Below are 72,089 nucleotides of genomic sequence, written 5' to 3'. Positions count from 1 at the left end.
TTTGAGATGCTTTTCGAGGGAAACCGCTGCTAAAATTATTTGCAGCGTGCCTCTTCTGCATGTGTCCCCTCTGAGCTCTGCTGGAACCATGGCAGGAGAACCACCCGCTTTGTTCATGGGGGCCCCGGCTGGCAGTGTCCGTGGTCTGCTCTGGTCTGGTCAACTGCTTTTTTTGAGTCTTGCCTCCTTTCAACAGCCAGATTCACTGAAGGGAATAGGATTACTGTTAATTTCCTTTGTAGGGAGGGCTAAGATGGTTTCAGGGTTCTAGATAAGTTTTTCAAAGAAGAGTTCCAGCATGTATTTACTCCTTGACTTGTCCCTTGAGTCCATCAAACATGCATTCAAACACATTTATTACGTGCTTCCTTGTAGCAGGTGCTGTACCAGGTGGCACTGAGGTATAGGCACCGGTGGGAACCCAAACCATTAAAGGAGGGGGTATCACTAAATGATTAGTCAAATGAACATGGAAGTTCAAACCAGGGCAAGTGACAGGAAGGGGAGGGAGACTTGGAGGCAGACAGTGAGGGAGACTGCAGTCTAGGTGGGGGAGGGAAGAGGTTGCCCGAGGGAAGAGAGATGAATCTGAGAGGGCTGAATAGGGCCTGGACAAAGGAAGGATCTGGAAGCAGCACGGCATGGTGACGGTGCAGGTGAAAGCCAGCTGGGACAGAAAGGGGCTTGGGATGCTCAAGGCCCTGGAGGAAGGCGGGAGTAAACTGAGAGACAGAGCTCAGAGGAAGAGTGCTTCTGGAGGAGGCAGCAGAGTGAGCCCCTCCCCCCTCCGACCTCACAGGGATTTGTGTCATGTCAATGCTTTTAGATTGTATCTTAAGTGCAAAGTTTTTAATCAGAGGAGCGGCATAATCACATCAGTGTTTCAGGAAGGTGTTCCCTGGTTCAGTTGGAGGTGGGGCTGGAGGAGGGTATGGTTGGGAGCAGGCCACCACTCAGGAGGCTGTCAAAGCGATGCAGATATGAGATGAGAGTGGCTTTGCCAAGGGGCGTGCGATGAAGATGAGGGAGGCCGCATGTATTTGAGGCCTATTTTGGAGGTAGACACATCAGGGCTTGGTGATGAATGGAAATGGGAATCACAGAGAGGATATTTCAGGAGTGTCCGTATGTGAGCTCGTGACTTTCCCCGCACCGCAGCCCTATGAGGTGGGAGTGCTGTTACACAGGTTTACAGATAAAGTGTAGAGCAGTTGAATGCGCTAGTCTGGAGGATTCCATGACCTGATTCCAAACTACCTTCAGGCCAATTTTCCTGACAACTCCTTTTAATTATTCCAAGCTCTTGCCACACCCACTTATTCCGCTTTACCAAAACTACGTCTGTTTTTACACATTTCATTAGTGTGGCCTTTGCACATGCGGTTCTCCCTCCCACACAACTGTGCCACAAAATTGCTCTGCTTTCAGACGCAGCAGAAATCCCACCTCCTCCGGGGAGTGTCCTCTGACTACCCCTCGACAAAGGCAGTTAATCCTCTCCCCATTCCAGCCCAGCCCCTTGTCCATTTTTACAGTATCTCTCTGTGTGTTGGTAGCATGAACCTTGTCTCAGACAGACCTGGATTCAATCCTGGCTTTACCTCATACATAGCAGCTTTACGCCTTAGGTTAACTCTGAGTTACCTCACCAATAGAACAGGAGTATTAACAGTGCATATCTCATGGGATCGCTATGAGGACCAGGTGAGATAATGCAGGTCATTGTTCAACTTGGTCCTTGGAAGGTGAATGCAAGCACTCAAGGAATGTAAACCATCATCATCGTCATCTCGTCATTACTGTCTATAATTTCTTCCATCTTTGCTCATCTTTTCTCACACATGACTAGACGGAGCATTCCTGAAGGCAGGGGTCAGGACATTCTTATCTCTGCACCTAAACAATGTCTAGAATAGCACACATACTCTGTGTATATTTTTGAATGATTGAGAAAAATGAAGAAACGAGCCCTGATAGCATGAAGCTCTCTACCAAGCAAGTGGGGCCAAATGACAAGAACGAAAGCAGGCAACCAGTTAGTTATTCTCCTTTAACCGAAATAGTTTCTTTGATTATATAACCTACAATTTATCACCAGGAAAGTAGACACATGCCTCCTGTTCTTAAAAGGCCACTGCCTGTGGGGAACAAACAGGAAATCCCATTGCATTTCTACTTTAAAAATGAAATTCCTCATTTCCTTTCATGCACTGAAAAGCAGTCGAGTCGGTGGAAGCCTATAGTCAAGGGGAATAGATAGACTGGCTTAAAGACGGGGATAAAATGTGAGCAGCACCTTTTCCCACAAATGGAAAGAAGGCCAGATAAGGGGAAGCATCATGTCATAAACATTACATTGAAAGGCAAGGTCATGGGAAGTGGTTTTACCTATCTTTCAGAAAAGGATTGTGCTTAAAACCATGTTATAATTCCAATTAACACCTCTGTTTAGCAGGACATCATTGCATGTACAATGTCTGAACTAGTTCAGAGACATTCTCGAATGTCCGACATGAGAGAAGATAACGTTTTGTTACTTATAGCCCCTTGTTTCTAAATAGCATAGGTCCTAGTTAGTGGAGGGGCCTTTGCTTTGGCCCCTTAGCCGTTTTGGCAGTTAAGGTGGTGGTGGGTAGATAGGGAAATTTCTAGATAAAGGTAGAGCAAAGCAGAACTGCATTACCTAATACAGAAGAGAAGATTTGGACGGTGTTATATGAAAACTGAAGATGGAATAAAAAGAGCTGGAGAGGCAAGCAGAAGGATGAATGGAGAGACTCACCCCCAACCTCCCGTGGAAAACTGTTGGCACCACAGAGATGACTAAGGGAGATTTCAATTTGTTGTTGGCTGAGCCAACATAAACCCTCTGTCAGCTCTGTGCAATCTCCAGTAAATTATATATTGCTCATGAATGTTTTTGTGTGAATGGATTATTTTAGGGAAAAGCAGCTAACTTGAAGGAAACTGGAAACATAGTTATTTTTCCCCCTTTGAGAAAGTAGTAAGACATATTTTTAAATGAGGGGAAACAAGAGATTACAGGGTTCAGTGTTTTCTAAGCAAAACAGAAAAAAAAGGAAAAAAGAGAACATGTTTGTGCTTTTATTTGTAAGGATGAAAGAATAGGAAAGAGAAAATAGAAGATAAAATAAGAGTGAGAAAAACCTCATACATGATATGCATACATTTAATCACCACCAAATTTATTCTCAATCTCAGTTTCTTTATCAAGCTATGAGTTAGTAGATTACGTTGAAAAAGAAAAACCCACATGGAAAGTCAGTGAGAAAGGAGGAAAACCCATTTACCATCACACTGGCCTGGAAGCCGGGGTCTACTCCATTGGTACGAAACTGTAAACGATTTGGTTGTTTGAGGAAACAAAATCCTAATGAAGATTATTGTTAAAACCACAGTAATGTATAGAAACTATACAAGGATTAAGCCTTAGTGAGAATGGCTGATGGGCTAATAATTGTCAGCTGTTTCTTACTCACTGGCATTGATTCTTATTGATGGAGTTCTCTGATGGTTAATTTTGATATGTCAACTTGAATGGGCTAAGGGATGCCCGGAAAGCTGGTAAAACATTATTGCTGGGTATCTCTGTGAGGACGTTTCTGGAAGAGATTAGCACTCTTTACTCAGTAGACTGAGTAAAGAGTTATGCCCTCACCAGTGTATGTGGGCACCATGCAATCCATTGGGCCCAGATGGAACAAAGAGGCAAAGGAAGAGTGAATTCCCCTTCTCTCTTCTTGAGCTGGGATGTCCATCTTTTCCAGCCCTTGTACATTGGATCTCCTAGTTCTTGGGCCTTGGGAGTTGGGCACTTAACATCAGCAGCCCGCTGGCTATCAGGGTTTGGGACTTGAACTGAATTATGTCTCTGGCTTTCCTGGTTCACCAGCTTACAGACAGCAGATTGTGGGATTTCTCCGACTCCATGACCACGTCAGCCCATCCCTATAATATATCTCCTCTTAAATGTCTCTCTCTCTCTCCCCCCCCCATTGGCCTGGTTCTCTGAAGAACTCTGACTACACAAGTTTATTTTAAAAATTCCGTACGTTTACTATACCAATTGTTAAATATTTTAAATACTATCCTGCTTGGGTGCCTAGGTTTTGAAGTTATTGTATGTCAAGGTACCTGGCATTTGGTCCTCCCTACTTTTCTTTATATCCACATCTCCTTTAGCCCTAAGGGTTTTGATATTGAAGTGACAGCTAGCAGGCCTCAGATTAGACTTGTCTAGTTTCACCATCAGTGGTGACTACCTCTCATGTTTCCATCTCCCCAAAACAGACATCATATACCCCTGCGCGTGGACACGCACGCACACACACATGCACACATGCGTGCACGAGCACACACACGCGCACACACATGCACACACGCAGACACACTCACACACACTTGTGACACAGACACTAAATGATGCAGTAGAGAACACCTTCACCATTTAACTCTTGCTTCCTTGAAGCACTTATGACCATTTTATTTACAAGTGACAGAAACCTAATTCAAGCTAGTACCAAACCCAAAACAAAATAATGAAACAAAAATGGGCTTTTGAGCCCCAAAGTAGACACAGTAATGAAAATAGAACCAGATCAGGGCCTTGCCTGATGCAATACCACTTCTTAGGGGCCTTTTGGAAATAGGTGGGAGTTTTGGTTATCACAGTTGGGAGAGGGGAACTACTGATATTTAGGGGGCCTTGGGCAAAGTTGTGCATGTCCCTCAATGGGCTGCATTCTGCCCACGCCCATGGGGGAACTGTCTTCCCCAGAATGCCAGTAGTTCTCCCTTTGAGAAACCCTGACCAGGTGAACAAAGCATTTCACCCAGAATCTCTATCTCTTGGCTCCACTTTGCGCTCTGCTTTTATGATGGCTTCCTGCCCAGGAGGACTTCCTGCATGCAGATACTGGTAAAATAGCCTCCAGCAGCCCCAGGCTAACAGTTAGCAATGCTGACAGAAAAGCAGCTTTTCTTTCCCATTTGCTTGAACAGAAATCCTGCTCCCATTGAGGGGCATTGACTCAACTTGAATGGCTTGCTCATCTTTGATTTGAAAATCCTGGAGGATGGAGGGGCTGCACAGTTCTAACTGGCCCGGGTGAAAAAACATCTCCCGCTAGAGCCAGAGGTCAGGGTCATCCTTTCCCAACCTGCAGGCACTGAGTGCAATAGAGGGAATATCTGAAGAACAACTGAAATGACGCGGCCCGAATGGGAACACAGTAACAGGCGAAACCAGCACTTGCATTGTGGTCTAGTTTCCGGGTCCAATCTCTTCAGCTGTTCCACAGATTCTTCAGTGCACCAGTAACTTTTGTATGTCTGAGTTTTTGCACACATCATTTTCTTCTGTCCGGATGCCTTTCCTCATCTCTTTTTGTTTGCCAAATTTCCACTCAGGACCCAAATATCACCTCTGCTGTGAAACTTCCCTTTCCGCTGCCCCTACCAAGCTTGTACCTCCCTGCTCTGTGCAGGCAGAGCATTTTGTACATGAAAAGCAGGAATTGAAATAATTAGCAAGGATAAGAAGCCGTACAACCCACATCCTTTTGAAAATGGAAAGCAGATGATGTTGGATTAGATAAGATCAAACAACATCAAATCAACAAATGTTTATTGACTGCTGCATACAATGCACAAGGGTCCCCACAGAGAATCTTGCTTAATTTTTCTTTTTCTTTTTTTTCTGTGTGTGTGTGTGTGTGTGTGTGAAAGTGTGTGTGTGAGTGTGAGTGTGTTTAGAATCACAGCCTTTTAAGATCTTGGTTTCTTAAATCTTATCTAGTTTAACCACTTCCTTATTCAGATCAGGAAACTGAGGCTGAAGTGGCTTTCTTTCTAGCTCTAACAATATATGATCTGAGCCACCAAAAGGAAGGAAAGGTTGGCCCAATTCTAGGCTGAGAAACCACAGCTATTTAGTTTAAACGTCCTGTTCTAAATGCCATGCCAGGAACAAGTTTACCTCCAGTGCCCATGGCCACTCCAGGAGAATCAAAATCAGTCTCTCTGTCTCTGTCTATCTCTGTCTCTCTGTCTCTGTCTCTGTCTCTGTCTGTCTCTCTCTCTCTCTCTCTTCCTTCTCCCTTTTCTCTTTGGAAAAATAGAAAACAAAGAGAAGTGAGAGGCAGGGCCTGGGTGTTGAAATACTGATTCATACTTTTTTTCCTGTTTTGCTGATGTGTTTATAGAAGAACACTATGGATGACTCACGACATAGTGAAGAGATGTGATAAACTTTTCTGGGAATTCAAAATGTGCAAACAGTATGTGTCAAATGCATGGGAATCATGGGGCCATTAAAAAAAAGTCTTAAACTAAAGGGATAGAGGTGATTTACTCTTTGTGGTAGGAGTCCCTTCTATTTTTATGACAATATCTGCATAGGCATTCTATTTTGAAAGAGTCAGAATTGGCTAGAAATAGAATTGCATCAACCCTGTGATGTTCACAATGGAAAGTGGAAATTTATTTGGATCCCTGCCACGTATACTCAGGCACAAACATGTACGAATATTTCCATAAAATAGCTTTTATGAACAAATTCACAGGCCACATCCTTCCCAGTGCCACAGGTCCCACTGCCTCCTGGCCTGTCTCTGTATTCAGGCTCTCTCCAGGCTCTGCCCTCCTGACCATTCTTCTACCTGCTTCTAGATGCCTTTAGCTGTTCTTTTGAACATATTGATATCCTGCTGAGATATTGCCCTCTGAGAACATATCTTGGCTCCCCAGCCTGGCATCCAGGCACTTCTAAATTGACCCAGCTTCCACGTACTGGGTTGAAGCACGTTTGACGGATGGGTTTGGTACTGTTCCAGGTACCAGGTTAGTAAGCTGACCATTGCTGACCTATGTTTTGGTGAGACTGCCTAACAATAAACAACTGCAAAGGCAAGTGTAATGAAGAAAATAAAATTAGGGAATATGAGAAGAGGAGTTTTGGGGTTGGGAGTAGAGGCAACAACCTTGGGATGTCAGGGAGTCACTCCAAGGAGGTGATTTTGGGGTCTGGCTAATAGAAAGAGGCTAACCTCTGAGGACATCTGGGGGTGATCTCTCCAAGCAGAAGGAGAAGCAAAGGCAAATTCCATGAGTTGTGAAAGAATGTAATGTGTTTGATGAATAAAAATAAAAGGGATGATATAATGGGGAGTAGTTAGTAAGAGAAAGAGGTAAGCAGACATCCGATCACGAAGCATCTTAAAGCCACAGAAAGAAGCTTGGGTTTCATTGGAGGACCACGGAAAGTCATGATCCAGTTTACTACTTGAGTTACATGATTTACATTTTTTAAGTTGACTGTGTCCTCTCGGTGGGGAATGGACTATGTGACAGGTAGCCTCCAACACAGCTCGCAGAGGTCCCTGTCTCCCATATGGGCACTTCTCTCCCCTGAGTGCGGGCTGAACCTGGCGGCTCCCTTCTAATAACTGAATACAGCAAAGAAAGGCATGCCACTGCTGGGGTTAGGTTATAAAAAGACTGTGGCTTTCCTCCCTTTCTCTTCCTCTCCCTCTCCATCTCTACCTCTCTCATTTCCTCTCCCTCTCACTATCTTATGCATGCACATATGACACTCTGAGGGAAGCCAGATTCTGTGTTCTGAGCTTCCCTTTGGAAAGGTCCACCTGAAAGAACCGAGGTCTTCAGTGAACAGCCAGCTAGGATCTGTGAGCCATGAAAGCGAGCATGGAAACAGTATTCACAAGCTGGGGTTGCCATTACAAAAACCACAGGCTGGGTGGCTTCAACAACAGGAATTTATTTTCTCACAGTTCTGGAGGCTGGAAATCCAAGATCTACGTGTGAGAAAGTTTGGCTTCTCCTGAGGCGTCTCTCCTTGGCCTACAGGTATTTTACCTTCTGGCTGTGTCCTCACATTGCCTTTCTCTGGGTGTGCATGTTCTTGGTGTATTTCCCTTTTACGATGAGGGCACCATCATACTGGATTAGGGCCCCACCCTTATGACCTCATTTAACTGTAATTACCTCTTGAAAGGCCCTATCTCCAAATACAGCCACATTCTAAGGTAACGGAAATAAGACTCCAACCTGTGGATTTGGGGGACACATTTCAGTCCATAACAGAAGCAGATCCAACCTCGGTTGAGCCTTGAGGTACCTACAGTCACACTGACACACTGATTGGTACCGTGGGACAGACCCTGAGTCTGAGATGCCCACACAAACCAGTCCAGATGACCAGATTACCGGCCCACAGAAGCTGTGAAACAATAAACGTATGTTGTACTAAGCTGGTGAATTTGAGGCAATTTTTTTATGTAGCAATAAATTGCTAATGCAGCTATTAGTACCAGGAGTGGGGTGCACTTTAACAGATACATACATATGTGGGGTTGGCTTCAGGATAGACAGCAGATAGATTCTGCTCCTCTCTCTCCCGTTCTTTCTCCCTCTCCCTTTCAACCCTCACTCTGGGGACGGAAGCTTCCCGACTGGGACTCGCTCTATGGAGACGCCTGTGTGGCATGGGACTGATGCCTGCAACAGACAGACAGACAGACAGACAGACAAGAAGGAGCTCATCCTGACAACAGCTACTGGGGGAGCTGGAGTGGGTCTGCCTCAGCCAGGACTTGAGATGACTGCAGCCTTGCGAGGAGCCCTGAATTGTAAGCAGAAGCTAAGCCGCATGCACCAGGATTCCTGGTGCACAGAGCCTGTAAAATATTAAGTCATGGTTGTTCTAAGCCTGTGCCTTTTTGCACAGTGATAGATGACTGCATGGACTATAGCAGGAAGCAGGAGGAGAAGCAGAAAGAACCAGTTAGGAAGCTAGAATCAACCCATCATCAAAAACTCCAGTTGTATTAGTCGAATCAATTATTGAACAACTCCAGGTGTTCTCTATATCTGGTCCTTTTTTTCCAACAGCCTCTTCCATCTGGAGACCTCTTCTGCCCAGTGCTCTGTGTTACACATTCTGCAGTGTCTCGGTTACATGGTTTCTCCTTCACTAGTCCTTTCTGGCTCCCTCCAAACAGGAATTCATATAGTTCCCTCTAGTAGATTAGCATAAATACAAGTATCTTCATATATTTATTTGTAATGGTGTCTATATCATAGCTGGTTTTGAGCCCCTCACATTTGGTACCTGGTTCTTTCTCATTTTGTGCCAGCTGCCGACCCAGTATTTGTTTCTGTTTTGGTTTTGGTAACTGTATGCCTGTATCAACTCTAGTGATGTGCCCTCTGACACCACTGATATTGTTAGTGGATGTCTCCTCTTTTTACCTTACTAATATAAACACAATGTTACCAATTTTATTGATGTTTCAAACAAAAAAGGTTTTGGTTTTATTGATTTGTTTCCTACTGTTGCCCATTTCTAGTGCATTGGTTTATGCTATTTATGTCATTTCTTTTACTCATCATTTGGCTGTAATTTGCTCTTCTTTTTCTGTGCTGTTAACGTGGCAGCTGAGAACACTGCTTTTTAGGTCTTTCATTATGTAATATATGTACATTAAGCTATAATTTCCCGCTAAGCACTATGAAAAATCCAGCTGCTGGCTAAAATCGTAAGAGTGATCTTTCTCAGGCCTACACACAGGCAATGGCAGAGGCTGTCCTTGGTAGGCCTCACAGGGTAGGCGCCCTCCGCTCACCAGATTTGGTGCACAGCCAGTGAACCGCAGTCTCTGGAGGCAGTTGCCGTCCAGGATCCAAGACCCCCTGGAAGGCTGCGCTCAAACACGTAGCTGGATTCCTAGCCCAGGGGCCTCCTTACTTGGGGGCCTCAGCGGAGACGTCTTTCAGCAACGGCCGTCTGCACAGACTTCCTTACCAATAGGACTTGACTAAGACATTTTCTTCCCTCTGACTTAGTACTTTTCCCCAATAATAAGTTACAATCTTTTTGGGGTCGCAACCAACCAATCTTGGTGTTCAAATGGTCCCTGCATTCCAGGTGTTTGAACGTCAAAAGTCTCTCAGTTGTTTCCAGTGGGCTGTTGGTTTTCATCAGGAAGGTTGACTGGAAACATAAATTTGAGACTCCTTCTAACATGGACTGATAAGCCCATAAACCAGTTTTAAATATGCCTTTCCCCACTTCCTTCCCATTGGTGAAAACTCTCAGTATGAACATTTATTTTCTCATCATTAAAATGGGGATGATACGAACAGTAGCTCAATTTGACTTAACACTTTCTACAGGTCAGTTTCTGTTCTGAGAGCTTTACAGACAGTCACTCATTTCATATTCACAATGACTTTGAGAGTATTAGTTTCCTATGCCTGCCATAACAAATTAGCAAAAGCAGCGTGGTTTAAAACAATGGAAACATACTCTCAGAGTTTGGGAGTCAAAGGTCTACAATCAAGGTGTCAGCAGTGCCAGCTCCTTCTGGAGGCTCAAGGGCGTGGTGCATCCCTGCTGGCTGTCAGCATTGCTGGATCTGTGGTTCTGGGTCTACCTCCCTGTGATCTGCCTCTGTGGTCACATTGCACCCTTCTCTGTGTGTTCTCTTTTTGTCTGTCTCCAATTTCTCTCTGCCTTTCTCTTATAAAGATACTTGTCATTGGATTATCTCACCCAGATATTCCAGGAAAGATTTATCTCAAGATACTTAATTACATTGGCAAAGACACCGTTTGCAAATAAGGTCACATCCACCGGTATCAGTGACTTGATGTGAACATATCTTTTATTGGGGTTGGGGGAGATGAAGCATCATTCAACTGCAACTATAAGTAAACTATTATTATGATTAGTCCTCCTTTTCCAAGGTTATACAGCCAGGATTCAAACAGGTAGTCCAGTTTCGGAGCCCGGGCACTTAAACCCTTTATAGTGTTGTCTATGTGAGAGATTGATTGTGAGGGTTAGAGTAAAGGTATGTAACATTCCAAGCATTGTTCCTGACACACAGTAGAGTCTCAAAAGCTTGTGACTTTGATTATTATGAATATAGCTATCACTGGTCAAACTTCAGATGCCTGTGTATTTAACATGTAGTAGTCAAGTGCAGGTGGGAATTCCTAGCCACGTTTATCCCTGCTTAGCTCAGTGAATCCTCTAATCAGCGCAACTTCCGATTAAAGCTTTATTTCTCATCATTAAATTCAGACTCTGGATCCTGAGAGAATAGGGTTTGAAAGCCAGAGAAATGTTGTAGCCTCTGAGTGGCATGACAAGAATTTTAACTCTGGGCTCCTTGCTTACTTTTCAGAGACACAGATGAGCTGGCACAATAAATATTTAATATGACATGATGTTAGTTTATACCAATTAGGAGTTTGCAGGGTCAAACAGAAGGAGTAAGTGAATAACCATCCTCGAGGCCAATGTGAGTCAAAACAGTTATGCCTTCAGCTTTCTCACTGCAAAGATTTAGTTGGAGAGCTTGGAGAAAGAACGCTTCCAATAAACATTTACAGCTATTATCATGGCAGCTCAACTCTAAATTTACTTCAGTGCCATTGGACACACGCACACACACCTGAACGACAGGCTGCCCCACATCTGGCTGCTTTGGGGACTGTTTCCTCTCACTGTGTCCGTGTCATACGAGGCATTGCTCAGTAGAGCTCAGCATTACCTGCCCATTTGTTAGCCTACTCAGTGTGTTGGGATAAGGAGGGGCTTGAGAAGTTCTAGGAACTCTCTCCCTGTGTGCTCTGTCTGTGTCTGTTATTTCCCATAGTGTGGTGCTCATCAGTTCAGGGCTATACACATCTATGAACTAGGGGCCACCACCTACCTTTCCCACAGGTGTATCCCCCTCCATAATCACTGAGGCCAATACCCTCCGAGGCCCCAGGGCTGGCAGAGGTGCACCCTTTGCTTCCCTCTGTAATTATTTGTGTGTCTCTCCCCGGCCTTATAACCTGCTCGCCTCTGTATTCCCCATGGCACCTATTCTAGGGTGTTGTCACAGCATGAGTAGAGTGACAGGAAATGGCACCACTGAACCCATAGGCTGGGGACTAAATCCCGACCCAACTGTCTTGCCCAACTGTGTGAGTTTCATCAGGTACTGAAGCCTCTCCAATCTTCATCCATCAGTTAGCTATATTGTTGATAACACTGGTTCTGTCTGCTCCACAGTATTGTTGGAAGGGTTATATGAGAAAATAGCTTACTTAATAAACTACGAAGCCCTGTGTAATGAATTATATTAATTGCTAGAGAAAAACATTGAATTAATGAAATTTCTAGTTCTGACAAGTCCTCCTTACAAAACAAAAAAACAAACAACAGCAACAATAAAGACAAACAAAAAACTCAAAATTAATATCATGCAAAAAAAAAAAAAAAAAACACCTCCAAAAACAGAAAATGCCAAAACACAATAACCTAATCACCCAATAAAACTCCTATAATGAATGTCTCCCTTCCTTGTTTTTGTGTCCTTTAGTAGATGAATACCCTTTGTTTCATAACTATTTATCTTTTATAGAGATTCTTATTTTATTAAACTGCCAATTTTTCTGGGAAAGGTGGCGCTTGGCTGGAGTTCAGACTGAAATAGAGGAATAGCTTTTGATGGGTGTGGAGCACACTAAGTTTGTTGGTTAAACCCAGGGATTGGCAAACTGGCTCATGAGCTAAGATTTTTAAAATATTTTAAAAGGTTGAAACAACTCTAAAACACAATATTTTATGAAACATGGACATTTTATAAAATTCATGCTTCAAGGACCATAAATAAACTATGGTAACACAGCTACACCTATCCATTTATATTACACTCTACAATGGCTGTGGGGACAAAGCTGAATTGGTGTCAGAAATATGCTATGGCCTTCCAAACTGAAATATTTACTTTCTGGTCTTTTCTAGAATAAGTGTGCCAGTCTGGTTAAACTGATTTCTTTCCTTCACTAGTCCCACACTGAGCAGCGACTCAGCTCCGGGGGGTAATAGTAAGTTGAGGAAGCCTTCAAGAAGCACACCTCCATTGGCAGGACACAATAAGTAGCTAGATTATTTAAAACGCCACCCAGGCTGGGGAGAGATGAAGGCAAGAGTGAGTCTATGGGGCTGCACTCCAGGGCAGGCAAGCCCAGGTTGACCAGTAGCCCACACAACCAGCCTCCCACCCCCTGCCCGGTGGTTGCCCAGGTGTGAACGCCCTCCTCTGCCTGGCTGGTCCCCAGTGCACCTTCCTTGGATACCATGTTCAGCTTCATCATCAAGACCAATGCTTCCCAGAGGTACCGACCTCGCTTCAGAGCCTCGTGAAGAAGGCAGAGCTGGCAAAGTCCATCCCTGTTTTCTCACGGCTATAAATTCCCTACTTCTGAATTGGGAGGCACTTTGTGGGGCTGCTGGAGACTTCCCAACAGCTGGCCTGTGACTGGACCACCTTATCTTCATGTACTCCGCTGTATTTGTGGTCGTGGAAGAGACCAGTGCTTCAGTGTCGCCTGCCTCTTCTTCAGAAGCTTCTCTACCAGCCCCTCCTGTGAGGTGAACACCTTAGACCAGGGGTATCCAAACTTTTTTCAACAGTTTTCACCAAGGGCCATATGCGGTAAAATACACAAATAGCTGGGCCACTCTCTCGAGGTGAAGTACATGTTTATTGCCTCACCTGGTTTATTTAAGTAAACTAAATATATTTTTGGAATTTGCTGCGGGCCAAATAAAAATGGATTGTGGGCCGCAGTTGGCCTGCGGGCTACAGTTTGGACACCCCTGCCTTAGACCCTGTGCCCCACTTGAGCCAATTACCAGCTGTTCCCTACTCTACAAGATGTCCTCAGAACATGGAAATAGGGCTGGAACAAGGATGAGGCGATGAGGCACTCATCTTGGCCATGACATTTAAGGGGGCATTAAAAACAAACAAACAAAAAAACAAAACAAAAATGAAAAACCCCAATAATCATGATAAATAATACTTTATGCAATATTAAAAAAACAAAAATTAATGTAAAAATCCATAGCAAGCAGAGGACAAGATCAGGAAGAACGCTACACATAGCTACACTGGAGTTTGAGGCAAAACTGAAAAAGCAGGAAAAGGAAGAGTTGAGGAAAGCTTCAGTGAATAGCTGTCTTTTTGATAAAATTTCACTAATTTTATTAGATTCACTAATCTCAGGGAAATCCAAGGATACAGGTCATTCTTGAAGCTGTGTCGCTGTGGCATTTTGAAAACAGCTCTCACATTTGAGCCAGACAACAAGAGTTCTAGTTTTGGTTCTGTCCTTCCTTGCTTTGTGACTTTAGAAGTCACAACTTTTCCTGGGGACTTGGTTTTCCCATCGGAAATCAAAGAGGGTGGGCCAAAGGATATCATGGATTTGTTCGAGCTATGGAATGTTTCTATACTGGACCTCACTTGGAATGGAATTGCAAATGCACAAGACTCACCGAGGTCCCTACCTGAGATCCAGCCCAGGTGTGATGATAGGTATTGTGCAATCCCTCCAAAGGAGTGCTCTTGCTGTGGGGTTGGGACCTACCTGGAAGTCATTTCAGTCACTGGGGCATGAGCTCACCCTTTCTAGACAAGCAATTTCTGTAAGCACTTAGCCTGCACTAACTGGTAGGTGCTGGTGGAAGGGTTGGCCTTTGAACGACTGCAAGATTGACAGAAGTTTCTCAAAGGTGAGCCATCACTGCCCTGGGATCTTGATGGCACAAAGTACTTGCAACGTCCTGTTACAGTCTGAAATCCACGCCCTGCACCCGGCTGGCAAGCCTTAGCTCACTCAAAGAAGTAAGGTTCAAGATAGACTTCATTTTATGACAGGTAGATGCTGAAATGGGATTCTCTGGCCTCCAGTGAACTTTCTAAAGGATTAGTCTGAAATTTGTGTCATAGATAAGAATACTCAAAAGAGGAAAATACAGAGAATTCTTATCTGTTTTTATTACCTAAGGATACTACATATACTATATGAAAATTATGTTTTCAGATAGGGCAGGAAATGGTCATAGTTAATTTCTGTATTATGTTGGCTTATCACAAAGCCTGATACAAATTGTATAGTCACATATATATTATTTGAAACAAAATCAAACTCATGAAATCATAGAGAGTAAGGAACCTCAGGAATGAAACAGTTCATACAACGTCCATTTTTCAAACAAGGAAACAGAAGCCAAGTTTTGAAAGCGATTTAGTGGAAGGAATGAAGCCAGACAAGAATGCACTTTGCTTTTACTTCTAAGCCTTGACCTTGGGCGAACACAGACTATAGGAAGCACTGGCCCCAGGTGGGAAAAACCCTTCACCTGGAGGTACAACTGAAGATGGATATAACTTCTGAAAGTTTTAAAAATAAAGCAAAGGATTCAAAAGTATAGAAGAAATTAACATTTTGCTCTTGTGCTGAACTTGACCCGCTACAAAGAAACACATGTTTAGGCAGACAAACAAGCAAAGAGTCCTGGCATATCGCTAACCATCTGTGTGACCTTACATACATGATTAAATCTCTTCGGGCCTGCTTCTTTTTTAATAAAAAAGGAAGCATCATACACTGTGTTTCATAATTCTGAAATTGCATGTTTATAAAATTTAGTATGAAGTAGCTCAAAGGGTCAGAAAGCTAAACGGTTCATTTTGAAACATTCATCCTTAGAAGAGAGCATGTGAGTAACATGTCAAAATGCTTGACGTTTTCTCATTTTTAGACTTCTTTAATTTACAGCTTCCAACCCCAATGTGAGGGGATAGTAGGAGGCCATTTGAGCTTGCTGTGGCTTGCTGCATGCAGCCAGAGGCAAAAGGAATGACATTTTCCTTGGAAACAAAGTGAAGAGTTTCCCAAACAAGGAAATTGCTTAAATCATGCAGCATACTTTCCTCTTCCAAGCTCTTTATTCTGGTTTAAGTGATTCATTATTTTAGCTTCACCTTATCCTGCCTCTCCTTCTGGGCTGGGAGCTTTGACGATGCCATAGTAAACAGCAAGCTTTGCCTTTTAGAGCTGAGTTCTAAACTCAGATCTGCCACTTCCTCCCTTTGAAACCTTGGGCAAATCATCTAAATTATTTGCATCTTAGTTTTGTTATTCATAACTTGGAGAGATTCCCTACTTCAGGACAGATGGTGGATAATTTAATTTGGTTTCTAAAGTGACTAACTCATGTTGGATATTTGGTGACTATTAACCTACTTTTTATTTTATTTTATTTTTTTATTAGTTTCAGTTGTACAAAACAATTCACTAGTTAGACATTTCACCGCTCACAAAGTGATAATCCCCCTCCTACTTTTAAAAGCTTTCTTCCTTGGGATTAAGAGTTTTCCATTTAGGATTATCACTCAGGTTCTTTTACGTGAAGATGGCTTTTTGTCTCTCCCATTCTTATGTACATGCATCCATCATTCCAACTTTTGTCTTTCTTGATATTTAGCCAGTTAATTTTTGGTTAACTTGAAAGGAGCTACTTTGGAGATTAATTCCCCCATCACAAGTTGGCAGAAGATTTGGTTGAAGCCAACTTTTTATATTTTTTTTATTTCCCTACCTGTTATTGCTGATAATTAGGGATGAATTAGAGATGCTTGTTTGGAAGGAAAAACTGTTTGGCTGTGTTTTATCTTGTACATAATAGAAAAAGAGCTGCAAAGACATGAAATATTAGACTTACCAGACGTAGGAAACAGTAGCAGCTATGACTAGTCTATTTAAAAAGGCAACAGATAGGCTTTGAAAATAGTTACAATGAAGAGGAAGCTATAAAAAGTAAACATTACAGTTTTGTAAAAGAGCCACTTAGGCTACTTTGAAATGAAAAACACAAGAAGCATAATTTAAAAGTCAAATGCAGATTCAACAAAGCAAGAAAAAGTGAATTGAACAATCAGAAGTTTTGCAGAATGGAACATATAAATATAAAAATATGCAAAATATGGAGGAGAGAAAAGAAATATGCAGTAAGACGGATCAATATATGTTTGATCAGAATTCCAGAAAAAGAGAGAATGGAGAAGAGACACTGTTTGAAGAGAAATAGAGCATTTTCCAGAACCAATGGGAACTATCAACCCACAGATAGAAGCCAGGTGTGTCTTATGCAAAATACAAATAAATTCACATCTAGACACATCATAGTGAAACACATAAACAAAACCAACATAAAATCTTAAATGAGTGAGAAAAAAAGACAGCCTGACTTCAAAACATACTGAAAAAACAAAACAAAACAAAAAAAAAACCCACATGCCATTAGAAAGGACTATACCCAGTGAAAAGGTTTCAAGAATAAAGATTAAAAACAATATTTTCAGAAAAAAAGAACAAATATTAAAAAGTTTACAACCAGTTCCTCAGGACTAGAAATTCTAAAAAATTTATTTCAAGCAACTTGTTACCAAAGGGAAGATCCAAGACTGAAGAAGGAAGACTAAACAAAGTCGTAAAGAACTGTGTGAAGTTAACATTGCATAGACTACTAATAGTATGCTTGTTTGGTTAAAAAAAGAATTAAAATACAAAATGTGTCATAATTTACAAGTTTTAAGAGAAGCAAAATGTACCGTAGTTGAAATGTTTTAAGGACATCAGTAGGTATTTGTTTTAGATGAAGATAAGTGAAGTAGGCCTGTTGTAAGTTCAAAGGTCATTCTACTGAAAGAATGGAAACAGTACAGAACTCTTAGATTCTTTTCCTACTCTAGGTCCATTCTTTACTTGTGTGCTCCCTGCCTGGTGCCCTGGGAGGATGATGTGTTTGAACTGCATCGATGGGCGCCCTTGTCTTCTGGATTCTGATTGGATTCTGCCAAAGGTGAACCCCAGGGGGAGAAGCAGTAGGAGGGGAACAAAGTGAGGCTGGGGTATTTGTCCCCCCAGCTGCCTCCCTGTCTGGTTACCGTAGGCTGGCTGAGTCAGGATTTCAGCTTCCATCAGGCAGCCCTCTCCATTCAAACTTCTCCATCTGTAGCGCCTAGTAACTGCTCTCTTCTCCCTTCCTTCAAGATTAGGGGTTGAAACTGACTTCCTCCCTTACTAGTTTTTCGGTTTCCCTTCATTCTGTCTACTTCTTTTAAAATTCTTCCTTAATTAAACTCACATCAAATTAAGGTAATATGAATTGTGTCTTCTGTTAATTGTTCCCTAGCAAACTTTACAATAGAGATAAATGAAATATATACAGTGTTTCCCCCAAAATAAGACCTAGCCGGACCATCAGCTCTAATGCATCTTTTGGAGCAAAATTAATATAAGACCCGGTATTATATTAAATTATATTATATTATATTATATTATATTATATTATATTATATTATACCTGGTATCATACCTGGGATTATATTATATTATATTATACCTGGTCTTATATTAAAACAAGATCAGGTCTTATATTAATTTTTGCTCCAAAAGATGCATTAGAGCTAATGGTGCAGCTAGGTCTTATTTTTGGGGAAACACAAAAGATCCAGAAGTAGGCAAGATGAGAGAAAAAATAAAACATAGGCTAGTGGGCAAAAGAAAAAAAAAATCAATCAATATACTAATTTTAAGTCCAAATATAAATGAGCTGAACACTAGTTAAAAAGACTATCAGAATATATACACTTCACAGATGTTTTATGGGCATCTATAAAGGGTATGTAGAAAAGTTTTATGTGGAAAGACAGAAAAATATGTTAGGTACATAGTAATGAAAAGAAAGCAAGTGTATCTATATTATATTCAAAAATTTTCAAGGCGAAAAGAAGACTTGCTCATTGTAATGGTCACTTAATAATTATAAAATATTTTAAAAAACGATCATTTTAATTTATATGCACCTAAAATATTACTTCACAATACACTTCAAAACAAAATGGGCATAACTTAATGTGAAATAGACAAGTCAATCATCATAGTGGGAGATTTTAAGAGTCTTCTCTCAATAACTGATAGAAAAGTAAGCAAAAAATCAGTAATTCTAAACATATTTATATAATACTTGATTAACATGATTGAAAAAATTACCCTAATGCACAAATATCAAACACGACTTTTAATAATTGTTTATTGGCTATTCTTCTAAAGTACAAATATTATTACTGAACAATAAAACAAACCTCAATAAATTTTAGTATTAAATCATATAATGTTCCCTTTCTGCAAATTTGGAAATTAATAAATACCCAATTAGATAACACTGAGTTCAAGGAAAATGTATAAGGAAAGTTCAAGAACATTTTTAATTAAGCAAAAACTGAACAAAACATTGAAAAAAGTGATGATGTAGCTAAATCAGTACTTAGAGGTAAAACTTACTTCCTTTAACGTGCATGTTAGAAAAGAAGAAATTCTAAAAATTAGTGAGTTAAATATAAGAATTTAGATGATTACAAAACCTTGCTGAGGATGTGGAAAACTAGAATCCTTATAGACTACTGATGGGAATGTAAAATAGTATACTTTGCACAACAGTTTGGCAGTTCCTTAAATGGTTAAATTTGAGTTACCATATTATATAATTCTGCTATTCCACTCCCAGGTATTTTCCCAAGACAAGTGAAATCAGATGTCCATAGAAAGACTTGTGCATGAATGTTCATAGTGACGTCATTTATAATAGCCCCAAATTGGAAGCGACCAAATGCGTGTCAACAGGTGAATGGATAAATACGATGTGGACATCTATATAGCAGAGTATGATTGAGAAATAAAAAGAAGTGAAGTACAGGTATATGCTACAGCATGGATGGGTACAGTATACGCTACACATGGATGGGCCTTGGAAATATTATGCTGAGGGAAAGAAGTTAGTTACAAAGGACCACATACCACCTAACTATTTATGTGAAATAGATAGATTAGGTAAATATATAGACTTATTTACTGAATAAATACTAAGTTCCATACAGTGCTCCAGATGTGGCTGATACAATTTTAAACTCTACAAGAGTTGCCTATCTTTATCCCCCGCGAGTGATACAATCCTTTGTATAAACACACATATATATTAATAGGTATGTAATTATAAATATGTGTCATTAAAAAAATGGCCCTGTGCAGAGGTAACACGTAATGACACTATAGTCCTTGTGGTGAGCATTCGCTCTCCTGGAGGGAGATACTATTGTGATTGTGCCTATTTGACAGATAAAGAAAACAAACCTATTGAAGCCAAGTAAGCAACATGCGAGACGCCAGATCGTCTAGAACAGGCAGGAGCTGGGGATGGCGCACGGCCGTGAGCTCGGAGGGTTCCTAGGCAGTTGGAGGATTTAGTACCAAGCACTATGGCCATTAGATGAGTGAATTCTACAGTCTGATTTGGCTCATATTTCTCCTTTAGGAATAAAACTGATCTGTAGACTAGCTTAAAATAATTACAATTCTTGGATTAAATCTGGATTTCATTCTTCTCCAAGGATGCACTCTCCAGTGGACAGATTTGGGACAGAGTGTGTTAGGTCTCAATAGAACTTTGGGACTATGTGTTCTGTCTACTATCATCCATCCCATGGCTGTTTTAAGGCACATCCTCTTGAGCTCAGCTCAGCCACAATAAGCACTTCCTCACATTGACTCTGCAGCTGGACTGGGCAATGGCAGAGCCCAAATTTGGAAATGTGAGCCAGTTCAAAATACACCAATACTTAAAAGCCGATGGCTTACTTGAATCTCTTGCCCTATGAGAAGAAACACTGTGTTTTTTTTAACAGAGTATTGGTATGTCCAGTCCCTTTATTTTATAAATTCATGGCTTCCTCCATCATATTACAAAAGAAACTAAGGGGTTCAAATCAACCGGAGGTCTTGATTATGTGCCCCTCACGGCCCCCACCCCAGTTTCTGATCTGCATTTTTATCCAGTTCCAAGGTGGTGCAATGCTGTGTGTACTGGGCTACATGGAGGACCACCTTGGAGAGCATGCATTGCATGAAGCGGAGTCATTTCTCTCCTATCCATGCAGTCCTACTTTCATGAATAATTCTTGGGAACCTGAGAAAACATCACACAAATAACTTTCTGCCTTCTGTGGCTCAGGTGAGACAGCCTGCTTCTGAAAGATGGCACTGCTCTCCTGATCTCCAGACTTGGATATTCAACTACATTCGACATGTCCATCTGGATTTTTAACAGGCGTCTTAAAAACAGTGTGTCCAAAACGGAAACCCCCATTTTTCCAAAGGCTTTTTTTATCTTTTTTTTACAGTCTTAAGTGTTGCAATAAATCTCAGATTTTTTTCCAGTTGCTCAGACCCCAAAACCTTGCAGTTAAACTTAACTGTGTTCTTTCCCTCAAACTGCATATTAAATCAAAGTGCTTATCCTGTCAAATATGCAGAATCTGACAGACTTCTTCTAATTGTTCTCCCTGCTTCTACCCTGGAGCCCTTTGTTACTCCACTGCCCAGAGCCTCCTTGGCTTTCTTTCCACCTCCTTCAGAAGGAAACCAGGTCCTGACCATAAATCACAGGGACCCCGCTCCTCTCCCAGCTCTGCTGACTTGTTTTCTTTCGTTCCTTGAACGCACAACTGTGCTTCTGCCTTGCAGTCTTCACATTTCCCAGAATGCACTTCCTCTGGATATCCTCCTAGCTCATCCATCACATCCCGCATTCAGAGGTTCCAATCACCTGCTCATTTGTTGACTGTCTCCTGCCAGTAGAGTAAAGGTTGCATGGGAACAGGGATTTAAATAAAAGAAAAAAATAAGCGTATCTTCAGCACCTAGAACTGTTCCTGGCATGTAGTAGGTTCTCAGTAGTTGCTGGACAGATGGATTTTAAAGTTTGAAAGGCCAAGCATTAGAAAAGGGAAAGAACTAGCTCTAGGACATATATGGAGGCTAGGTGAGAGAGAAGGCCACCATTTCCAAATCCCAAGAGGTATTCTTTCTATTAAACCCATGCCAGGTTTGAGGCTCCTCTGCCTTCCAGGAAGAAGGGTGACCTCTGCTTGAACTGAGAGAACTTGGGCTTAAAATAACTATGGGTCATGGCCTTTCCTGAGCCTCCTTCCTTCCTCTAAGGCCCGGGGTTGTTCCCATAGCCGCTCCCCAGAGGATATTAGCAACGGGGCATGCATTTGAGGGTCCCTGGGAAGACAAGAGCTTGCATTCCTAAGAATGTGAAAGGAGCCCGCTCCCAGGGCCTATCCCATGTGACTGAGGAAGTGGCCTGGCTGATATTTCGAGGAGGACTGGGTCAAGGGAGTTAGGTCACTGCTTGGATTTGTCATCTGCTGAGGATTGGGACATTGCTGGCAAGAAGAATTATTTGCATGATTCACTGTCAGCCCAGGGTCTCAATCCTGCCCAGATTCTGTCTCCTGTTTTAGTGCTGCCCTAATCACCCTCAGTCATGGGTTCATTCATTCGACAACTACTTGTTTCACACATACTATGTGTTCCACCCTAGGCTAGGTGAGTGCTTCTGACAAGTTATGTCTGGCAATATAGACGTGGTACTAGACCTCAAAGCTTTTAAAAAGCCAGTGATGGTCCCACTGGTAAGTGACATTTGGAATTTTCACTATGATGTGGAATAGAAGAGAATCAGAAGCTGGGAGATCCCAGAGACTCCAACCGGATCTCTCTTCTCTCACTTTACAGATGAGGTAATTGAAGCTTAGGGATTGTCCCCTTTACGTCCCTGAAGAATGAGCTGACAATCGGTCCATAGTACATCTGACAGTCGGTGCATGGTACATATGCACACGTTGTGTGTATAGCTGGACTCAAGAAATGCTCTTTCTCCGCAGTCCCCAAAGTGGATATTGCCTAACTTATAACAATTATTGGCCATGGCTCACACATGTATATTGCGCGTACACAAATGAAAGTTGGTGCTTATAATTTAACAACAGGTATATCAAACACTGATTATTTAGATCCTCAAAAGAGTTTGACAATCACTGCTGGTTGTGGGCTGAATTCCCTGGAGACCCCCTCAGCATCCCAGGATATAGGTCACATATTCCTCCACATCCAGGTCACACATTCTCATGGCACTAGAGCTGGGCAGGAGGACAAACCAGGCTCAAGACACAAAGCCCACTTCACCAGCTGATAAAGCGACTGGTAAGCGAAGTTCTCCAACACACACTGAGGTCGGGCTTTCCCTCTGTCCTTTCCATCGTGTTTGCTACAAACCTATCCTTCGCTCCCTTCCTTAAAGAGAAAAATGGATGAACGCGGAAGACTCAGAACCTTAAGAAACACTAAGCACTTCTACAACCTACTCTGCATTACACAAGAGGAAAGCACACCTTCTGTTTCCTTCCTTTCTTCTCTGAGTTTCTCCAGGTGAGAGGCTGGACCACATTCACCCTTATCTCCCTATTGCCAAGCAGAGCTGGGGTCACCGTGCAGGAGCCCCTCAAAATATTTTGAGCTGAGTTCTTTAATTGCTCATTTACGTTGTGAACTCCTTGAGAGTAGGGGTTTAGATGATTCATCTTCAAACCCCAAGTACTTACTCTGGGGTCTGACACAGATAACCCATCCACAGCTGTCACTGTGGAGTCCAGCGTGGCAGGGGAGACCAGATAGCATGTCGATGTGAGCAGAAATTATGTTGTAGGTTGCAAATGTTGGGCAACATTCCTTTCCTCCCTGTTTCCAGGTCCCTTGCAAGGTGACTTTGCAGCACCTCCCTTGAGACAGTGGTAAACTTTTCTACTATGATTGTACCCACATCCATCCCCACTAGCATTTCCACTTCACGGTAGCCACGCACCCAGGTGTTTCTCATTCCAAGGCTCTCCTGGGCCCCCTAGATCTCCAGACATCCCTGGAGATCTGGTTTTCTCTGGGAAGAGTAATCACAACAGAAGCAACTTGGGTCTGAAGCAGGGTGCTCTGCGGTGCCCCTGACACGCAACTCTTCCCAGTCCATGCCCCTCCATCTGGACCCACACTTACTATCCTCTCCCCCCCTCCCACCCCCACACACACCAGAAGCCCAACTGTGCCCTGTTTGTCTTCCTGGGAAACCTATACTCCAAAAAAATTGCCTTGAAATTTCCCTGACTTTAAGACTTGCTCTGGCCAATACAATGCAATGGAAGTAACACTGTGACATTTTTATCCTTCTCGTTATGTGATGTTAGAGATTGTCACCCAAACAGTTATACATTTATTTACATCACATCAACGGACCAGCTGCCCAGATGGGAATGGGGACTAACTGATGTGCTCAGTGTGATGGGCCACCTGGGATCGTGTTACGCAGGAGTTTGGGACCAAAGTCCGCTCAGGTGAAAATGTGTCATAATCCATCAGTGATGCTGACCATGGACGTAGGGAAGGTGTATGGGAGAATATGGGGCTGCATGGGAGGGTATATGGGAGGTGTGGGGATATCTGGGAGGGAGGGGGGTGTATGCAGGGTGGGGGGAGGAGCGGCAGTGCCAAGCCACGCAGTTGCCATCACTGGCCTGCTCTGAGCCAGCGCGGAGGAACAGGGCGTCATAAAGGCCCAGAACACTGGGTGGCTGCCATGAAGGTGCAGAAGCCCATGAGGAAGAAGCATTCTTTGCACCCCAGTAAGGCAGGGGTGGGAACTTCGTTCTGAGAATGAGACTCCTCTGAGAGGCACCCAGTGCGTCTGTCTTCTATAGGCTCCACACTACTCAGAGCTGCACCGAGGGACATGCAGCTGCTCACACTGGGGGGGCGGGGGGGGGGTGTCCGCTGACCAGTCCCAAGGGTATCAGGACACGGACAGCTCTCATTAATCAATCGATGTTCAGATCTGTAACGCTCTAGGGACCCTTTCTGGAAACTGATCTGCTTAAGGGGTTCTGGGGTCTACCCCGTTTCCTCTTCTACCATCCTTCCATAATCACCCTTCTCCTGCAATTAAAATATGCTCGTTCTAGGTTTTATGGTGCATTGCCCCAAAGTATAAACATATTCCACACTTAAAACAAAAGGATAATTTGAAAATGTGTCTTTCTGATGGGAGCACACTTTTAGTTTAAAGCAAAGAAAGTGCCCATAAGAAATACCAAAGCCTTACTCAGCCTAGGTAACAAACACTGGAAGCCTGGATATCTCTCTCTCTCTCTCTCTCTCTCTCTCTCTCTCTCTCTCTCTCTCGCTTTCTTTCTGTTAGAATTGAAAAGTTACAAGGTTTTCATTAAAATGTTTCTATTTCTACAATGTATATTAACATAAGTATGTATTTGAATACTATACCGGGGCACCAAAAAAATATATACACATTTTAAAAGATGTTATCGCTGCTCAAGCAGTAGTTCACCATAATCAGAAGTGTCTGGACGCTGATGGGAAACACTTTGAGCACCTCCTGTAATTGCAGAAGTCAAACACAACTTGTATTCATCTTTTGTTATTGGTATCTACTGAGTATTACAATTTTAATACAGTTTTCCTTTCTTGAAATATGTAGGCAACTTTTTGGCACACGCTATATAATATGCATGAAAGGATAACACAATTATTTCATCTTATGAAAAATAGCTTAGATGCTGATTTAAAACTGTGACAATATATGCAGTAGCCAGCTCTTCCAAGCATCCCCAGTGACCCCTGCCTCCAGGTATTCACACCCTGTGTACTCTCCTGGCACACTGACTCAAAGCTGGTTGCGTGACCAACAGTGTATCGTGGAGGTGACAGTGTGTGACTTCTGAAGCCAGATCATTAAAGGCATTGGGACTCCCCCTTGTTTTTTCAGGCCACTTCATAATGTTTAATCCCAACAGCTAACATTTTAAGAGCTCTTCTTACACTGGGCAAGAAATGTACTAAGTTGAACCCAGGGCGGTTGTGGCAGGAGAAAGAACAAGCATCCAAACAACAACACTCTGAGTTTATGATAGGAAGAAACATGTCAGGGCAAATGAAGGGTGAGCCCACTAGGAAAACGAAACTCTGTGTTTGCAAAGCAGAGTGAGACGTCTCCTGGAAAGGAAAGAAGTGAGGCATATTAATGCGCCCCAATAACAACCACCTTGAACAGTGTTCATGGGGAAAGCCAGTGGCTGAGGCCCTGCCCATTCTAATATCAGGACCCTGACTTGCTGGTTGGGGAAAGTACAGACCCCCCAAATCGTGCTGCCTGAGGGCTGTCTCTGTGTTTCTCAGAGTTGAACAATCGGTGTTGCAGTCATTCAAGTATATCACACATTACTTCTTCTGATGCTTTGTCGTCATGGACTTAGATTTCTTCATGTCAATTATGGCCTTAAAAATTTGTTGCAAAGAAGCCACTTTTGCAGAGTATGTTCATAGGTGGCAAGGATGCCTCCCACAAGTCCGTATTCCTTTATTATTCTCAGCCCAGTGGTAACGTATGATGGATTACCTGCATTTAACTCAAGTCCAGCTCTTAAAACCAGAACCAAGCCTTGGGTAGTACAAACAGATATAAAGATTACACCTTACAGAATCAATTAATCACAAACAAAGTAAACACTGAAGCAGCTTGCTCGGAAAGTCACTAATTTCCTTTACTAAATGGCCTAGGTTAGGACAAATAATTAGTAAGGATATTAGACTGGATGATGTCTTTGCATTTTTGCACCATACGATGTACTCATGTCTTTATAAAACACAAAACATGCTTTGAGGGCAAAGCTACCTATTTCACTGCAATTTTCACGAACACTTGTAACACAATTGGCAGTTATGTTAATGGTACGCTTTGCTTGTATAACTAGAGCATTTGTTTTTGTCTTTTTCTTTTTAGCAAAATTGTGTGAGTAAGGTACTGTTCCCGCATTTCATGGATGTGGAACCATAACTCAGCCGTGGCATATGGTGGGTATAGACTGTGCACCGCATGGCACCAGGAAATCCTGTAACCAAAGTCGCACGAGACAACTAGTGACAAGGGCAACGTGTGAACCCATCTTGATCTCTAATCCAAGCCCTTCTTTTCTTCAGTCAAATGTCCCTCTGTTTTTTTTTTTTCCTTGATTCTCTCACAATGAGGTTTTTGTTGACAAGGGAGGTGACCATGAAGTTCCAAGAGAAACAGAACTTTTGAAAAACTAAACTCTTCCTGAGCTTTTACATCGAAGAAAAGAGAATTAATGAGAGGATGGGAGTGAGGGGAGCGAGTGACGAGAAGGTCATAGGCTGCAGGGTTACTTGATCGAGAAGGGAGTGTTTAATATTTAAAAGGTTGGGGACAGAAGGAAGCTATTGGTGTCAGTGGGGAAGAATTTTACAGAGACAGCTGCAAAAGCACGTGAGGCCATTTGAGATTTGGAATCTGTCTGTCTCATGTTGGATTTTGACTGGACATTTGTTTTAGGTCATCCCTGGTGAAAAAGGACCCCACACATGTGTGACAAGGAATGAAAGGACAAAATGCCACAGTGAGGTGACATGTGTGCCTGGCATTTAAAGGGGGTCGACAAGGGGGGTGGAGAAGGGGGGTCGAGAAGGGATTTGTCCTTTTGCAAATCCAGTCAGGCAGCCCCAGGTAGATGTGCCCTCACTGCCAAGGTCAGGTGTGTCTTGCTCCTGTAGGTCTGGGGCGCTTAGGAGCCTCCCTTGCAGGGGGTCCGGGATTTGCAGGTCCAGCTCTGGAATCACTGGTGACAGATTTACAGCAGAAACACAACCTCCGTCTTGTAGAACATGTGGCCGCCATTTGTATAAGTCAACACCTCTGGCATTAGTGGGATTAAATAGGATGATTTTTCACTTCCAGGAGGACCCTGGTGATTATCAAGCTTCCTGGGTTCTTTGTGAAGCATTTTTGTTTGTTTTTGTTTTTCACCAACCACCCTCCGCCCTTAGGTTTCCTTACATATGCAGACATTTACAGTAAACAGGGATTAGCCTCAGCTGAGCAAGAGTGGCCAGCAGATGGTTTTCATTAACTGTGTCTTAAAGAGAACGGATTGCAGAGTAACGGGGAGACGGTTTATGCAGAGTGGACTATGACTCAGGTCTGCGATGCCGCTGGCGCCGCCGCCTGTCCTCGTCCTTCCTTCTCCTTTTTGTATATTTGCCTTGTTTTTGAAGCAATTCAGATTCACGGGGTGAAAAAAAAAACATTCTCTTAGTTTGGGGCACTTTCATATCTATGTGTAAAAGATTATAAACACATGTATATTGTATCAAATATTAAAGAGAATAGAAAATATAAATACTCTGCCCTGCCTGATTTGTGAAGCTTTTATGGTATCTGCAATATATATGGGTAACAATCCTTCTTATGATTAATTTTACGTGTCAACCTGACTGGGCCCTGGGATGCCCAGATGTCTAGTTAAACGTAATTTCTGGGTATGTCTGTGTTCCCAGATAGGATGATCACTTACTTAGCATTTCACTGGTGGGCTGGGTACAGCAGCTGGTCCTCTCCAGGGCTGGCGGGCATCGTCTAATCCACTGAGGGCTTCAATAGAACAGGAGGGTACATGAAGGTCGGCATTTGCTTTCTGCCTGGCTGGTCAGCCAGGACATTGATCTTCTCCTGCCTTAGCTGCTGCTGGTTCTCAGGCCTTCAGTCTTGGAGTGGAATCTATACCACTGGCTTTCCTGCTGTCAGGTCTTTGAAGCACAGCAGCTTTCCTGGGTGTCCAGCTTGCTGACGGCAGATGGTGGAACTTCTCAGCCTCCATAATCAAGTGAGCTAATCCCTTATGATAAATCTCATGGTATATCTAATGTCTTTCTACACACATAGTATATACTTATATATAATTAAATATCATTTATAAAAGTATACACATATTCTAATTTTGTAAAATATACAGGTATGGGGAACCTAGTAAGTGATCAAAAAATTGCACGTTGCTTAACGTGCAGGGCCAACTCATCCATTGGCCATAGCAAGCACGATGCTGAGCTTTCAGGGGTCCACAAAAATGTTTTAATCAAAAAAAAAAAATCAGAAGAAAAAAATGAATTTTGGGGTCAAAGAAAATCTTTAATACATCATATTAACATTTTTATCTTTGTACCTACACAATGTACAATAATAACTTTTAATATTTTCTTGTAGACGAAGAGGCCAGTGAAGATCTGCTTGCTTAGGGTCCAAGAAAGTCATGATGAAGCCCTACTCTCTGCATTATTTTCCTTACTTGTAAGAAGGGTCTGGATGTGACTGGAGGTTTCTATGGCAGAATTCTAGGCCTCACAGGTGTTTGTAAGAGATTGACAGAGGTCTGCAAGCCATTTTTGAAAAATTATTTATTATTATTTTTTCAGTACACTCAGTATTATTTTCTATTAGTTTCAGGTGTACAGCATAGCGGTGAGACATTTATGTAACTTATGCAGTGATCTCCCCGATTAGCACTATATGCAGTTGTTTCAACGTTACTGACCGCACTCCCCGTACTGTACTTCACATCCCTATGACTACTTTGTAACTACTAATTTGTGTTTCTTAGACCCGTCTCCTTTTCTCCCAGCTCCCCAACTCCCCTTCATTCTGGCAACTATCAGTTTGTTCTCTGTATCTATGAGTCTGTTTCTGTTTTGTTTGTTCATTTATTCTGTTCTTTAGATTCCACATATAAGTGAGATCATATGGTATTTGTCTTTCTCAGTTTGACTTATTTCACTTAGCATGATACCAGCCATTTCTGATACTTTATAAAACCTATTTAGCGTCTAGTGGTTCCCGTATATGAAAAGTGTATTAATTTTGGAATCACACAGATTTGGGTTTAAATCATGCCTATTGGCTATTTATCTGCTGTGTGAACTCAGTATTGAGCCTAAGCTTCTTTATCTGCAAAATGTAAAGTGAGGAAACAAATATCTATTTTTAAAGATTGTTTTGATAATTAAAGCAACAGAAACAAAGCACATAGCGACAGTGCCTAACACCTGATCGGGCCTCAATAAGCAATACTATCATCAATTACCACTTTCAGTTTGAAACTTAGCTGAATATGGTAACAAGCTGTCTCATGCTGAACTTCTGCTTAGCAAATTATTGAACTAGAAAACTTGGGGCAATGAATAAAAATAATTAACAATTTGAGAGACAACTTTTCTTCCTGTAATCATTCCTCTTTATTTCTTAAGTGGGGTAAAGTTAAGTGATTATGAAGTTATTCATTCATTTATTTAGTCACTACATCAAATAAAGTAGAAATGCTGGGTGGTTTAGAAGAAAATTATTAAGAAAGAGGTAAGAAAGCTAAGGGAATGAGTTTATTATATTTATATCTGTTGTGGGCTGAATTGTGGCTCCCCCCCATTCATATGTTGAAGTCTGAACCCCAATGTAACTATATTAGGAGATAGGGACTTTAGGGAGGTAATTCAGATTAAATTATGCCATAAGGGTGGGGCCCTCATCTAATAAGATTGGTGTCCTTATAAGAAGAGAAAGGGACACCGGAGTTTTTTCTTTCCACACCTGCACAGACGAATAGCCATGTGAGGACACAGCGAGAAGGCTGCCACCTGCAAGCTAGGAAGACAGGTCTCACCAGAAACCAAACTTTCTTGCATCTTGATCAAGAAATTCCAGCCTCCAGAATGATGAGAAAATAAATGTCTGCTTAAGCTCTCCAGCCTGTGATATTTTGTTATAGCCAGAGACCTCAGCACCTGGCTAGGTCCCTGCATGAAGGAGGTACAGATTAGAGGAATGGGGGAGGAGGCACCCACACCCACAAGGAGCTGTGTGGTGGGCATCCTCTCCAGATGACGGGTGACAGCAGAAGATGCGGAAAAGGCACTGGGCTTAATCGTGCAAGATGGCGACACACAGATAGCAGAGACCAGGAGATGGCATGAAGCCGTGTGAGTGGGACGACTGGACCTCCCATGACAGGCAGCACGATGAAACAGGCAACGGGAACTCGGTGGCTGGCAGGCCTCTAGAGACCTAATGAACCAGGGGGTTCTGGGGAGCGAGCCTTCACTCCTTGATTTCAACTGCTCAGATGCCCGTTGTCTCAGCCAGTCTTGAATGATTCTTTTTGATCTGGTTTTCTAGTTTTGTACAGTAGCATGTTGGTTTGTCACTTCTAGTATTGCTCAATGTGGCAGTCAGGAGACCATCTATTTCTACTATTTCTAAGTGGGGAAAGAGGGTTCTAAACATGGTTCATAAAGGAAAAGAAAGTAAGAGGAGGAATTCCTGGGCGTGGACAGACTGGGTATTAGCGAACGACATGAACTCAAATGGCCTTTCTGCTTAATCCTTTATAATGCTCTGTATTCCTTAATCCAAATTCCTAAGAGACATAACCTTTGACAAATGTCCTGACAGAAATAGGTCTGTGGGATAACGGAGCAAGCAGCAGCTATCACAGTACGGCGGCATTGTCACTCTATTACCTGCCAACTAGGTAACACCAGGGACTTTTCTCTACATCCCTGAGTCTGTTTTCTCCTCTTTCAGCCTCTGCTAAGATTTATATCCTAAAGCACCCACCATAATTACTGGCATATTTTACATACTTCACAGGCATTATTTTCCTCAACTCCATTCAAGGGCTTTAGTGTCTTGCGTTACACCCTGTGGACACTCATTAACATGAGCTCGCTCATACTTTTTCCTTTTTGCCATTACATTTCTGGAGGGAACAGGCAGTTCCAATATTTCTTTTCCTTCTCTTAGGACTGAATATTATTTATTATTTAGATTTATAAGCCAAAGCCTTTTGCAATAAAGTCGTTTCAGGGCACACACACAAGGTTAAAAGCTTTAGGTCAAATACACAGAACTATAAAAATAAACAGCTAGAGTACACAGTAGAAATATTATTTAAAGAAAAGTGGTGACTTCAACATAGTGGCCCTTTCAGAGAAAGTCATTTGAAAAGATACAAAGATGAATGAATCTCATGGAGCTTTCCAGTTGTTTAATTAAAGAATTGGAAAAAAAATAACCCACCCCTCAGAATGTGTTTCAAAATTTCAGTTAGGCCAAATAGGGCAGAGAGCCAGACCTTAACCAATGCAAATGTTCATTAATGTTTCTTAAAACAGAGACAGGAGAAAAAAATTCACTCATCTCAGAAAGCCAGGGGCAAATGTCCTCAAAGCAACTTTACGCCGATACTCCAGGAAAGTGGTGGGGACGTCCTCTGAGAAGTAACCCAGGTGGGAAGCCAACAAAGTCTTTCTTGGCCTCTCAGAGAGGACGGACCCTTCTCTCCTTTGTGTTCCTCCTGTGTCCTACATAGACTTTTCTCACAGAATACATGATTTACTTGTTTGTTTACATGTCTGTGTCCTCCGCCGCTCTGCGCTTCGTACAAAAGGGACTGGTCTCTAATATTTTCTCATGCACAGATCCTGGCCCACGTAACCTGCCATAAATATTTATTACATAAATGGACAAATGAAAACTGGATATGGGCAGTTTTCCACCGGAGATACTTTTTTTGCGAAGCTAAAATTATTAGGTAGGATGTTTGCATTTCAACAACCTGTGAAGCTTTGAAAACAGGAACTCGCTCAGGAGACTGAAACAAGCCAAAACCGTGGCTGTTTGCGTTTTAGCTCAACCAAGTGTCAGTGCTACGTTGGCAAGAATCTAAAGAGAAATTGCAGACTCGCCCCTGAGAATGGTCCAGGCAGCCCGCAGGGAACCAGGTGCCCCGAACCATCACATTAGGCTGGAACCCAAGTCCTATAGCACCGTGGGTGTCAGCTTTCCCACCTTCCACAGCTGAATTTCTAAGTTCCAGGGTATTCACTCAACAAAGAGTCATTCATAGGTTCTTGCTGAGTGGAGAGAGTGTAGATGTGCTCCACTCTGCCGTTTGAAATCAGGGTGGTTACAGCATATATTCTGGGGTTGAACTGCCTAGGTTTGATTTTACCTATTCATTTATCACTGATGATCGTGGGGAAGTCACTCTGTGCCTCAGTTTCTGCATGTGTAAAACAGGGATAATATCAGTGCTTCTCTCATCAGCTTGTTGCAAACATTAAATGGATTAAAACATGCAAAGCATTGAGATCAATGCTTGGTGCATAATGAGCTCTCTGTACATATTTGCTTTTATTATTATGTCTATATCTGCTTTTATAAAAGCAATCTCCTTCTTCTCATTCCCCCCTTCCTCCTCCTCCTTTTTCTTCCTCTTCTGACAGTAGCAATAACATTATAAGGATTGTAATTCTACCACACCTCCTTTTGGAATCTCCTTTGGGTCAGTTGCGATGTCATGCTATGTTTTGCTGTTGTGTCCTCCCCCAAATTCATGTGTTAAATCCTAAACCCAAAGATGATAGCATTAGATTGGTGGATCTTTGGGAGTTACTTAGGTCATGAGGGTGGAGCTCTCAAGAGTGGCATTAGTACCTTATAAAAGGGCCTCCAGAGACATCCCTCACCCCTTCTGCCTTCCTGGTGTGACGATACAGCAAGACAGCACCGAAAGCACCAGCTTTGAACCAGGAAGAAAGCTGGCACCCTGATCTTGGACTTCCAGCCTCCACAAATTTAAGCAATACATTTCTATTGCTTATGAGCTACCCAGTCTATAAATAGCCTGAAGGGACTAAGGCAATAACCAACATTTAATACGCAAATCCACTTAATGACGTTTGTGTGTGTCATTATTTCTATATTGCAGATAAGAGTACAGTCTCAGTGAAGAAGGGAATCTACCTAAGGCCACGGTGTCAATAAAGAGGATAAATGGAATGTGAACTCAAGCCTCTCAAAGGCCAGCTTTTCTGCTAGAATTCACTGCCTCTTCCCCGCTTTCCCACTGTTCTTTCTGCGTCTCTGATGGATCTTGCAAGCAGGACCTTACCCTGGATTATCCATGTGCTCTCTAAAGTCAATCACATTTATTCTTATAAAATAGACACACAGAGGAAAAGATACATAAATAAAAGAAGAAGAGGCAATGTGACCAAAGAGGCAGAGATTGGGGTCATGGTGCCAGGTGGTGGTTAATTTTATGTGTTAATTTGGCTGGGTCAGATATTTGGTCCAGTATTATTCTGGGTATTTCTGTGATGGTGTTTTTGGATGAGATTAACATTTAAATCAGTCAATTTTAAGTGAAGCAGATTGCCCTCCATAACATGGTAGGCCTCGTCTAATCATTTGAATTCTGAACAGAATAAAAGACTGACCTCCCTTAAGCAAGAGGGAATTCTGCCAACAGATGGCCTTCAGACTCAACTGCAAGTCTTCCCTGGGTCTCCAGCCTGTCGATTTTGGACTTGCCAGTCTCCATAATCACATGATTATATATATATATATGTATGTATATATATATATATATATATATATATATATATATATATATATATATATACTGTTTCTTTGGAGAAACCTAATATAGGCTGCAAGGCAAGGACTGTTAACAGCCACCAGAAGCTGGACAAGGCAAGGAATGGAATCCTCCCAAGAACCTCTGGAGAGAGCCCGGCTCTGTTCACACTGTGATTTCAGACTTCTGGCCTCCAGAACTGTGAGAAAATAAGTTTCTGAAGTTTTAAGTTTGTGATAATTTGTCACAGCAGCCACAGGAAACTAATACAGAGTGCTTTGAAATAAACAATAAAATACCATTTGAGCCCCATTATGGAGATTAGGGGGCATTTGCACATGGGCATATGTATGTAGGTTGCAACCAGACATTTGAGGGGAGCAGACAGCGTTGCAAAAGCCAAGGATGGAGAAAACGCAGGACTTTGGTGGAGCATCTGTGAGTCGCCTACAAATACAAAGTCTATGATGGCCAGTGTAGAGACAAGTTTGAAAAATACATTTTGGGGATATCGTCATGAGGATTGAAAATATGCCTAATAATTACAGATTTTATATTGTCTTATATTTAGAGATCATGAAAATAAAACTATTGGATATTTGTAGCAAAGAAGAGATATGATTAGAATCATTTTTTTATGGACTTGATTCAGTTGTGTATTAAATTGGTTGGTGAGGTAGTGTCTGGTGGGAGGGTCTGGTGGGAGGGGGGTCAGGGGTGGGTAGTGTCTGCTGGGTAGGTCAGGGGCTTCTAACAATTGTGCAGGACAGATTCTGTAAGACCCGCATAATGATGGCATTAGCCTGTATTTATATGTGATAATATAGGGCATGTCCTCCTCTTTCAAAAGAGTGACTTTAACAGAACAGTAAGACATTCTTACAACAGTTTAAAGCCTTAAGATTTCCATATATATTACCTTCTCCAGCATTTCTATCTTTCAGTAGTAAATGGATCTATCCTCACTTTATAGTGGAAAACACTTAAGCAATTAGTGGTTAGCTATAGTCTTTAAGGTCATATATTCTAAGTGTCAGACAGGAATGGAATCCAAGACTTGTGCTTAGTGCTTTTTCTTTTTTGGATGAAACTCTAATAATGATATATTAGTTAGCATTTACTGAGCTTGAATTTTTCCTGCGACCCTGATACTACACAGCAATTTGCATACATAAGCATATTTTAATACTCCTAACATGGTTGCAGTAGGCACTACTGTTAATTGTATTTTACAAATGAAGGGAGCAAAGTTAAGGAATCCATTAACTTATCCAAGATCATACAATGTGATTGTGGCAGACATAGGATAAGAACACAGGTTATCGGGGGCTAAATGAGGCTTCTCTAGCCTGAGAACCCTAATCTCATTTGTTGGTCAGATTGAGAAACCATGAGCCAGCTAGATTTTTCACAAGTCAGTAGGCTCCATACTGTGGGTTCAGAAGTGGAAACATACTTCTCCAGAAAGCCACTGGATTCCATAGAGAACTGATTTTACGCAACTCGGGGCAGCGATTCAGAAATGAAACAGAACGATATGGCATATAACTCAGACCTTTTATCTTGCACCTGCCTCTTACACTTACTTGTTCCTATTTCTCTCACCACGTATCAGCAGACATTGGAGATTAGAGAGGATGAAGGAAGTCACTTTTGAAATAATTGCCTGGCCCGGTTATCGTATAAAACTGGTAGACTGCCAGGTATTTTTCTGAGTGGGGGGGGATAGGGTGGGTTGATCACCCTTTACATCACTAAGTGTTATCCTGCCAGCAACAGTAAGACCCAAACAGCAGCCCTTATTCCTTGGCTGAAATTTTGGTCATGCCAAGAAATTAACGTGAAGTTTCAAGTCTTTTCCTGAACAACAGTTATGTGGGCTGTGGAGTCATTTGGTGGGTGAGCCTGAAAGTGGATCCAGTGTTTTTATGGGCCTCTAGTTATGGAGAAAATATCCAATTCTTTCCCCCACGGAAAAAACAATGTAAGGTTAAAACCAATATCCTTCATAAACCCATGAAATTTTACCATGGTTCTCAACTGGGGGAGGGAGTGGACTGGGAAGAAATAAATGATGGCCAGAATGAACTGAGGGACATTTCCAAAAAATACACGAGACCAAAAATTCCCCTCCTACCTATCTCCACCCTCCACCCCTTTCTCTACCACCAAGGAGCTTGTCGGAGGAAGAAGATTAACCATGTAACCATGTACATTTTCACAATCACTATTTGATTTTATGGCCTCCATATCAAAAACAACTGTGATAGAACAAAAGGTCTAACCCCAAAAGCCAGGAAACAAAACAAAGCACGTATCATTCTTCGCCTCCTCCTCCTTCTCCATTTCACTTTTTAAAATATTTTATTTTGAAGTAGTCGTAAAGCCACAGGAAGTTACTAAAGTACGAGAGTGGCCGTATGCATACCCTTCACTCAGTTTCTTCTCCCATTGGCAACACATCAAAGCCAGAAAGTTGGGAAAATGACATGGATACAATCCAACAACTTCATTCAGATTTCACCAGTTTTCTGAGTTGATTTGCATGTGTAGTTAGTTCTGTGCCACTTATCACACATATAGATTTCTGTAACCACAAGAAGATACTGGACTGTTCTGTCACTGCAACAATCTCTCTCCTCCTATCTGTTTATAGTCATATCCGACCATCCCTTCCAGCCATCCTTAACTTCTGACAACCACTCATTTTTTTTGCTATTTCTATAATTTTATCAGTTAAGAATGGCTTATAAATGGAAAATGAGTGATGTCGAACATCTTTTTATGTACTATTTGCCATCCAACTATATGTCCTTTGGTGAAATGTCTGTTCATGTCTTTTGCTCATTTTTAGTTAGATTTTATTTTTCACTGTTGGATTTTGAGAATTCTTTATATATTCTAGATATAAGAACTTTGTCATATATGTTGGTTAGCCACATGCACCTTTTGTAAAGAGAGAAAAAAGAAGCAAATTGAATTTCATTTATATTTACTATCTATCTATCTATCATCTATCTTTCTATCATCTATGAATTCTTGTCAGGAAAATGCTACTTCTCATCAGAGTTAACATAGTGTGTGTGTTTTTTACTATTAAATGCCACACAAGGATGTTTAGTATTTGGGTTTTCATATATCACTTAGAGGGTTTAGAGTAAAACTAGTCATTATCGTTCCACTTTTAAAAAGTGAAGTACACACAGGCTTCTTTTCTTTACAGGTGGCCAGACAAGGTTTATCAAACAGTTGGAGATGAACTTTGATCTTTCTGAACTTTTGCATTTTAGGAGAAAGCACTATAAAAATGATACCTCCACGAACTAGATAAACAATCTGCTTGGTATTCTCTGCACTCAGTTTTTACTGTATCTGAATTCTCCCTTCACCACCAAATCCAGCTGTCATGATGTAAACTGCCCCCCCCCCCCCCCCCGCATGTATTCAAAGTGGGGCCTAAAAGGTGGTTTCCAGTCCTTCCCATGCTTTCTTAAGACAACTGGAGACTAGGATGTTGTTTTTGAGAGTTGAAAACTATGTTTTCTGCCACTGATTTCTGGGGTAACTGTCTTATAATCCTCAGGTAGGGAGTGGAGACCTAGAAGAGCCTGGGTCATGTGGTTGAAAATGGCAAACTTGGCCCATTAAGAGATGGGATAAAGTTTCACAGGAATTGTGACCATTTTGAGCAACAGCGATTCTGCTTTCACCTTAAAGCTCCATGCAGGAAGTCATGGCTCCCTTTTAAAGGGGTGAAATATTCCAAACACAGAAAAGTACAGAAAATAGTATAACAGCCAGCCATTTACTCACAGGGCCACCGCGAGCTCACGTCTGTGTGCGGAGTGAAAAGAAGACTGGCTTTCTTTCAGGCAGAAGCATCTCTGCAGCAGGAGACACGTTTGGCAGCCTGGTCCTGGGCTGGCAGGTGAAAGCGGTCCCATCTCAACCACCACCGCACCGGGGGAGGCAACCGCCGCTGAAATTGGACAGAAGTCAATATGTTGCCGTGTTTGTTTCAGAATTTGTTTTTAGTGCCCAAACCTAAGAACTACAGCGTAAGCCTGACCACTCTGGTCCTTACCTCCTCTCTTCCTCACCCCCACAGGTCACCGCTCTCCTCGGCTTTGCTATGTGTTATTCCCATAAAGTAACTTGGGCTGTCTCCACGTTTGAATTGTACACAAATAATCTCACAGCACATTTTTTTTAATCATGCTATAGCTACTTAATTTCTCTATTTAGACCACTAGTTATGACATTTCATTAATACAGAGAGACGTAAAGTGAATAACGATAGCAAACTATTATAGTAGTAAAAATAAAAAGAACAATGAACTGTTACATAATTTGCACTATATCCTGGGTGCAGTTGCAAGCCCTCTATGCATGTTACTACATGTAATCCTGTCTTTATTTTGGTGTTTTGAAGTATCTATCTTATGTTTAAGTGGTGTGTGTGTGTGTGTGTGTGTGTGTGTGTGTGTGTAATTCAATGTCCACTTCTCTCTGAGTGTTTTCTGTGAATGGGTATCATTTCATCATTTCAGAAACTTCCGCCATTAGCTCTTCAATATGGTGTCACCGCCATTCTGCCTATTGCCTTTTTGTAGTAGGTGCACATTGAACCTTCTCATTCCATCCTCCCTTAATGATCCCTTTATATTTACCATGTCCTTATCGTTCCTTGCGTTATTCTGGGAATAGTAATCAAATAGATGTCTCTTTGCATTAATTCCTTATTTTGATGAGTCTAATCTGTGTTTCATCTGTCCAATGAGTTTTTTACTTTTTTTGTTTTTATTTCAAGAACAGTGATTTTCATTTCCAGAAGTTCTATTCTTCTGTCAAATTGCCTATTTTTTTCACATCTTTTTTTTTCCCTTTTATTACTATGTTGATTTTCTCATTTTGTCTTTAATAATTTGTCTTCCAGATGATCATGTACTAATGTCCTCAGGCTTTCACAATCCTCCAGGCTGTGTCTGCTTCATTGTCCTTAGGAGGATGATTTCCTCAAGCATTTTGTAATTTTTGATTGTGAGCTCAAATTAAGGCCTCCCTCTCCCCACTCCTATGCCCTGTGGGAAATCCTATGCAGCCAGTGTTCTTGACATACCTCCAAAGCCTTGTATATTTATTTCTGCCGTGTGACTCAGGTGGTATAAACTTAGAGTCCTAACTAATACGAGGGGCTGAGAGAGACAAGTAAGTTTTCCTGCTAGGTTTAGGGAAGAGGGGAGATTTATTTTCTCATTCCTCTGTCACTGATGACGCGATATTGGGGGAGCTAGCGATGGTCTCATTTGCAATTCCTGGCTTATGTGGGCCCAAGATTTCATCTCCAGGCCTTAAGTGTGTGTTAACAATCAAGATCCTATGAGTCTGGGTTTAGTAAAACCATTCACCGTCAGCTGTGTCATTTGTTCACATGCTTTGACTTCTGGGTTTTAAGACTTTATTAGTTTAAGGATATATTTTATCCTGCCTTTTCAAGGTTTTAATGGAAAATATGATCTTCTTTCCTTCCTTCCTTCCTTCCTTCCTTCCTTCCTTCCTTCCTTCCTTCCTTCCTTCCTCTCTTTCTCTCTCTCTCTCTCTCTCTCTCTCTCTCTCTCTCTCTCTCTCTCTCTCTTTCTTTCTTCTTTTTTGTATTATCTGAATCTATGGTCTTAGAACTGGGATTCTTAAAATAGGTTTAAATACTTTTGTACTGCCTTAGCATGTTGAGAAAATGCAGTTAGGAAAAATGGGCCTGTCAAATGAATTTGTGCAGATGACACTTAGGTTAGTGACAGAATTACAGCATCACATATTACTATCCTCCTTGTTTACAAGTAAAACAGGCAGCCCTAATTTTGGAGGATCAAACTTGGCCAACGTGGCCAAGATCAAACTGAGTAGGGAAGCCTCTACAGAAATCATTTCATTGGTAGATTTTATTTTTATTTTTATCTTGAGCAGAATTATAACCAAATATTAGGAACATTGTAGATTTGTAAAAAGTCAGTGAAGTACAAAGCAGAATGCTAACTAAGTAAGAGCAAGGGACATGGACATCATGGCCATTTAGGCAAGAAGCATCCAGGCCCTCAAGCCCTACAGCCGGGTCAAGGAAAGATGCCTTTCTTTCTTTCTTTCTTTCTTTCTTTCTTTCTTTCTTTCTTTCTTTCTTTCTTTCTTTCTTTCTTTCTTTCTTTCTTTCTTTCTTTCTTTCTCTCTCTCTCTCTCTCTCTCTCTCTCTCTCTCTCTCTCTCTCTCTCTTTCTTTCTTTCTTTTAATTAAAATATTGGGGTGACAATTGTTAGGAAAGTTACATAGATATTCAGGTGTACACTTCTGCATTATAGAAAGATGCTTTTCTTGGCCATGTTGGCTAAGGAGACTTATCTGTACCCAACATTGCTCTTTGGGAGCCTGTTTTTTGTGAGTAGGTAATCTGTCTCCTCCAAATCCACTGGAATTCTACCTTTGTATTTTAAAGGTGGAGAGACTGAACTTCAGAAAGGGGAAGGGATTTGAGCACGTTCCTCTGTGACATTAGGGAATTCACTCCTGTTTTCCTCCAAGCGTCATCAGATGCTTCCCAACTGTCTCTGTGTCTGTCTGGGCATTCCACCCCCCCTCTAACATTTTAATTTTACTTTCTCATGTTGAATGAACTTCCCTTGGGAGGCAAAATGATTACAGGAAGGCTGTTTGCCTTCTAGGGTTTTGTTTTTGAATTTTAAATGTCAAACTGTTTTTTTTTGTTGTTGTTGTTGTTGTTGTTTTTGGTTCTGAAATAAGAGACTAGGCAGCACAGTGACAGGCCTGTGGAGTCACTTTCATGAGCAGAGTGGCACCCCTGAGTCCCCTACTGGGCGAAGGGAATTCAGTGTAGAAAGAAGGAATTTAGAAAGTTACAGCATGCTCTGCTGACCACTAGCCCTGTGATGCTGGTGAGCTATTTAAATTCTAATTTTCAGCCTCCACATAAGTAAAAGGGGAATAACCACCAAACTTAGTTTGCAAAGCAGTCATGGGGACAGTATGCCTACCACCGTGTTTGCTACGTATGAGGAATTGAATAATGGGAGTTATTGTTGCAATTTAACATAAGCAGGAATGTTTAGGAACTCTTTTGAAAAAAGAACTCTTTACTAAAGAGGAGACTATATTAAAATCCTATCTTGGAAACCGGGACAAAGAACCTAGCTATATTCTCTCACCAATGGCCTGAGGCTTCAAACCAAACTTCTTTTAAAAAGGAATGCACTAGAAATAAATACCTTGAGAGCCCTTGAAGGCACCTGCTGGTTTTGTTTCTTTTGAGTACTTAATTTGCAAGTATTCTACAGACCTTTTCTAAACTTCCACATAATAAAGTTCACTCACCCTACATCCCCCAATTGGTTAGTTTGATTAGGATTGAGGGGTTTTCTGATCTCACCCACATGCCATTCAATTGGAGTTACCAACGAACGCTGAGGAGTATCATGATACATTAATTCTGAAGCTGTTCTTTTTCCACTGGCGCACAGAATTTTTGGAGGTATCACATAATTAATAGTCAAGTATATATGATGTATGGGAAAATACACAATAGATTAGACAAGAAGTGATCCATCTGCCAAAGGACATTATAAACCAGTGACAAGGGAATGTGTTTTGTTGAATTCTCCTTTGATCAGTTCACTGTGATTCAGAATCCCTGGCTCTGAATGAAGCAAACCTCAGCCTGCCTGCATAGATGGAAGCCCTATGCGCCTCTTCCATATTTTCATAAATTATATCCTTCTCCTAGAAATACACGATGCCTAACGTAAGACTACATGCACTAAAGAAACTTGTTTTATTTTGCTTAACCCATTGCTTCCCAAATTATGGATCAATTTTTAGCACATGACAAATTTTAACTCCTCCAGAAAAACAGCTTCACTGAGTATTCTTTGAGATAGTCTAGGCTAGATAGGAATCATCTGACAAGCATATTTTAGAGTTAAAAGTAATAGAATACCATTAACCAAATTATGTTAGAAATATAAGCCACATGGAGGGCAAAATGGAGGCCATGTAGAAAAGAAAGAGCATGTTTGAGATTGTAAGAATAGACATAAAATCAACAACAGAAAAATTCCTGGGCTAATGACACTGTGTGTATTTTTGCAAGTTATGGCACTTTCGACAAACAGACCTAAGTGGGGCAGCGCCATTGTGATTTAGTGAAGAGCCAGGGTGACAGACCATCATTAATGTAATGTAATTGTATTACTTGAACTCCTTGGTAATCACAGTGCAAATAACAGCAATGGTGGGGAAACATTTTTCAGCTAAGCTAACAATAATAAAGCATAATAACCTGAATGCTGGGGAAATTGTAGCAGAACATAGCACGTACGTGCCTGGTGGCACAAATTTATTCAATCACATTGAAGGCAGGCAAGCCAGGACATCAAGACTCATATAATTATAAGCTTTACTCACTGTGTCGAGACATAAAATGCAATTTTAAGAAAATTCAAAGAAAAATGGTAGACAAACATATTTATCACAGTGAGAACTGGTTTGAGCCCTGTTTCTTTTACTTGACTCCCTGGAAACAATTTCTCATTTTTTTTTTTTTTCCCAAAGAATATTTGCCAAATGGCAAACATTGAAATAGACAATAGCCGGGGAAGGGTTAACAAATTATTTGTCAGTGTTTAAGGTATAATAGGATTATATGAAATCATGAAGATTGTTCTATAAACATGGAAGTGTTAGAAAAAATAAGCATCTTCACTGCAATTACAGGTTGAACCACAAAAAATCCAGAATTTGGGAAAAGAAAATATGTCACAGCTGGGTTTTTTAAGATTTAGTTATTTAAAAGATGTTTAATAGTCTGTGTGATATCATTTTTATATAAAATGCTAAAGTAAAAATACAGTTCAAATATAAATTTAAGTGTGTAACTAAATAGCTAAATATTGTTTAGTGCCTATATATTCTGTTTTTAAAATTCTCACTGACACAAGAAGACATCTGAACAATAATGTGATTTGAAAGGGTATTATTCTCACATGCTGTTATTTTCATAAATTTTATATATATATATATATATATATATATATATATATATATTTTTTTTTTTTTTTTTTCTTCATTTTTGAAGAACATCCTGTCATTTTCTTAATCATCACACCACTTCCCTGACAAGGACCTGACTTCATCTGATCAGCATTCATGAATTAGGGCTTATTAAATGTCAGATAATACCAGGACAAAAGAAGAAAAAGCCATAGTCTCTTCTGTAAGAAAGCTCTGATCTATGTTATTCAATATATGTTTTAATTGGTATCGTGAATAACAAGAACCATTTACTTTTGTGGAAAGGATTCAGAGTAAAAATGGCAGGATAAAGTTCTTATTGGTGTGGTGTGTAACACAAACCACAAAGTGGGGTGTGGGAGTAAGAGCTGGCTGCAGAACAAACACGTTCCTTCTTACTTTACCTTGTTCATTTCTAGCAGTTTTACCTCGTAACTTCCTTCTTTCCTTCTTTCTCTTCCTTCCTCCCTTCTTCCCTCCCTCCCTCCCTCCCTTCTTGCATGCTCTCATTTATTCATCCACTCATTTTTCCATTCGCAAAATGTTATGGATTCTGTCATGTGTGAGGCGTGATGCTAGGACATGAGGGAACAGAAGTGAATGACATGGTTCCTTCCTGTATTCCAGAGCCTCATGTTCTGATGAGTGAAATGGAAAAGTTTTCAGAAAAAGCTCTAACAGAGCTATGATACCAAGAGTTTGAAAAGTTTGATGGCGACACAAAGGGGAGATCAGTTAAGTAGGCTTTAATTTCCTTAAAACTGTGATAACTGTGTCCAGTGATTCATGAGGATAAAACAAGAGAAGGTCTAGTATACATGCACGATTGCTGTGAAAATGCAATCAACACCTTTATCATCCTAAATAGCAGTTTGAAAGACTGTTCACAGTTGGACTCCAGCCTATTTGTCCTACCTAGGGCCTTTTTCATCTTACTCAATTTCTCCATGAACGTTAAGCTATTCACCATTCTTGAAACATGGCATAATTTCTCACACCTCTGTACCTGGCACAAGTAGCTTCCCCTGCCTGGAAATAACCTTCCATTTCCAACATGAGCCCTCCTAACTCTCCCTGCTGTTCTCTATCTAATGAGCTCATGTTGCAGACCCAGTTCAAATAACACTGCAAAACCCCCTGAGGCTCCCAGTGTAGGCAATGGCTTCTTTCTCTCTGCACCCCTAATGCATTTACCCCACCTCTAGTAAAGAGCGTTTCTGTCTCCTTCACCATGAACTCCTGAGGGTAGAGACCTGTCTTTTTCATTTCCTCATTGCCAGCACCAACCAACGTTCCTTCATAAACGTTAGTTATAAAAATGAATGTGTATATAAACTCAATAAAAAAGTGAATGAATGAGTGATCAAATTAATGAGTCAGTAAATTATTGAACAGTGATTGAGGAAATGACTTAGTGATAAATTATTGTATAGTAATTTAATTAATGAATACATGAAATACATTATTTAGTAGGTGAAAAAATAAATGGATGGCTTACCTAAGGGAACTCATTGTGACTTCTTTCTACATTAAAGAAGATATAGTTTACTCCCTCCTCTCACCTGCCTTCAGGATTTTTTTGGACACATAAGCTTTTCTCTTTAACATCTCCCATTATCCTGCTGCAAGTAGGATTTTTGCCTAAAGGATTAAGAACAGCTAACCTTTTAACTATTCTAGACAAATTTCTGTTGCAATATGTGACAAAGGTACCGTTTTGACAATATTTCATAAACCTTATTTTATGACTAATTTGACAATTTAAATATAGCCTCCTGTAAAATGCTCATTTAAAAAAAAAATTGCTTCCAGCTATTGGTGACAGAGAAATAACTTTTATAGTATACCCTGGCTCACAAATTATATTTTCTGAGTAAATAGGTTTTAGTTGGCTTTAATTTACAAAAGACAACATTGACTTAGAAGAAAACGATTTTTGTGATTTTGGTAAAATTTACCAAAATAAAAACAGATCTGTAGCATTTCATTTGCGTTAGCAAAAACATGAGCTTGTTAGCTTCAGAAATGGCATGGTATTTATGTTACGGCCACAAGGAGACACAGTTTCTCATCTCTGCACAAAAGTGCACATAATCTGGATTGTGAAAATTTTACCCAGGGGTAGCTGTTTGGTATTTTGAACACCCTTTCCTCACGCAGCCCGGGGTTTCTAATGAGAAGTGTCAAATAAACAGATCATTATGTTAAGATTAAGACTCTCAAAGCAGACTTCATCTACTAAATGAATAATGTTGGATGGAATGAGACCCATGCGTTTTGCAATCATTACAAATATTGAGGGGGGCATTTGAGATGTTGCTCCCCAGCATGTGTTGTCAGTTTGGCTCACATGAACTCGTAAAATTCAAAACAAAACAAAAAATATTGAATTTATAAGAGTCCATCATTACCTAGTTTTTCATGTCACTGAGGAATAAGGGGCCTAAGTGAATACGTGGTTTACCAAATTGATTGCAGACATTAGAGAAACTGGAAAAAAAACAAAAACCTTCATATAATACTTTAACATGGAAGGAGGTAAACTCAGACATTCTCTAGACGTTTAGTTCTCTTCTTTTAGATTCAGCGCTTCCAGACCCATTTAAAAGAACATTTATCTTTTAACAATGTAAAACATGTACTTTTTACAGAAATGTGGAAAATAGAGGTAAATTATCCACTGCCTCGACACTCAAATGTAGGTAATGCTAGCATTTAGGGCATTATTCTTCCGAAATCTTTTCCAATACACAGGTTTTACTTTACATATATTTGCTTTCCTCCTCTCCTATTTCATATGTTGATATATCGTGTTTAATAGAAGTATTTTAAATAGTTTTAAAGTTCATAGTTTTCAATTATTGTAATAGCCATGGGCTATTTAATTACATCCCAAAATTTGGTTATTTGCAGTGTTTTCAACTTCTAGTTATTACAAACATCACTAAGTTGATTACTGAGGTATATAAAGCTTTTTCCATATTTTGGATTATATTCTTAGAATTAATCCCCCAAAACGAATATTTTTATCTAAATTATAATCATTTTAAAACACTTTTATATATTTTCAAACCTTCTACAGAAAGAATCAGGATACATTCTAAATACTGAAACATCTCTTCCTTCTTGAGAAGTACCTTGTTTCTGACATTTAATAATAGAAACAGATGTGATATATTGCTAAAGGCTTTCTTTTGTATGGTGCTATTTTATTCACAGCAGCTTATATGGCATTTCAAAAGTTCTATTCTAGAAAAATACTCACATGATTTTGAACCACTTTTTCCCAAGAGCTTCCATGTAGAACAGGGTGTGGATTTCTTTTTTCTTTTCCTTCAGATAGCAGAGCTGGTTCCAAAGAGTAGACATGTCTGGAATGCTAGGTGACCTGAGTGTAAGGAAGATTATTCTAATGGTTCTGGATTCACTGTTCATGATGGAATTAGCTGACTAGGAAACTTGGGTTGGGAACAGTATATCTCTGGAAATGTCTAGCTAGAGCTCAGATGACCAATTCTTGGAAAGATTTTTAAAGGTATTCTAGTTCTGATTGGGCAGCTCAACTAGATGCAATGGAAAAGCACTTTCTGTCCAAAAACCCTATCTTATATTGAACATGCCAGTGGGTGAGATCAAAAGAGGAAAACATCTACATAAATTATATGTTAGGTCAGGGATTGACACGTGAAGGCAAAATTATGTGAGTGTCTAAGGAAGTGTTGCTGAGGCAAGGCAACGTGTCCAAGACCATTCTAACAAAGCCACTCATGCTGGTGTTGGAGATGAGCTCCGCCATCCTCTTACTTCCCGACCAGCAGGCTGCACTGTCCTCCCACCTTAGGTCGACTCAGCTCCTTATTTTTCTCCCTCATAATGTGCCTCATGCACATGCTGGGTTCTCATGCCACATAAGAAATCCTCCAAGAGACAATGGATAGTGGCCTCAAAGAAAAAAACAAAACTAAACTAAACTAAACAACCCTCTGTCGGAAGAGAGGGGCGGTTAGGAAATACTGTTTTCTTTGAACAAATTCAAGACTTTTTGGAGAGCGAGAAGGGCTAAGATAGTTCTGTGTATTCACATGGAGAAATATTAATAGAAATTACTGAAGGGGGGCAGGGGGTGGGGGGTGGGAGAAAATTTTAAAAAATTATGATTAAAAAATTAAAAAAAAAAAAATTACTGAAGGACATTCTAATCGAAAGGGCTAGCCAGATATGAAATATGCTCCCGAAGAGGTAGTGAGGTTTAGGTGGGTGTTGCCGCTTAATAGAAACAGACCTGATGTTGTGTGACTAAGTAGGGGGAGGTCGGTCAACACACTTCATTAGGCTTTGTAATTACACGATGCAGAAGGACATAGGGAGCCATTGACTGTTAGCTGCTGTTATCCCAGGCTAGGCCTGGACAACAAGGATGTAAACCGCCACTACCATAAGTGTCCAGGTGGACTTCATAAGTGAACTGAAACAATTCTTTTGAAAAGAACTTTTAAAAGTGAGACCATTTCCCCAAGATACATTTTCTAGTCTGCTTGGCTGCCCCTCCTGGGTTCAGTAAAAGAAACTCATGCAGTGGAAGCATGTTTAGCAATTGAGTCTGTTCCCAGGTGGTGAGACGTTTAGCAAAAATCCAGAGTTATTATTAGATCTAAATGGAGGCTTTTGTCAAAAGTCCTCTTGAACTGTTAGGAAATCAGAGTGCAAATTGATAACGACACACAACACGCCCGTGCCCTGGCAGCTCCCTGAAGGCGCTGGGATACCCCAGAAAGAATTTGCACGGCCTCCTGCCAACAGTATGTTTCTCAACACTTGTCCCTCTCCTCGCTCAGCCTGACAACTGCATTCTTCTCCTTGTGAGAGGCAAACGGAGATGGATTAAAGAGGATGTTTGAACTGAGACTATTAATTTCCTTGCAGTGTATATTCAAGTCAGCTCCCTTTAGAAGAGCCTTTTGTGGTTTCATAAAATTACATCCTTGGCTATTCGGATTCCTTTTCCAAAGCACAAATTTGGTTCCTAAAGAAAATGTACTTCATACGAAGAAAGGAAAGAAATGAGTATGTAGTTATCTTATATTCATTTTATATAATAGTTCTGTTATGCAAAGAAACAATTATAGTATTAACTATTTAATAATAAAAGACATCATAAAAGGTAGTCTTCATAAAATGTGTAAGGTTTCTTTGATTTTTTAATCTGAAAAAATTAATCAAAAATGATTTTCCCATAATAGTTTATGAATGCTTAAATAGAATTTTTAAAACTATCAGGTTTAAAAATAAACATTTCTCTCCTTTCTAAGACGACTGCAGTCCTTTTTATTTTTCGGAGGTTAGGTGAGAGACGGTTTCATGGAGGAAGTGTATGTGTGTGGTGTCTGGGGGGAAACTGGAGGATGGACTGCTCCCCTCGTCCTAACACCCCCCAGCCCTTTTAGTTTCCTTCAAGCGTGCCTCAGTGTCGCTCATACGGAAATGTCAGGTTCTTCTTTATAGACCATGTTTCTGTGGTCCAAGCTGTCACAGCACCTCACACACGCCAGGAAGTCTATTTTATTTCATGAATCCTTAAACATAGTGCCTGGAAAAGGCACAAGTCTCACTTTTCCCTACTCTGTGGGTTACACAAACTGTTGGTTGGTTTGAATGGATAGAAAATGAAACCTAATTTAGCTAACATTAAAGAAAAACTGGGTTTTCAGAGTCACATGCACTAATTTGGGATGAACTTCAGATGGGGGGGAGGCACTGAGATTTTTGAAGCGCCCTTGCAATCTCACCTCTAGTCTGGGTGCCCTGTGACTCGGATCAGTCACTTCCCTCCACTGCGCTCTCTTTTCCTCCTGGGCTCCGTGGTTCCCAGTCATGAGGGGGCATTAGAGCCACCACTGTAGATTTTTCAAATACCCCTGTCTGGGGCCCACCTCAGACCAGTTCATTCAGAATATCTAATGGGTGTGGCCCTGCTGTGTATTTCTAAACACATTCTCCAGGTGATTCCAAAGTGAAGCTGGGTTCAAATCACTGCTTTCTCTAGATCAATGCTTCTCAGATTTTAGTGTGATGCTAATAACCCAGGATCTTGTCAAGAGCAGGTTCTGATTCAGCAGGTCTGGGCTTCAGCATCTGAAGCTGCCTTGTTTCCATCTCATTTCCTTCTGATCTCCCTGTGCTCATCACATTCCAACAATTGAGACTCCTTGTAAGCGTTCAAATGTGTCTTATTTTGCCTGACTTTGTGAGTTTGCATTAAGGGATGTGTCATTTCCTGTACATTGAACAGACCCCTCCCCTTTACCTGCTTATTTCCTATCCCCCTTCAAGATATAGATATTAAGTCCTCCAAGGATGCTGTATTTAAACTACCACACTACCCTAAGTTAGGTGCCTCCTTATACTGAGTCGAAATTCCCCTATACGTTCTTCACTCCTCATCTAGAATGTAAATTCCTAGAGTGCCAAAAATATATCTTGTTTTTTTTTCTTACCATCTATTGAGGTTCCAGCCACAAAGTGTGCACTTATACTTCTCAGTGTAGGTTCTAATTATGATGGAGAACTCAGCGGTTCCTTCACACCAATCTGATTTTTCTGCCATGAGTCTTAGCAACAGAGCCATGTGGCTATAGCAACTCAAGGTGGATTTCCTCCCATGGCCTGGCACTAAATTTCTCTTCTTGTGTCCTAAGGACATGTTGGGACAGGCGAGCTCTTGAAGGCTCAAGACTCCAGAACAAAGCAGCTTTGGGGGGCTGTCTTCAGTGATGGTAACAGACGCGTGAGAAGGGCATCCATCACTTGATTTCTGTGCTCCTTACATTTTTGACATTTCTCAAAGCTAACATTGCTTCCCAAAGGCCAAGGAAAGAAAGATGAAACAGATCATTTTCATTTGCCTGATGTTCTCTTAGTTGTTTCCCAGGCTGACTGAGAACAATTTGCATCCTGTCCAGGCCTCATAATTTCTGGTTGTTAAAGAAAGACACATGGGTATTGCCAAAGCGCTCTGAGACCTTTACTCAGTGTAGTGTGACTTGAAGGATATGGGAAATGTGGGAGGGCCATTTACTTTGATTTTCTTCTTGTGGCCCACACTAGAAGTTTCCTGTGAAAGACCAAGAGGAATTGAGCCAGCATTTGTTCTCAATTTAATTTTGGATTCAAATTATGTATATGTAGTAAATTCAATGAGTATCTATGAGGTGTTGCCTGTATGTCAGACTCTTTGTCAGATGTCAGGGAGAGTAACTTTAATGAGTCATAGAATTTACCTTCAAAGAGCTCCCAATTACAGATAGGGTGGACCATATAGCTAGGTGTCATCCTGAAGAATAAGGTGCCGTGAGAACACAGAAGAGAAGTCAATTAACTCTGTTGCTTATGTCACAAAAAAGATAACAGGGTAGCATGTCATGGGAAATGTCTTTCAAAATATTTAATTCAGCCTTTTAGCTAATGTTTTGTTCCTATTGCTGTGTAACAAATGACCCCAGAACTTGGTGGCTGAAATAACAGCAATAGTAGATTATAGAGACCATCTTATGTTGTACAGATGACTTCTACTAATTTATTTAGAAGTAAAAACAGGTGACTATTATACTGACAAAAATAAGATTCAACATAATAAAGTATGAACTAACGTATAATGTATGTCCATCAATAAAATGTACTTGTGCTTAAAGAGAATATGATTATTTCTGATTCACTTTCCTGGCTGTCTGCTGACCCACCTGGCACACAGGTGGGAGTTGGAGGAAACAGTAAGGTCTAGTCAGAACAGAAGTGCTTACGGTGAAGAGCAAGATACTGGCCTTAGCTTCATTAATGTAAGTTAATCAGCAGCTTAATATTGAATTCAAATTTTGCAGAGGATTTCGGAGGAGCAATGGAAGAGTCTAGGTTAAAACAGAACTGACAATGGGTAGTAGAGAGTGGAATAAGGAAGTAAAATGGGCAAGGATTTCAATGCTAATTGGAAATAGGTTTGAGTCTTGACTTGGTAACAAGTCTTGGACAAATCACATTTTAAAAATAATTATTCAAAGATGAAGGGCACAAGTTAAAAAAAGAAAGTAAAAAAGAAAGAAAAAAAGAACAAAAAGTCACAACCAGACATACCCTCATCAAATTTCAAACAGTAGAAAGAAGAGAAAATTCTAAAAGCATCAGAGGAATGGAAATTAACAGACATCAGATTTCTCATTAGTAATATAAGATGCTACAGCACGATGGAATAATGCTTTTATGGTTCTAAGGGAAAAAAAATCAACATGGAGCACTATAGTTAGCTTTGGTCGAAACTTGTGGTTTCCTACTCAATAACCCTTTTTTTCTCTTCCCATTTGTCAGCACATCTCCAGGTCTGTTAAGGTATCTATTGAGCACAGATATGCCAAGGAGGGAAGATCCCTCCCACAGCCCTGGATGATGAATTATTAGTCTATATCAATCGTGATGAAATCATTCCTCTTTGCTATTGATTATTCAAGGTAGGGGATTGTAATACAAATCTAACCAGGAATTGCTTCTGTAAAAAATTGTTCTCCTGTTCAAAAGATAGAGCTCTTCAAGAAGCTCTCTCTTCTCCAGCAGGCCATCTTCCTGCCTCGGAATCATTTATCTGAGGATGTTATGCTTGGATGCATGTCATCCACTTTGCGACTTTGCGGTAACAAGCTAGCATACAGCGGATGGCCCAGTGGGATAACAGAAAGAGTCTGGGTCATTGATAACATTGTTTAGTCACTGCACCAAGCTTGGTACCACCTACCTTCAGATTTCCTGTTATTTGAGATAATTAAGGATCTTTATTGCTTAAGCTATTGTGGGTATGGCTTATCACTGGCAACAGGACCCATCACAAATGATACATATGCCAAATTATCTGATAGGCATAAAATACAAAGATATTTTCATTTCCAGGCTTGGAAGTAGTCAAACATTTACACCTCATGCACTGCTTTTAAGGGATTTACCTAAAAAATCTATTCTAGTAAATTGAGGGAGGCAATGAGGAAAGGAAACAGAGTCCACCCCAAAGGAGCATAAAGGGAAATGCTAGGACGATATCATACAGCCTGGAAGCAACCAACTAGATTAGGGGAAAAAAAAAAAAATTTGGGCTACAATAAACATATCATATGATAAGGGGGAATACATACAGAGAGAAAAAAGAGAAGTAGGAACCCTAGATATGTGCGTCTTGGGGAGGGAAGATAAGGAATAACGTGAAAGACCTGGTACAAACATGAAATGAACCATGTTGTTCCATGCTAGGAAGTGATGTGGAGTACGGAAAGAGAAGCCACGGAATCTTCCTAAGTAGAGATATCTGCCTTTGAGAACTCCATCAATCTTGGCATTGTATCCGTCTGGGCTTAGCTATGCACAATATTTATATAGCCTTAAAAAAGTAAATATTATATAAATAGATGTGATATAAGCATTTGAATATAAATAGGTAGAATTAACCTTCAGACAAAGAGCAGAAGGTTTGATTGTGGTTGTCTTACAATATATACAAAATATTGCTATTGATAATATAAAAATGCAGCTAAACATAAAGCAAGAACTCATAGTGGGGTAGAAAACTGAAGGAAAGTATAAAGGTACTAGTATCCCTAATTTACAACCTGGTAATAGCTATTAGATATTGGTCAGCACTGGTGGGATAAGAAAGAGGTGTTTAAATGTGCCACTTAATGTTAAAAGTAACCAATAGAATAATGAAGAATAATAGAATATGAAACGTGGAGATTTGTCAAAGCAGATGAGTAGTGGAGAAGAGCAAAGTCTTTATGTTTTATATTGAAATGTCTCACACAATCCTCTTGTCTTTCAAATTCCACTTCAGATTGTCACCTAATCTATGAAACGTTCCCCGCCACTTGCCACCCTTACTCCCTGAAATAGTTAGTAACTGTGTTCCCTTCTATAACATTCTTTCATTCATTGATCCATTCAACTTCTTGAAAGTTTATTCTGCTCCAGATTCTGTTGTAGATACTGAAGATGCAACTATAAAAAAGCAAGACATTTATAGCTACTCTTCACATGGAACTGATACTTTATAGGGAAAGAAAGAGTTAAATATCTGATTACAAAATTAAGAAATAACTATTGCTATAGGGGCTGTGAAAGAGACATATAGGGAGCAGGGAGAGTATAGATGCACAGGAGCGGACCCCAGAAGGGCTTCCGTTAGGAGATGACATATGAGCTGCTCTCTGAAAGATGATAGACATTAACTAGATGCAGAAGTGGAGGTATGGAGACAAGGTCAAGGTATGAGGACCATGGTGCAAGGCAGAAACTCTATGCTTTACTGAGGAGAAAGTCTGTGAAAGCCCCATGATGTTGGAATATGGGGTGTGAGGGGGAGGAAAGCTCAAAACAATGCTGGGGAGGGACGCAGGCAGCGCAGGCTCTTGAGGCCATGGGATGGGTTTTGTCTTTCTCATAAGAAAGAGGAGGCCACTGAAGATTAACCTCAATGAAATTTGTGACTAGATCAGGGATGAGCAAATGGCAGCTTGTACGCCAAGTCCAACCCACCACCTGCTTTTATAAATAAAGTTTTATTATAACACAGCCATGAGCTTTGTCTACTTATTATCTATGGCTGCTTTCGCACTATAATGGCAGAGTGTGGTAGGTGCATCCAAAATTATATGGATCACAAAGCCTAAAATACTTAGATTATTTTGCCTTTTATAGAAAATGGCTCCTGGAATAGATTATTCTATAAACAATACAGAGTTCATGCTTTTATGCTAGCATTGACTGTACTAAGATCATCTGTATATTTATTTGATGTCCCCACTATTAGATTGTGAGCTCCTTTTGGAACAGGGACAATATCCACTTCATCTTAGTCTCCCTAACTCCTAATACATTATTGTACAATGAACAATTCATTGAATCAATCCTGTTCATTTACTTCATAGGTCATCTTGTCCAGCTGCTAATTTAACTGATTTGGAAATTAAGGTCAAGGGAGTTTGAGGGAACTTCCCCCAAATATCCAGCAAGTTAGTGCCCATGTCGGATCTCAAACCCAAGTCTCCCGACTCACATCCCTGTCATCTTTGTTCTTAACTTTAATTCAGCTTCCAGATTATTCTAAAGATAAGCAATAATTTGAATATCACTAGACTCAGGAAATGGGAGACATGTATCTACTTATAGAGTTATACTTGTGGAGTCATGGTGACTCATCTATGAAAAAAAAAAAATGTGCCCAGGAGCTTTGTCTAAATCTGTGTTATAATCGTCTCTATAGAGCAGAAGTTTGTGCATTATCTTGGCACGCGGAACTCAGTGGAACACCCTAGAAAGCTTTGAAGACTCTGGGCGGAGTTCCCCGCGGAGGGCAGGTAGGCAGAAGGCTCTGTGTTGCTGTTCCATATGCCTCTTTGCCCTTCCTATTAGGAGGCAGGAAATATAATTAGGAGACAAGCAGCACAGATGCTGCAGTTTACAATAAGCAGAAGAAACTGCCGAAATGGGTAAGACATGAAAGGATAATTTTGCTTATACAAAATAGCAGACTGCAAACTAAAACCAAGAAAAACAAACAGGCAGATGGGAAGAGTGGAGAAGGCATCGGCACAGCTGTGAGCAGGATTTAGCTGCCCAGATGCAGTATAATTTGGGGGAAGGGGCGGGGGAGGAAGAGAATCTGAAAAAAAAAAGTCTAGATTCAGAAAAGATACTGGAGAATATCCTCATCTCTCCACCTGCAGGTTAAACTTTTTCACATTCACTTCCTTAGACCACGTTTGCTGAAAGTCATTTCCTTGGGGATGGGAGGAAAGGACTCAAGGGCAGGAAAGATAAACAGGCGTCCTTCCTAACAGAGATGGTAGCAGCAGGAAAATTGACAGCTATGATTGCACTGCAAGAAGAAAGACACAGCCATTCCCCAGAAGAGGGTGAACAGTCATGTTTGGTCTTATTACTAGCAGCATTATTTAGATGACAACACGGGTGCATGGCTCTCTTTCCAGATTGATCCAGGGGCAAGAAAACAGACAACCATCTGGCATGCGCATAGAGTTTCTACTATGCATTAACCACTATAATGGGAATTACAAATATCATCTTAGTTAATCCCTCGACTAACAACAGCAAAAAATAAAACCTATTTTTAGGAGTTACGGAACGGAAGGGGTTAGGAAACTAGAGGACCTAGGATTTAAACTTAGGTCTTTATGATGTACTAGAGCGTCTTCCCCAATTACTTAGGTACCAACACAAATCCAAGTCCTCAGAAGAAACATTTCAGTTATGTAAAACCAAATGGGACACCAAATGAGAGCTCAGTGCGTTCTTAGCAAACAGTAACGCAGGAGAGAACGTTCTGCTGGCCAGAGAAGACACAGTGAATGAAAGCGTCCCTCTGCCATGCCACCATAGCACTGTGTGGTCAATTCTAAGTACTCGTTTTTTGTTTTTTACAATTGGCTGTTAATGCATGTTTACTCCTACTTTACTGTGAGCCCCTGGAGAACACCACCAGACATTATTCATCTGTAGCTCCCCAGAACCAGGACAAAGCCAAGCTCTGCTCAGGTCTGCGGCATTGCCCAACTCCAGATGGCCTTGCTGATGTAGGTGTTGATATGAGCCCCCCGCAGAGCAGGTGGTCAGGGGATGGTGGGAAAGGCAGGTCCTGCTCCAGTCAGCCGGCTTCCAGTTCCCCTCACAGCTGAAGACATCTCCTTTCTCTGATTCTCAAGGCCTTCTGGGTGATATGCCCCTCTCCCCACACGGCCCACCCTCACCACATTCTCATCACCGCCCTATGGACCAGGCTGACATTATCTGTAGACCTATTTATGTCCATGGCTGGCTTCTCTCGTAGCTTCCTGGAAGTAGCCTGGTCAGTGACGTGATCACATATTTTGAACAAAACAATGTGCTTCTTTTCTAAAGAAGATTTCCTAATTTATAAAATGTAGCCATGAAAACTCTTTCACACATAATCGATGCTAAGTCATATCATTTTCTTCACGATCTCTGTCTCTGTTCCATCCTGGAGTTCCTGGAATGGGGCTATAACTCTTTCCCCATAGCCATGGGACCTCTCTGCCAGTTGCCATAGGAAGTGAGGCAGGGTTCCCATATCTTGGAGGATACATCTCTTCGTGGGAAGAGAAAAACTGTCGCTCTGCATTCCAGCTCCTGGGCTATTCCTACCAGCTATTTTGGGGAAGGGGAACTAGTCTCACCACACTTTCCCCAGAGAAAAGATGGCAATGTCAGCCATTAGGAAGCGTCATTAAGGCAGATGAGAAACGGGCTGTGGACATGTTTATGAGCCCAGAATACTCTGCGTGGACATTTTATGGACACAGGAAGCCAGAGAGACAATGACATTCATACCCTTTTTTAGAGTCTGGTGAGGAGCAATTTTTGTGCTCAATAGAGCATGGTTTTGAAAGGGAAAGTTACTGTTGGGGGGCCATGTCAAAGTAAGCCTAATTCAGAAAATCTGTGGATCCATTAGATAGATTGCTCTGGGCCAAGTAGCTGTGGGCTCAATGCCCAAACATTTCCAGAATTGCACAGAAAATCCTTCTTTTTGATTCCAGGATACACTGGGAACTAATCTTAAGAGACTACTGTTCTGCTGAAATTTCTATGGCTGCGACGGTATATCTGTAATCTCTATATATTCATTTTCTTCTTTTTTTTTTTCTTTGTCACATGACAAAATAAAGCTCAGAAAGATTGAAAACTTGCACAGACATACAAATGCTAAGTGTGGAAATTGGCGTTTGAGTCTGCGTGTTCTGCTTGACCATCTTACCTCTCACCCAGGCTCAGAGATGCAGATTGAAGGCAGGAGTAGGACAAAGGCCGTGCACATAGAAATGTCCCCAAATGAGGTCTCCTAGGTCTTGGTTTGGGTGTAAGAGCTCCCCGGAGAGATTTTCCTCTGTCAAGAGGGAGTTGTGTTTTTAAGGATTGAGTCACTGTGGGGACAGAGCCCCAGAAAGCAGTTTCCAGGCTCTCGGCTCACATAGAAAGGTGCTGGCTCAGGTAGTAAATGGCCAACTGTGATTGCATGGCCATCAGCTGTGGCTAGTTGGCCGTCAGCTGTAACCAGTGAGCCATTGGCCACTAATCTAACTGTCGTGGCTACGCTAGCAGCAAAAATGGGGGCTAGCAAGAAGATGGTGGCTCAGCTAGCAAGCGGCGGAGTGAGGGTTGCAGATTGTGTGGCTCCTGTTTCCTGTGTCTCCAACCCAGTCGCCAGCGAGAATATAGTGTTATGACTCCCCTACCTATGGCTCCGTGGGTGTTCCTTTTTGGCCTCACCATATCCTGCGTTCTTGTGTGGGGAGCGGGAGCAGAGACCCTGCAGGCTGCCCCGCACAACAGTCACGCAGTGAAATAGGAGAAAGGGATGCATATTCCTGACAGTGTGATTTCTGCCTTTACATTATTGCAGTTGTGCCTTTTCTTGGAGTCCTAGGAGAGGGAAGGGGCAGATTATCCAGAATATTCCTGAAATGCCGGGCTTTCCTATTTATATTGACATCTTGTGGTAGTCCTGTGTTACTGCGGTCTGCATTGTCTCATGAGCTGAGCATTCAATTTTAACGGTATTTATTTTACCCTTCCATGCATTAATTGAACCAGAAGTTACTAAGCACCTGGCAGGTGCCACATGCACTGTGCTAGGCACTTGAGATATTAAGACATACTTACTGGAGAACCGTGGGAAAGACCGAAAAGCAGCTATTATAGCAACTCATTTCTGATAAATACTAGAACGACGATTCCGTGAGCACCTACCATGCCATGTACCAGGTGCTCAGGAATAACTGTACTGGCTGCTATGATTTGACTAGGATACTATCTGTTATGCATTTATTATCCCACTGAATCCTTACAATGGCCCTACCTGGTGACTGTTCTCATTCACATCTCATGTTTGGGGAAAGTAAACCTGTCAAGGTTACTTAAATTGTCCAAACTTCAAAAGTTCATAGGTAGTGAAGTCAGGTTTCGAACCCTGAGTTTTCCTATCTCAAAGCCAGAACGATAGTTCTACGAGCAAACGCAGGGAGAGAGAGGTGATTACAGTGGTGAGGTGACATTTGAAAAAGACTTAAGGAATGGCCAAGGTTATTCCAAGCAATTTAGCCCACGAGAATAATGGGTGATCAAACTGTCCAGATGTCTAGTGGTTAAATTCTGTACAATTTAGTTCAATTCTCCAAGCAAAACAAAACCAACCCACTGTGTATATCATTATTATCATTGTGTATGTACTTCTGCTGGTTTTCTTATGCAAACTCATAAATACGTGCATGTATCAACAAAATAGGGAATGGTGTTGTAAGCACTAATTTGAAGCCTGCTTATTTTATCTAATTTATTAGATTTCTATTGCTATCTTCTAAATTGCCACAAACTTAGTGACTTATAGCAACACCCACTGACATCATAGTTTTATAGGTCTGCCATCGGGCAGGCTCAGTGGGGTCTCTGCTTAGTGGCCAGTGCCACAGTCAAGGTGTCTGGGGGGCTGGGCTCTTAGCTGCAGACTCTGGGGGAGAACCTGCTTCCAAGGTCATTTGGGTTGGTAGCACAACCCAGTGCTTTGTAAGTAGGACAGATGAGCGCCTTGTTTGCTTGCTGGTGCAGAGACTCCTTTCAGCACCCAGAACCTCTCTCAGGTCCGTGGCAGTAGCCCCTCCATTTCAGCAATGGGGAAACTCTTTCACGTTGAATCTCTCTCAAGTTTCTAATCTTCCTAACAGCGTCTTCTGCTACTATCTGGAGAAATCCCTCTGTTCTTAAAGGGCTCTTGTCATCAAATTAAGCCCACCTGGATGGTCTCTCTTAGGTTAAATTCAACTGATTAGTAATCTTAATTACACTGGAAAATCCCATTTGTTATGTAATATAACATATCATGGCAGTGCCACTAGGGACAAAAGTCACAGGCCATCTTAGAATTCTGCCTATCACATTTAACAACCTTTCTCTCTACATATGTTTATGTAGCGTCTGCTATGTGCTAGATTCCAAGCCCTGGAGCTATAACAGTGAACAAAACAGAGACCCTGCATTCATGGAGCTGGTGGTATTCTGGAAAGAGAAATAGTTTCTATGTCATAAAATACACCTATGCTATTTCATTACTTATGAATGTGCAAACTCATTGTAAATATGTGTCATAATTTAAATATGTAATTCTAATTATTGGATAACTTAGGTTACTTTCCATTTTTGAATTTATAAACAACAGTGCCATGGACATTCTTTTGTACTGTTATCAAATAGGTGCCTGGAAATGGAATGTACGGGCCCAACCGTATGATTTTGATACATGATTTCAGATCGCTTCCTGGAAATACGGTACCAATTGACAATCCTGTCAACATAGTTCTTTTTTTCTCATTTTTTGCAAAACTTTCTAGTGAGATTGCACAATTTATATAAATACATACACACACACATACATATATAACATATACGCATATTGTATATTTGTAATTCTTATGTTTTTCCTGTTGATGTCCTGGGCCAACTTTCCCACTAGGATTCTTTTCATTTTCATACCATTTTATTAGAGTTCTTTAGATATTAAGGTATGAACTCTGCTGTCATGTAGACTGCAAATTTTATCCCAGTTTATTGTCTTTTAATTTTATTTATGACATTTTTGTTTTCATAGATTTTGTAAAGCCTTTCTCTCCTAGTGCTAATTTTGGAAGCTCAAAACAAAAAGGAGCAGGACCCGTCTTTCTTTCTTCCAAGCTAAACAGTATCTTTATAACCAAGTTCACATGTGTTAACACTTCCTGGAGCCCAGTGGCTGCAGTTCCTGGGAGACAACAAGGAGTTTTCATCCAAAACGCTCTGCCTGGCTCTGCAGACCTTTCTGAAATTAACTTCACGTGTTATCCAGGCCACCCTAGGTTGCTATGGAAACCAATATGTCAGATCAGCAAAAATAAGATAAAGATTTGGTAGAAATCACTGATGCTGCAACCTCGTTTTAGTCTCTCTCTCATTCTCTCTGCAGCCGTGTGTGCGCACTCGCCCATGCGCGCCTGCGTGAGAGCTTAGCTCCAAAAACCACACCTGTTCCCTTTTTACTTTTCGCCTCTTCTCAGAGTTGGGATCCCCCAACTGGTTTTTACTACTGTTGGGGCTTCTTCTAATGGGCAGCTCAGGCTGTGTGGCCACAGAGAGAGTGTAATGTTCCCTATTAGCATCCAAATGGCCCCAGAGAAGAAATATGTAGTTAGGTAAGGAGAAAGAACCCACCATCAGTCCTGGGGACAAAGCCACATTCCACAGAAAGGAAAATAAGAAAACTGCGGTTGGTGTTTTGCTAATGTCTCTGGTGTTAACACAGGGCTCCAGTCCAGAGACAGGGAAAACATTTCATTCACACCTGGATGAAGACTCCTGTGAAATGCTTGTTTCAGCTTGGTCAGGGGACCCACCCAGGCAGCACGGTGGGACGAACTTCTGGCATTACAACACCCTACTGGATGCTGCAGTAGCTTTGGAATAAGGTGTGCGAAGGAGAAAAGCCCAGCTGCTGGCTTATGCTCACCCAGGCTTTCATTCACTAGGATGGTGAGGTGGGCAGAGCTCTGGGCTCCTGAATATTCTCAACTGCTTTATCTGCACACTAGCATTGGAGAGAGACGTGGCTGCTTCTTGTTACTGGGATATTTGGGGCTGTGTGTTCACGTGGGTGGAATCTGGAGTCCATGTCTCCTGGCCTGGGGTGGGGGTGGGGAAATAAATAGCTCTGAGCACTGATTGTGTACCAGGTACTTTTCTAGGTGTTTCAAACATGTTACCTGAAACTTCTTTAATTCTCACCTCAAGCCTGTCTGCCACATATTATCCAAGTTTTACAGGCAAAGAAACTGAGGATCAAAGCAGTTAAGCAAAACGCTCAAGAGCACATCGCTAGGAAGAGGCCAGTATGAGGTTTGACCCTGAGCCTCAGGACATTAAACCCTGTTTTTCTTTCCTTTAGTCTTCCCATTATAACACACTCGCTGTTACAGGGGCGCACAACATCACAACATTGTAAAACCTTTCTATAGGTACACACTGCTATTCTTGCCTAGCCACTACCTTACATACTCGTGTACAAATTATTTCACAGGGCACTGTCAGAGAGAGTGTTACTAACTCCGTGACTTCTTTGAGGCCTTGGTAAAGGATATCTAGAAACTTCCTTTTTCCTTCTGTCAGGCAAATGCAGTATACTAACTAGTACTGCATTAGTACAGCTTAAACTGAAGTTCAAATGTTTGTGGAATATTTTTGGTACTGTTTGCTTTTATGCTGATTGTATGGATTCAAAATCCAGGGCTGGCTCATGTGCCCGAATTCTCAGAAAGTACATTTTTATCCCCCTTTCCACCCGGAGTGAGTGGCAGACAAACATGTGGGGTGGACCTCCTTCTAGTTCACCATTCCCCCGAGGGTATCCTTCTTCACAGGTGTCAGCATCAGGCATCGTTCTCAAGTCCAGTTTCCCTTCCTGTGAAGGACCCGGGATATGTCCTTGGTCTTCAGAGTCTTCGCGGACTTAACATTGCTGTTACCGGCCTTAGTGACTTCCCTTACTTTCTTGGTTGCTTACCTTTGCATGTAAAATAATATTAACATTTTCACCTGGTCTCATGTCTCTAGGTATTTTGTGACAGGAGGGTGTCAGGCTACTCATCTCTCCTTTTGTAAATATTTGTTGAGTGCTTATGTTACAGAGAACACTCGTTATGGCCCTCACGGTGAACAGAGCAGAGAGGCACCTTGTATTGCCGGGATGTTCTAATCGTGGCAATGACTAATACAATCCTGATGTACCTGGAGTCTTTCTAAGCATTGTTTATATATTAACACGTGCATTTCCATAATGACTTAGTAATAATTTTATCATTGCCATCTTACACATCAGAAAACAGAGACCCAGGGAGTTACATAGTTACTACTTGATGTAAATGAATGGACACATGCATGAATGGATAAAGCAGAAATTCAAGAGATTCAAGTTCAAGTCCCTCTGAAATTGACACCTCACAATATGGTGCCACATAGAAGCCAGAGGCCTGTAATTCTAGCAGAGTTAGAATGGTATTCTTCATCTAAGAATGGTAGTTTTGACCCTCTCCTTCTACAAAGACCTTTTTGTTGATGAAACTCTATCCAGAAGTTTCTTTCAGGAACAATGCTGCAGACAGACTGAGAAAAACTTGGATAAATGGAGACTTGGGGCAAGCTGGTGAGCCCCACCTCATAATCAAAACTTCAAACTCAAGCCCAGTGAAGGTTTCTCAGATATGAGAGCTGCTCATTGTGTTGCAGATCAGTGATCGCATGTCAAATTATGAAATATTCATTAAACGCGTTCTTCCACTGACTGGAAATTCTAAGCCATCACTCTGTCATTACTACTTTAACTAGGATTTTTTTTTGTTGGTGATGTAAATGGACCTTCCTGGCTTGCAAACATGATTCCTTTCATTGTAGATTCACTAAATGCATAATATATAGACAGACAGACAGACAGACAGACAGATAGATGGATATATAGAGAGATGATAGAGATGAGAGAGAGAGAGAGAGAGAGAGAGAGAGAGAGAGAGAGAGAGAGAGAGAGAGAGATTATACTAGAAAGCATACTGTGCCAAACATTGGGTCCAAGCGCTTTGACATTCTTTTCCCCCCAAATGCTTTTACACAGAGAATATCCTTGCTATTGTTTGCATACTCAGAAAAAAGGAAAATGGTAATAAAGCAATGCATGATGGTAATACAAGAATTTTTTTTTTTCATCACATGATACCATTATCCTTTTTGTAGTCATGCAGGCATTTCTCCAAAGTCCTACTGTAATCCTACTGGATATGATATTAGGGGATCTTTTCCAGGTGAACTACCCATTGGAAAGGAAAAAAAGAAAAAGAAAAAAGCAACAAAATCTGCAAAACTATATAGAAAAAAATATTGTTATGACATCAATCTGTCCTTTTGTTACTGGTTGTCTATAAGTCTGTAATGAAAAAAACAAATTCAGTTACAAAGTAAAATTTCAGCATGCTATCTGAAATCAGCTTTTATAACTAGGCAGAAAATAAGTGCAGTGTCAGAGATCATAATCTCATATTTACTGACACTGTAGAAATATTTTGCCACTTGTGAGCAGGTGGGTGGCCAGAGATGCAAAATTTGGAAGAAGATTTCTAAGGTGTTCAGCTGCACAAATGGTCTTCAGAACTCTTTGTAGCCTGTTCTCCATCAGAGCCTCCCCCATCTATCCCGTTTCCCCGAAAATAAGACCTAGCTGGACAATCAGCTCTCATGCATCTTTTGGAGCAAAAATTAATATAAGATCCGGTCATATATTACATTATATAAGACCCGGTCTTATAGTAAAACTCTATCCAGAAGGTTCTTTCAGGAACAATGCTGCAGACAGACTGAGAAAAACCAGGTCTTATATTAATTTTTGCTCCAAAAGACACACTAGAGCTGATTATCTGGCTAGGTTATTTTCGGGGAAACACGGTAGCTCTATAGAGACTCTAGTTCTAGAGTCACTGTGGTTGCCTGTGGAAGGCAGAATCCTCTGCCTCCAAAGAAGGATTTCTATCATTGGCCGTATATACAGGGGTTTGCCATCTTCTACTTTCTTTCCTCCCTGAGTGACTCAGAAAGTAAGTTAGAAGCCCTGTGAGGAGCTTGTGAACTAGTCATTTCTTACATGGCTTAAGCTGATATAATTACTTAAAAACATGCCCCATTAACAGTGAGACTGTTTTCTTATGCCTCTGGGAGGAAGCCTTTCAAGAATCCTGCACCCACAAAAGCCTTTCTCCTGCCTCCGCATTTGAACTTGTTCACTAGACTCATGGCGGGGGTGGGGGTGGGGGGTGGCAGCATACCATTCTAACTTATTGTTTTCCAAGAATCTAATACGATTTCACATAATGCAAAACTAAATACATATGTGTGTGTGTGTGTATCCTATACTATATGTATGATACCAGTATGCTAATTTTGATAAACATTTGTTGAGCTATAAAGCAGAAAGATTAAATTTAACAATGGTTATTTTAAGATTAAGAGTTGTTTATGGGTGGTTATAATTTGTAATTTTCTACTACACTATCTTTTTTAAATGTCATTGTTAGTTTAAATAGTATAGAACTAATTATTTTACCTTTGGGGAAGGGGGCTTGTCATGTCATCTACAAATGTTTCTAATTTACATCTTATCCTAGTGGACCTGTTTATCTGTTTCAGATCTTACTATTTTGGCTAGAAGTGGAGCAGGCATCTAAATCTATTTCCTTATTTAAATTAAAATGCCTGTGGTGATTCACTATTAAATGTGGAATTCAGTATTAGTTTAAGGTACGTATCCCATAAAATGTTGGTTACAGTTCCTGATGTCATTTCTGCTACTTTCTGTTTCTAATAAAGATTGTAATTTAGTCAGCTCCTATAAAATATTAAAAATGAGATACAGTTTTCTTCTGTGAACAATATAGGAACAACACAGAAATAGAAAATACAGTTAAAAGTTATAACATATAGAAGGAACTAAAAAAACAAACAAACTAGAACTCATAACCTTATCACACAGAGATAACCAATATCAGAACATTTTCCTCTAAGTACCATCACCATGTATGTATGCGTGCAGTTTTGCAAACTAATTTTTCATAAACATTTGTAATCAACTTTTCATGTCAATGAATATTTATCTATATTGTCATTTCCTTGTATAGTTGTATCACGACAATCAGTAAATTTCATAAAACAGTATATTAAGATTTTATGAGTGTAGGCAGAGGATGAGGAGGGCATAGCGGCCCCTCATACAGGAGATGAGTAGATGGGTGTGATTTTCTGGCCATTGTCTAATCAAGTTAGGTTTCATAGGGACAGTGTAGGGGTGGATGGCGCAGTATACTTTGCTTCTCTAGTTCCATCTTAAGAGTCTCTATTTAGTCTTAGGGACCTTCTTCAGTCATCTGTAATCTTGACTTTTTGGATTTGAGGTTTTTGGGTCTCATATCATGGTGGCAGCAGGATCAGTAACAGTAGCACATATTTATCAGAAGCCAAATAGTTTGGCTCTTGCTAGAACATTATACTCCCTTCTGCAGAAGTGACTGTACAAGTTAAAGAAAAAGTCTTAGTTATAATCTAATAAATGATTTTTGATGCTTTCTTTGGTATACTGAGTCCACTTAATTCTAGGAGTAAGATGGAAGAGAGACAAATTGAGAAGTAAAATACTCTAGTTTGAGAGTTCACACTACAGGTCAGACATCATATCACACTGAAAGTGCACAGTGACCCTGTAAATAAGTGGCATTATAACATTTTTATAGATTCAAAGACAGGTCTTGAAACATCATGTAACTTGGCAATGTTTGAACAGTTCTATACAATGAAGAGAGGATTTTAACCCAAGTTTCTTAGACTCCAGAGCCATGTTTTGTTCCACTAGACTTTACGGTCTCTGAAAATTGTGAGAGGCAATGATGGATAGTTTCAGAGGGTGCAATCATTGTAGTCATCAATGATAGTGTTTCAAGCTCAGTGATCATGTGGTCACAGTGTGAAGGGGTATATCCATTACAGATAAGTGTGGTTTGCACAGAGATCAAGGTTATTAATAGCCTCATCAATGAACAGCATGAATTTAATTCTACCCAATCCAATGTGACTCAATTCAATTTAACTGAAGCTAAAATTATTATTTTGTTTTTTGAGCACCAATTATGTAGTCAATCATGTGCTAAGTCTCTGTGCTGGGACAGAAAAGACCTATAGGTCTGGACTTCACCCTTCAGAATCTCAGTCTAGCTAGTGATACAACTAATAACTGTAGAACAATTTAAAGATAATTGCACATTAACCTGTGAATTGATGATAACAGTAAAAGCATACCCTTTGAATCATATATCTTCAGTACTGGATGCAAGTTTTGACACTTCCTAGCTGTATAACAGTGGAGACTTCTATATATAAAAGACAAGGATTAAACATTCTTCAAGAGATTGTTTTGAGCATCAAAACACGTGCTACCTTAAAAGTCCATTTTGATTGCATATAAACCATGGAGCTTGGGCTCTGTTGGAGGACTGAACTAAATATTGTGGCCCCATTCCTCTTTGGATACTTAATTTCATCAATACATTTAGTCAGAGGCTGAGATACCTCAGAGAATAAAAGGAAAGAAGACCTTGGTTCCTGAGGTGCAGAGATAGAAAGTGAGTATGCTAGACTGAATGGGTTCTGTGTAATTCATAAATCCTCAGGAAGGAGAACTACTATCTGGCAGATCATTCGAGAAATGCATTTTCATCTAGCTATCTTTGAAGTATCAGCTCTAAGGTACTTCTGATCTGTGTACCATGGAAAGAGGAAATGTTTATCACCCTGAGGAGCCTTAAAAACATGGATTATCATTCTGGTCAAGATGGTAAAGTAGGTAAACACTGTGTTTGCCTCCTATCATGACCACATCAAAATTACAACTAAACTACATAGCAACCATCATTGAGAACCACCTAAAGTCTAACTGAACAGAAGCCCTTCAACTATATAAGAAGCCACCTTGAGACTGGTAGAAGGGGCAAAGATGCAGAACTGGCGGGCCCCACACCCACATGTGGCAATTAAATCAGGAGGGATATCTGGGCTTCGGAGGTCCCACCTGAGGGATGAGGTGTCCCAGCCCCATACCAGACTTCCCAGCTCAGGATTCCAGTGCTAGAAAGATAAGTCCCCATAACTTCTGGCTGTGAAAACAAGCAGAGACTGGGGCTGAGTGAGATGGAGGGTGGCTGCAGTCCCAGGTGATCTTCTTGAAAAGCCCACGCACAGACTTACTTCCTGACGGACTCACTCACTCTGAGCTCCAGCTCTGGGACAGCAACTTGAAAGGTAACAGGGACATACAGGGAGGAACTGAACTGAATTGTATGGCTTTAGGATGAGCTCAGGAGGTGCAGCTTTCTCCCAGAACGAAGTGCTGCAGAAGCCATCGCTCCTCTGTTGAGCCCTCCCCTTAGCCAGCGTGCAGATGCAGGTGGGTGCCATATCTGAGCCTCCATCAACCTGGCTAACACCATTCCCTTGCCTCACCCTAGTGATTCCCTGAAACCCTGCCCCACCCAACTTGTGGACCCACCCAGGCTGCTTCCAGTTGTTTTTCCATCTAAACTGCCTGTTTTTGCTCATGCTGTGGACTTTCCTAAAGTCTCTCAAAGGATCATAAACCCCAAACAAGCAGTACTGTGCCCTGTACCTCTTGCTAAACAACCCCAAGCACACAAAAATATTAGGGTAAGGAACTTGGTGAAAAGTTTGGGAATTTTGATAGAAAATAGGTTGTGACTTAGAAAAATCACAATTTTAATATTAAGGTTCACAGGACTTCATTTGTACTCAGAGGCTAGTGAAATCTCAAATACACTGGAGACAGTAAACATTAGCTAGTACTGAACTGATAATTTTAGGAATGATTGCTATTTTGAACTCAGGTTGAATATGTTCCTTGAGGGGCTTTCCTTAGGCAATAAGAACAATATTAAGCAGTGGTAATCTTTTCTTTGTCATAAGAGAGCTTGGTGGATACCAGATTTTCATCATAAGTTATTGTTTACTGAAACACTGCAGTCAAGAAATTAGTAGCTCTGTATATTATATTTGAAGGCCACATAGCACAGGGAGAAGATCCATCTAAAGGCACAGCTCTAGAGGGCCTTTAATGTACATTTAAACTACATAACACAGGGGGGCTTGAAGTGTGACCCTTGAGAAACCCACTCAGAGGGTGGCAGAAACTGATCAGAAGTGTGCCTCCCAGGTGTTGACCATGAAGTCCTCACATCAGAGTTGCAGGAAGTGGGGGAATGACTCACTTTAGTGTCTGTTTCCCATCTGTATACACTAAGCCCTGAATTAAGCACTTCCCATGTAATAAATTTGGTGACTCTATCTATTCCTTTCAGCCTGTGGTCACCTGTGCACCAGGCGGCTCTTACCAACAGATGAAGAGGAGTCACATATGCTGATGAGCTGTTCTCTGCACATAGGCTGCTCCCACTTTTGCTCACCCTCCCTCCCTTCCTCCTTCTCCTTCTCTTTTTCTCTCCCCCCACCCCAATCTGTCTTCTCTGCTCCTATTCCTGCTTGGTGCCCAACTTCTGATTTTTATTTTCTCTTTGGGTATTTCTTCTGCCCCTCACATGATTTAGATATTTGGTCTTCTCAATGCGATGTGAAGATTTTGTCAAATTATCTCTTCTCCTTGCTCTTTCATCTCAGACATGCTCCAAGAGGATAATTTGTCACAAGGCTGATTCTGGGACCCAAGCCCTCACTTGGGGTGAGAGCTCAGACAGACCCACCAATGTGTCATGAGGGGTAGGAACTCATGGCACCAAGGGCGATGCTAAAATAGCCCTGGGTATCTTAGTCTTTCACAATTCCAGGGTTGTTGGAGGTGGGGGTAGTTTCCTCTCTTTTTAATGAAAATGAGTTCTTTGTGGAAGCATTGACCACCTCTGAGCTTGTGGCAGTCAGACCATCCCACCCTCCACTCCTCATCCCATCCTGGAAATCTACTCAAGCAAACTCAAGCACAGATGGAATGCATGCCTGTGAATACACACCCACTTCTGCATCCCAGGATCCCAGTGCCCGTCTAAAAGCTATTGTTGCCTTTATTCTATAGAGAAGGTAAGTCCAGAGGGGCTCAGTGAGAGAACTGGTGGTAGCCAGCTGCGAACTGATTACTTTGTGCTTGTTTTAATGACCTTATCAAGAGGCTGGATAAGGTCATTAAAATAAGCCTCTTGCTTCCGCACTGGGATGTTATGGAATGGGAAAATGCTTAGTGAAGTTCTGGAATCATTACGAGGATTTTCAACATTTTAAATCAAAGTAGACTTAATAAAAGTGCCCTAGTAATATCAGTTACTTTTTTAATATCTATCTATCTATTTATCTATCTATCTATTTATCTATCTATCTATATCTATATCTATATCTATATCTATATCTATATCTATATCTATATCTATATCTATACCTATATCTATCTATCTATATCTATATCATCTATATCTATCTATCTATCTATCTATCTATCTATCTATCTATCTATCCATCTAGCTATATAAAGTTAAACAGAAAATAACTGATATATATATCTGCTGAATACCAGGCTTAGACCTAAGTGGTACCATTATAGATATTACATTCTTGTGAGATGAAACAGACAGTAAGTATGAAAATTAATAAAGAAAGATCAGGACAAAGAGTTATAAGTGTTTTGAAAAATAACATAGGATGATATGGTAGGGAGTCTCTAAGAAGGAGGGCCCTTTATTGTAGGAGAATAGAGTAGACATCTCTGAAAACGTGACAATGCAGTCAAAGCCTAAAGACAACAATGCAGCTTAAATCATGCTAACCCAAGGTGCTCTGTTTTCCAATGTGATACTTACAGCAGAGAGCACACTCACGGGTTAGCTTCCAGTTCTGTGGGGTAAGCTGAATACCTTAGGCAAACCATTCCATAAATTGATCTCCACCTCTGAATTCTAAAATGAGGGACTCTACAGTGGCTTTCTTGCCTACCTTGTAAGAGGATTGTGGAGATGGAATGTGATAATGCTAACTGGAACTATTTGCATATTTAATAAATCACATCAGTGTTACTGATTGCAGAGGATGGGGAGATTATATTTGATGTGTGCGAAGGGTCTGTGTGTATTAGGGGCTCTATACAGGTTCATGTCCTGTAATTCTTAGACCCACTCTGTCTCTGTCCTACTGGCCTTATCTCCATTTTAAAGATAAGCCAACTGCTCATACAGGGAAAACCCGACTCAAAGCTCTATGTTAACAACCCCCATGCTCCCCATTGCCATATCCACTGGTTCACAGATTATGCCAACTCGATTGGCAACAAGTGGCTTCTAGAGTATAATACCAGATGTGGAACAGTAAGAAAATGGTCAACAAGGGCCGATTGCCTTCTATTAAAGGGGATCAACACAGCACAACAAGGATGCCTGAGCAGTGGGCAGGCAAAGAGGGACCTCGGCACATAAAAGAGGAGGAATCTGACAGTGGTGCTGATGATCAGACCATTTGGTGATGCGCGGACATCACCAGATCAGTAGCTTACTAAGACCACAATAAAATAACACCACGACACCAGAACACCCGCTCTCTCTCCTTCCCTTCTCTTCCTCTCATTTTTCCCTTCAACTAAAAATCACCATTTCCAAAACTGCTTAATATCTCATAGGGGATGTACATTCCTGACTGATGTGCCCACTCAGACACTTGATAGCTTTATTGCAGCCGACTCTTTCTTTGCACAGACTGTACACTGGGGCTGAGGGAGGCCCAGGTACATGCTCCAGATTCTGCCTTCTTTAATAGCTGAGGAGGGCAGAGGTGGTTCGCCTGGGACACTTGCAGAAGGACAGCTGCAGATTGCATGTACCTGTCCCTCTCAGCTCTGATAAGGGAGCGTCGCTTATCTTCAGATGCTGAGATAGGCATCCGGCATGATTCTCAGGAAATAACAGTCCCCAGAAGGATTTCTGTTGACATTTCAGGTTCTCAGAGAACATTTCAGTTTCTCTGACAGTTAACCATGCATACACTTGAACGCAGTATAGACCACGATATGGAGTAGGGTGGAGTCTCACTCTCCAGCTTGTCTATACAGATACTGGTGAGAACCCCGCGCCCTTGGCGTTGGCTACTAGTTCTCTTTCTGTCTGGTTGAGATGGTCCCTCTGCTCTGTTGCATGTGGTCTGGTCTGCAGAGAAGCACAGGCTTCTGACTGCAGGGACTTCACTGGGTCTTCGTGTTGCCTCAGCATTTGCGCTAAGTCCCGAGTGCAGTGGGACGATGTCTCCACCTTGCTCGGCATATTGCTTCCTGAGTCTGTTAAAGCAGCAGCTCTTTGTCTAAACCAAAGTCTGCATTTTCTCTGCAAGATCAGTCATTCTGTGACCTTGAGCAGGAGGAGAGACTGTTTAAATCTTCATTTGGAGGAAAGCATCACTTGGGGCTTAGAATCTGAACATGTGGATCCCAGGATACTTCCGCTGCAGCGTCATTAAACATCAACCGAGCAGCCGCTTCTCAAGAGTAGTTTGGAGGTATTCTTGTTTATCACTTCATGCCTGGTGTCATCTGGATGGCATTAGCAGCTGTTGGAAAACCTCCAAACGGTGACTCCATCCCGTAGGTCCCTGGCCACCTTTAGGCCACATGTCACTGCCTTATCTAAGTCATGTGGTACAGCTGCAAACCAAGCAGTTGTGAACTGTAAAACTCCACTCCATGGGCACTTATCATGCGTGGGAGAAGCAGTTACAAATGAAAAAGAATGACAGCAGAAGCTCTGTAGCCACCACCCTGGATTTATAGATGGTGATGGCAGCCTCGGGTGTGAAGGCTGGACCTTGCCCATATAGATAAGGGCCACGGATGCTAACGGGACAGGTGGGTCTTCAGGAAGCCTGGGGAATATCTGAGTGGCACAAGGAACTTCTTCCTGATACTGCACAGTCAATAGACCAACTTAGGAGGAGAAACGACTGTGCCACCTGCCCTCTAGCCACACTAGCAAAGCCCATGAATCAACCACGCCCCCTCCTCCCACCCTGAGACTGTCTGGCCTCCTCCTGATGGCTGACCGTGTTCTTCACTATCCTGAAACTTACTTTTTTTCTTCTGTATGTGAAATTCAGCTACCGCCGGCTGGACATGTGATGAGCCACTTTTAGGGAAAATGCAGCTTTGCTATACACTGTAAAGTCAGTGTACTTTCTCCACTTTGTTCA

Source organism: Rhinolophus sinicus, chromosome 2 (assembly GCF_057876585.1).
Source record: "Rhinolophus sinicus isolate RSI-liver-muscle chromosome 2, RSI-T2T, whole genome shotgun sequence".
In the NCBI taxonomy this organism is placed as follows: domain Eukaryota; kingdom Metazoa; phylum Chordata; class Mammalia; order Chiroptera; family Rhinolophidae; genus Rhinolophus; species Rhinolophus sinicus.
This window is presented reverse-complemented; position numbering follows the sequence as displayed.